This window comes from Oryza glaberrima, chromosome 12 (genome assembly GCF_000147395.1).
Source record: "Oryza glaberrima chromosome 12, OglaRS2, whole genome shotgun sequence".
Lineage (NCBI taxonomy): Eukaryota > Viridiplantae > Streptophyta > Magnoliopsida > Poales > Poaceae > Oryza > Oryza glaberrima.
In genome coordinates this window covers 12,119,892-12,191,980 of record NC_068337.1, presented here as the reverse complement: position 1 = coordinate 12,191,980, position 72,089 = coordinate 12,119,892, and the positions used below count along the sequence as shown (strand labels likewise).

General features: G+C 42.9%; 1 protein-coding gene and 1 long non-coding RNA gene across 3 annotated transcripts; one reads left to right on the top strand and one right to left on the bottom strand.

Moving 5' to 3' along the window:
- The first annotated feature begins 36,246 nt into the window (after positions 1 to 36,246).
- LOC127758216 (uncharacterized) lies at positions 36,247 to 37,418 on the top strand. Its single transcript, XR_008013667.1, has 2 exons — positions 36,247 to 36,703; positions 36,779 to 37,418. It is a non-coding gene; the product is annotated as an uncharacterized LOC127758216 (long non-coding RNA).
- A 12,155-nt stretch (positions 37,419 to 49,573) lies between these two features.
- LOC127757544 (O-fucosyltransferase 1-like) lies at positions 49,574 to 57,045 on the bottom strand. Of its 2 annotated transcripts, XM_052283079.1 has the most exons (9): positions 56,897 to 57,045; positions 56,606 to 56,759; positions 53,506 to 53,587; positions 53,339 to 53,409; positions 53,122 to 53,210; positions 52,369 to 52,492; positions 51,994 to 52,277; positions 51,428 to 51,557; positions 49,576 to 50,906 (listed from the first exon to the last, which is right to left on the bottom strand). In XM_052283079.1, the coding sequence occupies exons 1-9, from the start codon at positions 56,902 to 56,904 to the stop codon at positions 50,310 to 50,312; spliced, it is 1,539 nt and encodes a 512-aa protein (XP_052139039.1). In that variant the 5' UTR covers positions 56,905 to 57,045; the 3' UTR covers positions 49,576 to 50,309. The 2 variants fall into 2 exon arrangements, with proteins under 2 accessions (XP_052139038.1, XP_052139039.1); XM_052283078.1 differs by having other exon boundaries at positions 49,574 to 50,906; positions 53,339 to 53,587.
- Positions 57,046 to 72,089: the final 15,044 nt, after the last annotated feature.

The following is a 72,089-nucleotide window of genomic DNA, read 5'->3' as shown; positions in this document are numbered from 1 at the left end:
TGTAATGCAATTAAGATTATTACATTTGTAATTAGACTTAATTAGCATATAAGATTGTGTAGCGTTCTAATATACGACAGTTACACTTAGAATACATGACTATTTGAGTTTTAGTATAAGATTATTGGAGTTTTAATATAAGATTATTATATTTGTAATTAGACTTACTATATAATTATTGACTAGCTAGGGTCCAATAATATACGTCACCTAGACTTAGCATATATCACTATTTGAGTTTTAGTATAAGATTATTAGATTTGTAATTAGACTTAGCATGTAAGATTGTGTAGGGTTCTAATATACGACAGTTACACTTAACATACATGACTATTTTAGTCTTAGCATATAAGATTATTGGAGTTTTAATATAAGATTATTATATTTGTAATTAGACTTAGTATATAATTATTGACTAGCTAGGGTCCTATAATATACGTCACCTAGACTTAGCATATATCACTATTTGAGTTTTAGTATAAGATTATTAGATTTGTAATTAGACTTAGCATATATCATCACTATTTGAGTTTTAGTATAAGATTATTAGATTTGCAATTAGACTTAGCATGTAAGATTGTGTAGGGTTCTAATATACGACAGTTACACTTAGCATACATGACTATTTTAGTCTTAGCATATAAGATTATTTGAGTTTTAATATAAGATTATTATATTTGTAATTAGACTTAGTATATAATTATTGACTAGCTAGGGTCCTATAATATACGTCACCTAGACTTAGCATATATCATCACTATTTGAGTTTTAGTATAAGATTGTTAGATTTGTAATTAGACTTAGCTTCTAAGATTGTGTAGGGTTCTAATATTCGACAGTTACACTTAGCATACATGACTGTTCGTTTAGTCTTAGCATATAAGATTGTTTGAGTTTTAATATAAGATTGTTAAAACATAAATGTCTCATGACTTAGCAAATGTTTCCTATATGAACAGATGGCTGATCGCGATGAGGAACAGATATTGTACGATACAATCGCGGAGGGAAGCAGCCAGTACTGGAACGACGAAGAGGGGAACGAGGATCCAAACCAGTATTTGAACAAGGAAGGGAACGTGGAGAGGGATGCGGAGGGGAACCAGGAGGGGCACGTGGAAAGGGATGTAGAGGGGAACCAGGAGGAGGAGGCTAGTGGAAGTCAACCCTCCGTTGGACAGAAGAGGGCATGCGGCCAACGAGGTGCCGTGAAGAAGTTTGAGGTTCGACACATCATAACGGAAGTGGAAGAAGATGGACGACCTAGGGCCCCGGCAGAAGCTGCCAAGAACTATGTACGTCAAAGTGGTTGGGTTGTGCGGGATAACGTGCCTGTCAATACGGTGTATTGGCGAAGAACAAGGGCACGCGGAGATCATGAGAGCTTTCTCCCAGATTTGGAGAAAGAGATGCTGTGGACCACAATGCTCGAGACATTCACCCTTCCCGCGGGTACAGAGGACAAAGTAAAAAGGTGGACTCTGAAGAAAATGGCAGAACAGTTTTAGAGCTTCAAGGGAGATCTGTAACAGAAATATATCCTGAAGGGCCAGACACCGAACTTCGACACATTCCCAAAGCTAAGGGATCACTGGGATGAGTTCGTTGCATATAAGACAGGTGAACAAGGGCAGGCGATGATGGAAAGAAACAAAGAAAATGCCGCCAAGAAGAAGTACCATCACCACTTGGGGTCAGACGGTTATAGCGTCGCGATGCCGAAGTGGGAGGAGATGGAGGCTAGCTTGCTTGAGAGGGGTATCGAACCGGCCACCGCTAATTGGCCGGAACGATCGATGTTCTGGTACTATGCTCACAGTGGAACGCTCAACCCAGTTAATGGCTCACTGGTCTTCGGCGATCAGATACGAGAGGCTGCGCGTCGACTAACAAACGCAGTGGAAGCCTCTTCTCAGGGCACGTTCCGACCGGACAGAGAGTGGGACGAGCTGTCACTCGCCCTGCAGACTCCAGAGCATCTAGGACGAACACGAGGGAAAGGGGTGATTCCTTGGAAGATTGGGTTCAAGGAGGACATCCACACGTACAGGAGTCGGATGAGGCGCAAGAGAGATACCGAGGCGAAGATTGCAGATCTAGAGTTCAGGGTATCGAGCTACGAGCGCAGCATGCAAGAGGAGGTGGCAAGGAAGGTTGATGAACGCATAGCTGCACATCGGTCCCATGATCTCCAGCCAACCATTCCTCCTGCAATGGTGAGCCCGTCAAGAAACCGTAGCAGCTGCGCCTCAACGGGGCAGGGAGGATCACAGAGCATGGACACCATGCAAACCCAGGACGAATCCACCTGCCCCGTTGATGACATCACTCAGCGGACACCATGTGAGCTGCATATTCCTGAAGGTAAGCTCGTAGTTTATATATTTTAGATTTCGCCATTCCGCTAGTTGCTGCTTATATATGTTGATTACTAATAAATAACCTCTCACCACATGAAGGTGGCGTCGGGCATGGCCATCCCAACGGACCCTTCAGGTACTTACCACTGCAGGCCGATTCCAGCAGGATACTCCAAGGTCGAAGTTGAGTTGGTCGAAGGCGCGTATGAGGACCTCAAGCTGGATTACCCTGGAGGAGACGGTGAGACGCATCTACGAGACACAAGCCATGCCATTATTCTATGGCGCAGGCGGTACATCATCCTCCATGGGCGACAAGCGGCGTCTCGTGCACCATCTCCTCCGGCTCCGCCATCTCCTCCTCAGGATCCTACACCGTCTCCTCCTCATGCTCCAGCACCGTCTCCACCTCAGTCTCCTGCACCGACTCCTCCTCAGGCTCCTGCATCGACTCCTCCTCAGGCTCCTACACCGACTCCTCCGCAAGCTCCTCTTCCGGCACCTTCAAAGTCAAGAGCCCCCCAAGCTCCACCGCCTTCCCACACAAGGGCAACGAAGAAGGCGAAAGTTGACGCCGCCAAGAACAAGGACCCGAGGTACGATTGCACGCAAGAGGAGCTTGACGCTTACGTGGCATCAGAAGTCAAGAGACAATTCAAGCCTCGAAGTCCAAAAAAGAAGATTTCTATAGACCCGAGTGTCATGAACTTCTTCAGGGGTATGTCTGCACCTTCCAAGGAGGCCATTAAGCTATCGCACTATGAGCGAACGCTGAAGAAATTAGCATCTTCTGGAAAGTCCAAACCAGTCCCTCAGCTTGGAGAGCAACCAAACCAGGAGATCGAGCCGTTGGTGACCGGTAAAGAAATGACGATAGAAGAATTTATTACTGACACCGGTCTAACTACGGATCAATTGCTAGGAGTCGCACCAATTGAAAAGGCGGAAGTGAAATACATGTACGAACTCGGTAAACCGCTAGTCAAGCCTGAGCTGCTGCAGTCCCTACCCACACAAATGTACAAGTTCCATCAGCTGTACATGGAGATGAGCGCCACCGGTAGAGAGATGATCGGAGCGAGGATCAGGGACACGGATTTCTTGCAAGGAGATGACATTCTCTGGATCAATTTCAAGGGAATCTACGAAATATACCAGCTGGACGCCCTTGACGTCTCTATTATGAGTTGCTGGATTTTGTAAGTATATCGTTCAGTTAGATTTCTTACTACGTCTCCTTTAATTAATTAGGTCCTTGTATATAAGTAGACTATAGAAAATAATATACTCCCTTTTATCGTTGTAGAATGGAGATTCAAAGGGCCCGACGGCGGGGGGTTTTCGATACTGGATTCATCGACTCTCGGAAAGTAAACGTCGCAATGCTCGACCAATATCCGCAAACCACAGAGGACAATCTCGTCCATCTCCTGAAGGCGCAGCATTACAAGACGTTCATACTGTTGCCGTACAACACAGAGTTAGTTTAATTTTACTGTCTTCCTATACCAAATTTCATTCCCGTACGAACTTGCTAAGTGTTTCATATGTAATGCATCCCACGCACATTGCAGATTCCACTGGGTGCTTTTACTCTTCGACCTGTCGGCCTGCACCGTCAACGTATATGACTCAATGGATAAAAAGGAGTCTACGTTTGACAAGGTTTTCGAACTTATAGACAGGTACTGTCATAAGTTCCTCTGTTAATTAAGAAAATCTTGTTATGTTAATTGCTACTACGAATCATAGCTTTAAACTCCATATAGGGTTTGGTATCGGTTCCGTCATTTGGTCCGCGGCAAATTGTCACGCCCGGAATTTCTATCCAAAATTCCAAACGCTTACATGTGTGTGAACCCTCGTCCAGGAATCAGCCGAGGCACACAATAACAAATTGATAATAGAGTACAATTATTACTCTAATTAATAAGCGAATAAAATATCATTACAGAGGTAGATAGTTCCTCTCAATCAATAAAGATCTAAGTAGCGGAAAAATAAGAAACAGCGCAGGCGACTCCTCTCCACAGGCAGCTTGACCAGGGCTACGCCTAATCATCCACACCATCAGCATCACTGTAGAACTCCTCCTCTGATGAATGATTGCAAGGTGAGTATATGACATACTCAGCAAGCCACGCAGCAAATATGCAAGTGCACAGGATAACAAAGGACGGCATAGTAGGGTTTCATTTGCATAAACAGCATTTAATAAACATTTCAGAATTTAATAAAACAGTTAAGTAATAATTAAACAATATTAATCCAACGCTATACAACATACCCTGTTGCATAGGCCCAACCATTCTGAACAACCATCCCGGCTGCACAGTTCTATCTCCAAACCAGGAATTAACCATTCCAAACCAGGAGCTAATCAAATTATTACCAGTTATAGCATCTTTTATTATGATGAGAAGTGTGAGACTAATCACGAAAGACATTGTTAGACCCGCCCATAACCGCGGGCATGGCCAGAGGTGTACCACTGTACCCACAAGACACAACCCCACGACATGTCACCATGCGCCTCAATACCACCACGGTACCTCGGAAAGGAGCTGTGACAGTACCCCTCGCACAACACAATCCACCACAGCGCACCGTTCCTGGATCATAATCACCCCCTTATAAACAAGGCATGGACTCCCCAGCGACCCCCGTGGGCTTATCTCCGCCACTTCTCAGTCTGGTGCCCCGCAATGAACCATGTTATACAAAAGGTAAAGCCGTTGCCCACGCTGGCTTGTGGTTGGCACGGTTAATGTTTCACAACCGAAACTCGTGAACCGGTCCTTAATTGTCATGAGCACGACCATCAAAACCATGTGCTCACAACCCACCATTATCAGGTTTTAGTTGGCAAATTAATTAATTAACTAATCATGATTAACCATCATGAGTTATCTTTAAGCCATCATTAAATAATAGTGAGTCATAAGTTATCCCAATAGTGTGCTAATGTTTCTAAGCATGGCTAAGCAATCATATCTAATATCTAGTTAAACCAATATATAAAGCTCAACTAGTCAAGTTACAATAACCCAAGGTATCAAGGAATAAAGTAATCAAGAACAAAAGGGCCATAACAAATAATAGGTTAATTCCACCCAATGACATTCGAAAATAAATGCAATAGTTGAATAGAAACAATAGCTTTAAACGGGATCAACATGCTCAAAGGGTTGTTTGGGATCTGTGTGACTTGCCTTTTGGCCTTGGAATTCCTCAAAATCTTCTCCCGCAAAAACAGACTCTCCGGAAACGTCGGAATCTAAAGAGAAAAGAACAACATCACCAAAACAGCACATAAACAGGCATGAACAGTACATGTGGATATTTTTAACATGTAGATCTCAATTTTAGAAAAATTTAGAGACTTGAACCAACTAAATCCGAGCTAAGATGAATTAGTTATGAATTTTTAAAGATTAAATCGGATTAAAACACTTATATGGATTTTAATTGAATTATGACGCAATAATGAATTATTTTTGAAAAGGAAAAAGGGGTTTATTGCATCAGCGGGTCGGTTTACGGTGGACCGGGTGCACGGCGGCGGTTCAAGAGATTGGACGGCCGAGATCCATCCATCCAAAACAGACGGCCAAGATCCATCGGTCCACGACCGGGCCACGGGGCAACGACGATGACGTCAGCGGTGACGTCACCACCGGCGGCGGCTCGGGCGTGCAAGCTCGCCAGCGAACGACGGCGCGACGACGTGAACGGAAGGCACCTACGGGTAGCGGACGGCACGGCGAACTCACCGGTGACCAAAGCGGCGGTGGAAGATCAACGGACGGCGACGGCGACGAGGAAGAAGCGGCGGCGACCTTCGGCTTGACGACGACGGCGGTGCTCCGGTGGTCTACAGCAACGATGGAGGGGCGGACGAGGACAGCGATGAGACGGCGACCACGACGGTGACTTCCCCGAGTGACGGCGACGACTGGAGCGACGACGGCGCACGGTTGGAGCGGCGGCGACGACGACGGCGCGAGGACTCACGACGCTAGGGCTCTACGGGCGACGAGAGACGAACGCGAGGGTGGCGACGGGTAGCGGAGGACCTGGGGGTGCTTATAAAGGGGCTAGGGCATGGCGGCGAAGGCCCACGGCGACCGGTGACGCGAAGGAAAGTCTAGGGTTCGGGAGAGAGACGAATCCGATTCGAGATCGAATCCGCGAATTTCCAAAGCGATTTGGACGATGATTCCAAAAGGGAAACGGTAGAGTGGATCACGGGGATCCTTTCCCCTCAATCGATTTCACCGGAACGGAAAGGGACGGCCGGATTTGGAATGGCGGCGGCAGCGCGGCGCAGCTAGGGTTTCGTCGGGAGGAAGACGACGACCCTGACAGGCGGGCCCCACCTGTTAGCGGGCGGATGCGCGCGCGAGCGGCGGCTGCGGGCCGGCTTGGGCCGAGGGAGAGAGAGAGATGGATTGGGCCGACTTTCTCTTCTAGGCTTTTAAAATCATTTCTAATAATTCCAATTAAACAATAATTTATATATTTAGGATTTTTAGGGTGTGACACAAATAGAGAGAAAGACTTAGACGGAAGTTCAAATTTCCTGTGAGTACACATGCTCTACATTTATATTTCTCCGATTCAAATACATACAAGTGTATATTAATTAGATCTCTCGTCGTTTGTCATTTATTTGTAGTGCGCAAAGCAAAAGCAGGGAAATAACTTGTGCGGCTATTACGTGTGCGAGTATTGCCACTGCCTTGCAGACCAAATCATCACCACAAGAGAGCTCGATGTACGTATAAATAAATTCAAAATTTCATTACGTATCGATTTCTTGTTTAATTACTAATCAATTTCATACATTCATATAGTTTATTCGCATGAGGGATAACCTGACCACACACAAGGAATTTATCGCGGCGGTTCAAGAACAACTCATGGGATTCATCAACGAACAAATCCTTGATCCCAAGGGTGAATTCTACTACGATGGAAACACAATTCATAGGTCCTTAGCTTCTGAGCTAGTGACTACTACTACGTCGAAATCATAGCTAGCTAGGACATATAATGGATTGTAATTAATACATGACTACATATGTTTCTATATGCATGTGTACACATTTCCTATAATGTAAATATATTTTGGTCATATATATATATATACATATGCATTTGCATAACATATATATGTATAAATACATATATATTATGCATGTACACATATATAAATATAATATAATATATATATGCATATATATATATAAACCATGTAGCAACAGGGCCATGCAAAAAAGAAAAGGTCAGCTCGATCTTTAGTCCCGGTTGGTAACACCAACCGGGACTAAAGATGGCTTAGCCGGCCACGCGGCTAAGCCATCTTTAGTCCTGGTTAGTGTTACCAACCGGGACTAAAGATCGATCTTTAGTCCCGATTATTTCACCCGGGACTAAAGATAGCGATCTTTAGTCCCGGATTGGTAGTCCCGGTTTGGAAACCGGGACTAAAGGGGGGTTACGAACCGGGACTACAAAGGGTTTCTCCACCAGTGTGACCTGAAGTTCCATCGGCGGCGGCGCTCTAAGGGGCATAGCCGCTTAGGGTTTGGGGCGAAATGGGCCAGGGACGAGTTGGGAGGGAGGAGGGAAGAGGGATGAATTAAATCGAGAAGGCTGTGTTAAAAAACGGAAAGAAACAGGGAGCGGGGGGTTTAGGTCAGGCCGCCAGCGCTTGCGCGGGAGTTGATCCAGTTCACACTAAGTTTGGTGGCAGATTCAAATTTTCATGTCATTCTAGTTTGGGCCAAATTGGTGTTCTGTGTGAACGAATTTGCTTCCCAGTTAACCTGTCTCTCGACTCTTGTTCATGTTTGTTCGAGTCTGTTTTCAAATATGTAAAATCAAATTAAGTCGCATTCTTTTCGTCCTCCGTCTGTAAAACCATATATAAGAGGTGTTTGCTTCCCCTTGCTGAAACCTTCCACGAACGATGCTTAGGTAGATAGAAAATGTTGTACGCATGTCTTAATCTTACTTAGGTAGATAGAAAATGTTGTACACAACTAGAAAATCTTTTCTTTTCATGGCATCACCCTATCATTTTCGCTGTCGGCCATAGGTGAAAACCGCCATTAGAACTGTAACGAGGGGTGGGTGGCTACGGACCGAGCTGTTTTTGCTCTTCACTAGCGGCCGAGTAAAGCGAGCCTCCAGCCATCTTTGCTGGCGGTGCACTAATAAGCATCGCCATCAAAAATCGATTTTTGCAAAGGACCTTCTTAAGAGATGCGCAATTAAAAATAACACTATTTCTACAGGCGAAGCACTTAAGTGTTTCACTGGCGGCCACTAACAAGCAATGACATTGAAAATCTACCGCCATATTAAAAGTCCACGCCCTCACCCTCTCCTTCTCCCTCCTCCTCCTCCTCCTCCTCTTTCCTCCTTCCCCATCGGCGCCTCTCAGAGTGTGTGCACCTCTCCTCCTCCTTCCCCACTTGCAGCGTTGTCCATGGGTCGCAATGGGACTCCGGCGAGACGCGGGGGTGGCTAGATAACGAGTTTCGCGAGCAGTGGTTCTAGTGGCAGCGGCCCACAAGGGGGGAGGTCTGGTGGCGGCTACATGTGAGGGGGGGTGTGCGGCTGTGGCGAGGCGCGCGGAGGGCGGATCCGCCGGCAGCGACTCGCGAGGCGGTAGTTTTGGCGGCAACAAGGGAAGATAAGGCGGCGGTGACTCATGAGGCGGCGGATCTAACGGCAACGAGGCGTGCCGACGGTGGATCTGGCGGCGGCCAGGTGCACGGAGGGCGGATCCGATGGTAGCCACTCGCGAGGTGATGGTTACGACAGCAACAAGGGCGCCGAGGGCGGACCTGGCAGTGCCGACTCAGACGGCGGCAGTGGGGGCGGCGCTTCGACAATGAGGAGGACCAGTGGCGGTGGCTCAGCGACGAGGACTTGCAGTGGCCGGGCTCAACGGCGGCGACCCACGTCATCGTCGTCCTTCGCCAATCCTCCCACCGGCGATGGAGGATGGGCACGGCGATGGAGGTCAATTTTCAATTGTTTTTTTTTCCAAAATAGGGATCCCTATTTTCTGTTTTTTTCAATCCAAAAAATGTTTCCATTGGCGGTTGTCTTTATCCTCCGCCATCGAAAATGTTATTTGTGCTAGCGGTTGTGTTAGCATGGAGCCTGCGAAACTTGATTTTCGCTGGCAGCCGGCCGATCGCTAGTGAAAATGCATTATTTTCACTGGCCTTTAGTCACTGGCGATGCTGCCGGCCGCCAGCGAAAACGGTTTTTGTCGTAGGAACAACTGGTCACAAGCAAATTGTTGCTTCATAGAAAGCCCACACTATTAAAGAACCCGTAATAAGGAACACCCCTATATATGCCGGTTTGTTTAAAACCAACACATATAAGACATTTCCTGTCCATCTGACATCTCATGGAAGGCTTGAAAAAAAAAAACTTACACATATATATATCTATATGTGCCGACTCTTAACACAATTATCCGACACAGTGATTTATGATTTAGTTTTTGTGATGAATATTATTTATGTCGTTTCATGGGATGATTATGATTCATTGTCATTGGATTTGTGATGATTTTGTGATTAGTAAATATACATAATTATTGGCTCGAATCGTGCCAATGCATTGAACCGCCTTTTTTTAATTCCAGAAACATCAAATTAAGTTGTCGATTCCTAAACTGGCATATTTGGTTCTCTTCATAAGTGCACTAATAGGTGTCGGTTGGAAAATCCGGCAACTCTAACCGGCACCCATTTAGAATTTTGTACTAATGCCAAAGAAATTGCGTACATACATCAATGGTAGTCGGTCCAAGTTTTTAGCCTAAAGAATTTGAGGGCTAGGTTAAAATGGGGTGCGCTGAATTTTTATTTACTTTTATCTAATAACATATGAGAATGAGGGCAAGTTAATTACGGTTGTGAAATAAACCCATGAGCTTTGACCCATTACCACCCTTACTTACACTCTTGTTTGTGATATTTCATTGAAGGTCGCGAAAAATGATTAATGATGATGATCCTATATGTATGCAGTAATCCTTACAAGTGTATAGATAAAGCGCATATATATTGCATGCTTGTACTCTGTTGTGCATTACATGCATTACATTGGCTCTTAGCTGTATGATCTAAGGGTCTAATTAAGGGCAAGATATACGCTTTCTGACATGTTTTAGACCAAACTATGTCAAAGCAGAACCTACCATTTTCTCTTGCTCTCTCCTCATCACTTGTGTCTGGAGCATTTTATGCCAGTACCTATTGTTGCATATCAACAGACATGTGCATTAGCCAGAAACGTCCTACGGACATCGGTCTGTGGTACTGTTATATTGTACTATACTACTACAGATATCTTTGAAACAACATGCACATATATTAATGGCAAACAAGCACATTTTTGTCCCTGGAAAAGTAAAATCGTTTTGGTACAAAATGATCACATGGCCGACATGGGTCCGAAACTACGTTTAACATTCATATTATTATTATTTTTAAACATAAAAGAATATGAATGATGTCTTTAGTGAAATATCAATTCATAAAAAATAAAAGATAATCAAATATTTCTAAATAAGATAAATAATTAAACGTGTCTAAAAAGTCAACGGTATCATGTATTAAAAAACAAATGTACGTAGTTTTACAAGTAACTTAGATTATTATACATATGTTAACCCAAATGACCAAAGGTGACCTTGATGTATCTGCAGAACTTTTTTTCTCAAGATAGTTGAACATCAAATTTCAGACCACATCACAACTTTTAATGATTTTGAACTTACAAATATTTAAAACATGAATACATATGAATGGCAAACAAACACATTTTTTTGTTGCTCGGGAAAATGTAAAATCTTTCGGGGAGAAAACGATCACATCACACACATCGTCGGACCGAGTCCTGACTGCATCACAAGTTAACATTAGTATTGCATGTCCAAGAACTCGTCGAGCAGAACACTGTCCTCGTAGCGCTCCTCCGCATCTCCAACGAGGTGTTGATCTTCGGAGTGACCAGGCAGCTGTGGAATGGCCATGAGGGCCACCACCTCGTCTTCGAATCGGCTCTTGGCGACCCCACGGTGCTTGTGCACGGCGAGCACTGACTGCCACTGGTTCATAAACTCGGCCAACAGCGCGGCCTCACTCTCCTCCGCCTCGCTGAGCTCCAGCTCCAGGGATGCGACGTCGACGGTTTGTTCGCCGCCGTCCGCTGCCACTGCGGTGATCATTTCGACCAGCTGCTGCTTAGTGTCGCGGGCCGCGTGGAGGCGGACCCTGGTCCCTTCGACAGCATCCATGTGCTCATCGACGAGCCCGTCGATGTAACGCACCTCGGCCATGGTGGTCCGGACCTTCTCCTCCTGGAGCACCCTCGTCTCCCGGATGTCCTCTCGCTGGTACGCGTCCAGCGTCGGGCTCCCTCTGGAGAGGATCTCCTCCAGGGTGTTGAGCGCTGACGCCACGTCGTGGGGGACTCCGGTGATCACCGGGCGATGCAGGTTGAACAGGTCCGACGCGTTTTCGCCGCCGTCGAGCTGGAGCATGCAGGCGTCGTCGAAGGTCAGGTGCTCCAGGGACTCAACGAGGTGGCGGATGTACGCCATCGACGCCGGGTCGACGACTTGCCAGTCATGGAAAGGAAGCTCGTCCGCCCCAATGGCCATCGGGAAAACCTCGGACGCGAGGAGGCGTCAAGCTTTACCAACCTGTGATATATATAATCAGACACAACGAAATGAGTTCATCAGTAGGGTTTGGACCATCAGTTACCTTGCCGCGCCGGTGTCTGGCGGCCGTCAGACAGTGAGGTCGGCACGTTGATGCAGACCTGAGGGAGGCGGCCGGCTGCAGCGGCGGCTCTCCAGGTGCACCTTGCTGCCGCTAGGGTTTGTGGGAATGGGGGTGGGAACGAGTTGGGAGGGAGGAGGAAGACCGGAAGAGGGAGGATTTAAATTGAGAAGGCTGTGTACAAAAATGGAAGGAAACAGGGAGCGGTTTAGGTCAAGGTCACCAGCGCGGGCGCGGGATTCGATCCAGTTCACACTTATGTTTGGAGGCAGATTCAAAATTTCAAATCATTCTAGTTTGGGGGAAATGGGGATTTTCTGTTAACGAATTTGCATCCCAGTGACCCTTTCCCTGTGTCGCGTTCTTGTTTGTTCGGGACCGTTTTCAACTATGTAAAATCACTCTAATTCGAGTGCTTTTCGTCGTCCATCTATAGAACAAACAATTGGCTAAGAGGTGTTGCTTCCCCTTGATGAAATGGAACCCTCCTCCGATGTTGCTTAGAAGGATAGCAAATCAGATGATCTGTGCATGTCTTAATTTTAGTCGCAGATCGATCTGGAACTCTATTGGTCAGTTTTCAAAACAAAAAAAAAAACACTCTATTTATCAGAGGTAAATTGCTGCTTCAGCGAGAGCCCAAAGACACTACGTATTCGTGGTATTTCATATTGAAGGACACCAGATATATATGATCAATGATGATGGCTGTCTTATGCTAATGGGCCACCTGCAGAAAGACATTTTCACATGTTGTTCAGTTAATGCGGACGGTTCCTTAACATTTTCTCCAGTTTAAATAGCATTTGTGCAGGTGGTTTTATTAAGGAACCAAATGCTCTAACAGTTTTCATTAGTGAGCTGGTTTTCTTAAGTTATCCTCTGTTTTGCACGTCGTCTTCTTCCTCGCCTCCTCGGCCTTTAATTTGTCTCAGTTTTTCTCTAAACGAGTCACTATGTTGTCTAATTGTACTTACTCGTGCGACAGGCGCAATGATGATGAGTTGGGCAACACAAGGAACTACTCCTTCTTTACCTAAAAAAACTCAAATCCTAGCATCCAAAAAGATACTTCCTCCGTTTCACAATGTAAGACTTTCTAGCGTTGCCCACATACATATAAATGTTAATGAATCTAAACATATATATATATATATATATATATATATATATAGATTCATTAACATCTAAATAAATATGGACAATGCTAGAAAGTCTTATATTGTGAAACGGAGGAAGTATTAAGGAGGAACAAAATATCACAATGGCCCCAGTTAATGCGAAAGTAAGAAAGTTGTATTGATTGATTGATATGTAAGAGGTATTGAAGTAATGCAATTTCTCGTTTTGCGGATTGGTGCACTGATAGGTAAGAAGTTAGAAGTTGGTTTATTTTGGGATAAATTTTAGACTCTAAAAGTTAGTTTATTTTGGGACAAACAGAGTAGTGTAAAAGTAGATGAGATGCCAATCAACCCATTCACTACAGCCAGTCACCTTTCATCCTCCCCTTACCCCCTGTGAATTTCCATAAACATAGCGCAATTAATGTGCCTCCCTTCGCGCTACACTGTACTATTTTTTTTCTCCTATGCAGCGTGTCCTACCAGCCATACCCACAATAAATTACCACCAGCAAGGAAATCCAACAAACCAAACATGTTTATCTCGCACGTTATGCAATACTACAAATGATATTAGTGAGCAAGCATATTAAAGAAAAGGGGCAATGGCATATTTGACCCTATTTTGAAAGCTAACTACCAGTTTGACCCTATTTTTTTAACTTTGCTTTTTTGACCCTGTTTTTCAAATATGAACATCAGACATGGCCCTATTCCGTGAAATCAACTTGACGGTGTTAATTTGAGGTCGAAATACCGTTTATACCCTTACTCATTTGACTATATTATGTCTAAGAGTTTGTATATTTGACCTAGTTTTATGCACTTGTGAATATGATGCAACTTCTGATAAATTTGACTTGGAATTGATATGTTTTGTGCAAATTTGAATTAGATTTGAATTTTAGCAAAAAAAATACAAATGATAATGCAAATCAAATCACCACACAAATGGATCTGGAACAACATGCCAACATCGATTCAAATCCATATCAACATGCAAACAAATCCCTACTAAGAACATCATGCAGCATTCAAATGCATGGATCAAATCCCCAATGCAAACAAGCGCTGGAAAAACAGCCAGAAGCAGCGCACTACTTGTTGTCATTGCAGTGTCGTCGCTATCGGCCTACACGCTCTCCACTGCTGGCTCCCTCGGTGACGGTGGCATTTCTCCAGCCTTTGGCTCCCTCGATGACAGCCCTCCGCTCGCCGGCGCATCCGCGCCACTGCACCCTCCCCCGTGAGCCGGCACTGCCGCAGATCCCTTCCAGCCCCAGCGCAGGCACGGATCCCCTCCCTCCGCTGCCGCCGCCGCCGGTCCCTCCGCGTCCGGACACCGCCGACGCCGCTGCCGGTCCTTCCGCGAGCTGGCGCCAGCAAAGATCCCCTCCATCCGCGTTCCATCACCGCTGCTGCTTCCTCCGCGTCCCGCCGCCGCTACCCCTCCCTCCCTCGACGAGCCGTCGCTAGCGCGGATCCGAGCCCCTTCGCCGCCGCCGCTCTCTCCCTCCACGAACCGGCGCCGGCGGATCCGCTCCCTCCGTGCCCCTCCGTGCCGCCACCACTCCCTCCCTCGACGAGCTGGCGCGGGCGTGGATATGCTCCCCTCCCTGCTGCCGCCGCCGCAGCCGCCGCTCCATCCCTCGACGAGCCTGCGCCGCCGCTGCCGCGATATGGAGAGAGAGAGACAGGAGGATAAGGTTAGGTTTGGAAAGGTTTCTCGAGGGCAATTTGGTCATTATTAAATTTTCTTTTTAAAAAAAATAAAACTTTAACGGTGTAATGGAAGTAGGGTCAGACGGGGTGTTCGTTTTTGAAAAATAGGGTCAAATAAGCAAACTAAAAAAATAGGTTCAACTTAGTAGTTAGGCTTTCAAACGGGGTCAAATAAGCAATTGTCCCTAAAGAAAACTAGTAAGAGTATGCACATGCAAGGCACGTCGATATATATTGAAAGGAGCAAATTGAAAAAAAAAATGTATCCATGGTCCATCGCTTAAATCAATCTTGATCCAATATTTAGCAGTTCATTCTTTCATAGACAACTCGACGTGATTAATTACTGCATCAAATGCAAATTACGTGCAGAAGAAGAGTTCTTTTAACTACGCCAGATCCTCACACCTCTGACGGGATATGTGTGACGAGCAAACGATCTGGTTACTAGTGACCATTACCTTTGATGGGTTATACGGGATGCCGTCACCGGTGAGGCATCCAGCCACGGCCTGTCACAGGTATCCCCTCACCTGTGACGGGCCGAAAGGAAAACCCGTCATAGGTATACCAGTGACGAGTTTTGCTTCCAACCCGTCACTGGTATCCCCTCACCTGTGACGGGTCGAGACATTACAAGCCGTCACAGGTGATGGGCCGCCACCTGTGACGGCTTTCATTTCTGGCCTGTCACAGGTGAGGGGATACCAGTGACGGGCCACTGAATTGAAGCCCGTCAAAGGTATGACCAATACCTTTGACAGGCTTTTTTTATCTAACCCGTTTGACGTGTGTTGGGTCTATAAATACCCCCCAAACCGCCAACTGCTTTCCATCCCGACCATTTTACTGTTCAGAAATCGGTTGGGAGGGCAAGGGGGCGATTTTTTGCTAAAATTCAAGGTAAAAAACACATTATTCTCCATTCATTCTCAATATATCGATAATCATATATTTTTCTTCGTATGTTGTTAATTTCAGATGGATCGTAGATGGATGTACTATGCGCATCGTTCGTATACTGAGTATAGAGAGGGGGTCACTGAATTTGTCACATTTGCGGATAATGACAGAAAAAGTAGGATGAGCATGCACATGTTGTGCCCATGTAGGGACGGTAAGAATGAACATATGATCGAAGACAAGGATGAAGTGCATGCTCATTTGATAATGAATGGATTCATGAAGAAATATACCTGCTGGACCAAGCATGGAGAGCAAGAGGCGCCTGATGTCGCAGCTGAAGAAGTGTTGGATCAGGATGTAGAGAACACCGCCGCAGCTCGAGAAGGTATGTTCGTACCTTCTCCTTTAGGTGGAGAGACCATAGATTTGGACACTCAATGTCTATCTACAATATTGCATGACATTGAAGACGCAGAGGACAACGACAGAGATTTTGAGAAGTTTAGTTAGTTGGTGGAAGATTGTCAAATGCCGTTGTATGATGGATGCAAGTCGAAGCATAGCAAGTTGTCATGCGTGTTGGAACTCATAAAGCTTAAGGCTAGTAATGGCTGGTCGGACAAGAGTTTTACAGAACTTCTTGAGCTGTTAAAGGATCTGTTGCCAGAGGGGAACAATTTACCGCAGACGACATATGAAGCGAAGCAAGTATTATGTCCGTTGGGCCTGGAGGTCAGAAGAATTCATGCATGTCCGAACGACTGCATTTTGTATTACAAGGAATACGCTGACTTGGATGTCTGCCCTATCTATGGGGCATCAAGATACAAACGAGCAAAGAGTGAAGGTGAAGGAAGTAAGTCAAAGAGAGGAGGCCCAGCAAAGGTGGTGTGGTATCTCCCAATTGCGGAGCGCATGAAGAGAATGTTTGCGAATAAGGAACAAGCTAAGCTTGTGCGCTGGCATGCCGAAGAACGGAAAGTCGATAGTATGCTGAGGCACCCAGCAGATTCAGTACAGTGGAGGACAATCGATAGGATTTACCAGGAATTCTCAAATGACCCAAGAAACATGCGTTTCGCAATGTGTACGGACGGCATTAATCTTTTTGGTGATTTGAGCAGTTGTCACAGTACATGGCCAGTTCTGCTTGTTAACTATAACCTTCCTCCCTGGTTGCGTTTCAAAAGAAAGTATATTATGCTTGCCATGCTCATTCAAGGACCGAGACAACCTGGCAACGATATCGATGTGTTCCTTGAACCAATAATCGATGACTTCGAAAGGTTATGGAATGAGGGCACACGAACATGGGACGCATATGCACAAGAGTATTTCAACCTTCATGCGATGTTGTTTTGTACCATCAACGATTATCCGGCCCTTGGCAACCTTTCTGGCAAAACTGTGAAAGGGAAATGGGCATGTTCAGAGTGTATGGAGGAAACAAGAAGCAAATGGTTGAAGCATTCACACAAGACGGTCTACATGGGTCACAGGAGATTTCTCCCAAGGTATCACCCGTATAGGAATATAAGAAAAAATTTCAATGGACACAGAGATACAGCCGGACCGCCGGCAGAGCTAACAGGGACAGAGGTGCACAACTTAGTGATGGGAATAACCAACGAGTTTGGAAAAAAGAGGAAAGTTGGAAAGCGAAAAGAGAAGAGCACATCGAAGGAAAAAACAGAGGAGCATGTGGAAAAACAAAAGACAAAAGAGAGGAGCATGTGGAAAAAGAAGTCAATATTTTGGAGACTACCATACTGGAAGGATCTTGAAGTTTGCCACTGCATAGATTTGATGCATGTCGAGAAGAATGTATGCGAGAGTTTAATGGGATTACTGCTTAACCCAGGTACTACAAATGATGGTCTCAACGCCCGACGAGATCTGGAAGATATGGGTGTTCGCTCGGAGCTACATCCCATAACCACGGAATCCGGCAGGGTTTACCTTCCTCTAGCCTGCTACACTCTCTCGAAAAAAGAGAAGATTGATTTGCTAACATGTTTGAATGGTATAAAGGTTCCATCTGGTTACTCATCAAGAATCAGTAGGCTCGTTTCACTGCAAGATCTTAAGTTGGTAGGAATGAAGTCGCATGATTGCCACGTTCTTATCACACAGCTGTTGCCCGTTGCAATAAGGAATATTTTGCCTCCTAAGGTGCGACACACGATCCAGCGGTTGTGTTCCTTCTTCCATGCAATCGGCCAGAAGATCATTGATCCTGAGGGACTAGATGAACTACAGGCAGAACTTGTGAGAACCCTATGTCATCTTGAGATGTACTTTCCTCCAACTTTCTTTGACATAATGGAATATCTTCCAGTGCACCTTGTGAGGCAAACAAAGTGCGCTGGTCCAGCATTCATGATGCAGATGTATCCTTGCGAAAGGTATCTGGGGATCCTTAATGGTTATGTATGGAACCGTTCACACCCCGAGGGGAGTATCATCGAGAGTTACACCACCAAAGAGGTCATCGATTTTTGTGTGGACTACATGTCAGAAACATCTTCAATTGGATTACCACGATCTCATCACGAAGGGAGGCTTGATGGTGTTGGTACTGTTGGAAGAAAGACTATTAGGTTGGACCGGAAGGTGTACGATAAAGCTCATTTCACGGTACTACAGCATATGACTGAGGTGGTGCCGTACGTTGACGAACACCTTGCAGTTATCCGACAAGAGAACCCAGGCCGATCAGAGAGTTGGGTCAGGAATAAGCACATGTCTTCTTTCAACGAGTGGCTGAAGAACCGAATTGCCAGGTTGCAGAACTTGTCTAGTGAAACACTTCAGTGGTTGTCACAGGGTCCTGAATGGAGTGCCACCACCTGGCAAGGATATGACATAAATGGATACACCTTTCACACGGTAAAGCAAGACAGCAAATGCACAGTGCAGAATAGTGGGTTACACATCGAGGCTGCTAGTGACGGTGGTCGTCGTGATCAATACTACGGTAGAGTTGAGCAAATATTGGAGCTAGATTACTTGAAGTTCAAAGTCCCGTTGTTTCGTTGTCGATGGGTCGATCTTCGCAATGTAAAAGTTGACAATGAAGGTTTCACCACTGTCAACTTGGCTAACAACGCATACAAGGATGAACCGTCCGTTCTCGCCAAACAAGTTGTTCAAGTGTTCTACATAGTTGAGCCGTGTAACAAGAAACTACATGTTGTTCGTGAAGGGAAAAGGAGAATTGTTGGATTGGAAAATATTGCAGACGAGGATGATTACAACCAGCACGTCCACGGCATAGGTCAAGAAATACCTCTAGAAGAGGAGGAAGAAGAAGATGAAGTTCAATATGCACGTGTCGACCATGAGGAAGGATTATTTTTGTAATTTATGTACGTAGTTTATGTGTACATGTCTGTTATCTATGATGGAGTGTGTACTGCTATATATGTTGTTTTGTTCCCTTTTGCTAGACCTATTGAATTTTGTGGATCATGTTTACATTTCCTGAAAAAGAATGGATTGATAGATTGGCAATAGTGTTTCTAGCTAGGTAGGGTAGCTAACTAGAAATAGTTTATAAAGCTAGCTAGTTAGGGGTTATCAAACCATCACAACATACAAAATGCATGGGGAATTTTGGTGGTTTGGTCAGTGTAGTCCACGAACGGAACCGACCTACACACCAAAATTTTCAATGCATTTTGTTTTCTATAATTCTTTGATAATTAAGGACCTTTATTAGGTGTAGGGCTTGAAATCTAGTTACAAGGGAAGAAATGATAGATTGCTGCTAGATTTAATGTAGTTCTGAGGTTATCAAACCATCACAGAATACAAAATGCATGGGGAATTTTGGTGGATAGGCCAGTGTAGTCCATGGACGGAACCGACCTAGACACCAAACTTCTCCATGCATTTTGTTTTCTGTCATTATTTGATGATTAAGGAACTTTGCAGATTATCTAAACTTGTTGATTTATATACCCTTGCTTGAATTGAATGGATGAATTCAAGCAAGGGACTGAGGCAAAACTGAGGCCATATCTTTCATAGTATACCCCGTATTACATTGGATCTAATGCTATTTAGTATAATGGTAGGAAATTTATAAGCTTTTTCGCGAAAATTAGACCATGGCAACGCCCGGCGCAAACCCGCCCTCCCCAACACCTGCGAGGATCCAGGAAGAAGCAAACCCAGCCACGGAGACAGTTGCCGAAGGTCATCCTTCGACAACGGCGGTCGAACAACCCGAAATTCATGGTAATTTATAGGATAAATTTTCACCACATGACCACATAAATTTGAGCTAGCACCCCTTAGCAAATATTGCCTTCTGTTTGTGCTGCAGAATTGCCGCAGGAACAACATACGTCGATGTCGGGCGGGACAAGTGCAAGTAGGTCTAGTAGAAATCCCCGGTCACAAAATATATGGCCGACCACAGTGCAAGTTATAAGAGAGGTTGACGCTAGTGGTATGCCCACGGCGCCCAGGACTGTCATTGGAAAATGGTCTAACTGCTGCGGGCTAGCGGCACGTGAGAACTTCGGGATCCTCCATAAAGATATCGGGAAGGTCACAGAAGCCGAGAAAGAGCGAGCTTGGACGGCAATGGAGAAATGGTTCACATTTCCGGCTGAAGCAAAGGATAGGCTCAAGCGGAAGGCATTTCAAAAGATGGGCAAAGCTTGGAAGAATTGGAAGTCTAAGCTCTTCACCGAGTTTGTCAACCCGCCCGGCAATCATACGCCGTTCGATGAATACCCTCAAATAACCGAAGCGGTGTGGGAGGAATTCTGCTCTCTCAAGAATACCCAAGAATTTAGGGAATCAAGCGAGGCACATCGCCTACTGCAACAGCGGAATGAGCACCCGCATCGGCTGGGCACCGCAGGGTACATCGGCAAGGAGGCAATATGGGCCCATGAAGATGCAGCCGCTACAGCAGCGAATGTCCCTGCCCCGTTTTCAGACATCCCTGAACAAAGAGCTCGCAACTGAGCGCGGGCAAGGGGTAAGGTCAACCCGAACGGCTCTGTCACATTTGAGAACAAAAGTGATGCCGTCGTCTATCAGGAACTTGTCAGTTCACTACTTAACCTAACTAATTTCCGTTCGTATAAAGTACAAGTTCATATAAACGACTATTTTCTTTTCTAGTTGGGCTTGGTTGCTGAACAAGCTTCACAAAGCGAGGTTGAGTCCGCGCTGAAGAGGCGCGAAGATGACATCCTCACAAAGGCACTCGGAACCAAAGAACATCCTGGCCGGACTCGGGGAATTGGTAGCGATGTGCCCTGGAAGCATGGACTCCCTCAGTACAGCTCCCAATACAGGAAACAGAAAGTCTCCAAGGAAGAGAGGGACGCTCGTTTGAAGGCCGAACTTAAGGTTGAGGTCATTCAAGAACTAGAAGCTAGCATGAATGCAAGGATGGAAGAAAGGGTTAATAAGGTCCTCGCCGACATGAATATACCCCGAGTCACAACACCTGTTGTGCATCCAACTCCTCGTGCACAACACGACGCGAGTCCGTCACAGCATAGGAGTAGTTGTGCATCCACAGAGGTGCCAGCCCCTGGTCTCCCGATCGCACCACTAGCTACAGTGGACCACATCGAGGTAATTGTTGTTATCCGATCCATATCTAATAAAAAACCTTTACACGTTTCAATATTAAATTCAAACTTTCACCTTATGAAGGGCGCAGCACAGTGTGTCCTACTAGCGAGAGTCCACCCAACTTTCGCTCCTGAAGTCGCTGAGGGCATGGCTTTCAAGCCCTCAGTTACAGACAAGGTCCACGGCGCAGACCTGCTAGCTGGGTATGCCAAGGTGTCCATCGATACAGTAAAGAACACCTGGTTAGGCTATCCGCTGCCCGTGGCCCCCAATGATGAAATCATGACTTTGGGCGATGCGCGCAAGACATTCATACAATGGCCCAAAGAAGACATAGTTGTGAAGATGACTCCTCGTCCAAGTCGACCGACGGAGCTTACACCTCCCAAGTCTAAGCTATCAATTGAGGCTCCCTGTGGACCGGCATTGTCAGTACCTCATTCTCCTAGTGGAGCTGATATGGACTTGGCAGATATAGCTCAAAGCTTGGCTCCAATAAAGACCACAAGAAAGGCTAATAGCTCCCCACCACTTGTCAAAGGCAAGAAGCGTAAACGCGGCAAGGGGAAGGTCGGGGAGTTGGCGCGGGAGCCAAAAAGGGGCAAGGCTGCAACGTCGATGCCGTTGAGCAAAGCGGGGAAGGTCGTGAGGGCGCCAGCCCAATTTGAGCTAGGCATGCCATTGGTGAAGGACAATGTGTTAGCCGTGATGGGTATTGCTTGCCGAGAGCTACATAAGCAATACATGGAGCTAAGCAATGCCAAGCGGAAAATGAGGGAGTCATCCATAGTTGGACATCATGACCACCAGCCGTTCCTATCGTCGCCTGCCTATATAACTATAGGCTTTGATGACCTCTTCGACCTTTTCAGGATCCGGAAGTTGGACACTGGTCTTCTAAAATGCTACACCTTGTAAGTGCATACCTTCTATACTTGTGATATGATTGGACTATATCTTCTAATTAAATTAGTTCTAATACGTAAATGTTTTAAGGTTGTGTTGGATCGAGAGTCGTCGCCTTGGTAATCAGGTTGGGTTCCTTGATCCATCCATGGTGAACGAGGTTAATTTACAACAGAGCTTCACTGAGGTGATTGACTATGTCAACCGGTGTTTATGGGCCCATCAAGACAAGGAGTACATCATGTGCGCACACAACCAAGAGTAAGAGGCCAATACCCTTCGTGTATACTATTTTTGAAGTTAAGGTTCTTAGTACTAACGCTACATAACCACTGCGCAGGCGACATTGGATTCTCCTAATCATCGTACCTAAGTGGAGTTGGGTTACCTACCTTAACTCCAATAAGTCCAAAGATTATGATTTCGGTGAAATCACCAAGGCCTTAAATATGGCTTGGGGCCCATATGTGGAAAAGGGTGGTAGGCACAAGGAGGGCAAGGACGAACTTTATCATGACACCAAGTTTGCATGCGCACAACAGATCGGAGACCAATGTGGTTTCCACGTGTGCCACAACATGTCAACACTTCTAAGAGAGGTGAAAGATTTCGACCCTGAGGTTGTTGCTAATGGCGAAAAAGCTCATTTCAATACCTACATTGCTATTCAAAACGTGCTAATTAACCTCTTATTTATTAAACAGAAAGGTAGAGCTGGCTTCAAGATCTCACCCATCAACCCCCCGCTATCAGAGGCGAAGTGTGCGCCTTCAATCTTGCAGAAATAATGAACAAGAAAGGACGTTTTCATGTCAAATAGACTCATGAACTTGGCTAGATAATTTATTATGATGTAAAAAAGATGTTTTTATAATTTCTTGCGATGTAAAAAATTATGTTTTTATGGAGTGCAATGTAATTTACTTTCATATGTGCAATATTTATGGTAGTTTACTAAATTGTCATCACATTTGATCAACTACGATTTACGTTGTACTATTCATTTGTTTTCTCCTTTTTTTTCCTTCTTGACAGGTTGTGGAGGTCGATGACATTATGGCTTTAATCCATTTGGTAAGTATATATGCGGTTCTATGAGCAACGACCAAAATTGTGGCTTTCAAGGGGTGTGAATTTGCTATGCAAAATTGTGGCATTTGAACTACATATATGTGTTATTGGGGATCTGTGATGTTTGAGATGGATCTGTGATGTTATATTGGGGGTTGATGTATCTGTGATGGATCTGTGACTGGAATATATCTGTGATGTATCTGTGTTTCAGAGGGCATGGCTAGCAAATCCTGAGGCTAGCCAATATTTAGCATTTATTTTTTTTCTGGAATTAACTCATCAGTGACGGGTCGGAACAAAAATCCGTCAAAGGTAACCTAACCTGTGACGGACTAGCAAGTAAGGCCCGTCAGAGGTGACCTACCTGTGACGTGCCTTTACTTTTGGGGCCGTCACAGGTAGATCACCTGTGACAGCTTCTAACTACGGAGACCACAACCTCTGACGGCCTTTATTTAAAGGGCCGTCAGAGATGAGTCACCTGTGACGGGTCCTAACTCGGCCTAGGCTAGCGGAGACCAACACCTCTGACGGTCTTCTAGTAACTTGCCTGTCAGAGGTGGGTGTCACCTGTGACGGCCGGCCACCCGTTAAAGGTGACTGGACTCACCAGTGACCACTAATCATTGACCATGCGCGAAGCCGTCAAAGATAAGGGTTTGGGCCCGTCACAGGTGACCTTGGCCAGTGTAGTGTTTGTAGGTCATACTGAGTAAAAAAAAAAACACAATATGTTGTAATCAACATTATTTTTTCTTCAAATAAAAATATTGTCGGGTAAATAGAACTCATAGAATAACAATCGAGCAGTGTTTCCCTTAAACTCATTGAACCCATCAGATAAAGGAAATAAAATCACTGTTCACTGTTCACAATGCATAAGTTTTTTTTTTAATTGGCAAGCATCTCAGATAAACCTTTTTCCCATAAGTATCAGCTCATAGCTCCATAGATAACATGGCAGTCAGTGAAGTAAATATAAAGGGAAGATGGTCTTCAGGCAGGTCATGATGCATACACATCAAAAAAGAAGTCTATCTTTTGGACTGAATCAGCAAAGATACACAGCTTTTTTTAGATAATGATCTAGACTGATATATTTATGATATTATCCAGTGTTGTGTCCAAGTTTGTCATAATATGTCCATACACAATACCGCATCCCTCTGGAAATACATAATTGCACTCAAAATTACTACTGTATATACCATCGTTAGCTGGTGAGCAGGTTGGACAAAAGAACACTAGTGTTACTTTGCATTAAATCATGCAAACAATCTACGTTGTTCTAAGAAACAAGAACTGACCGAGTTCCTAGTGAGACAGAAACTGCAAGGATGGATGCCATCTCAGAGCCATCGAACTGCTCGCACATTTTATCAAATAAATATTGGGTTGTGCCGTTGTGGTAAAAAGTTCAAAGCTGAATTCAGCACTGGAAAAAATATAAAGATCCAAATGTTAGTTCTAGTTCAATTTTAGACATGATTAAACCAAGCCAGCAAGGATGACAGAATGCACATGATCAATCCAAACTTTCTTCTTGTATAAATATGTACAACCTCGATAGAGATGAAAGCACCTAATTAAATTGATCCTTCGGTGCTCGTGTAGTTGAAGGCCATGAAGCATCTATTGATCCAGAACTCCTCTAATCTGATATATGGTGTCCTTTTTTTAGCTCATGATTGAACTGAAAATAAAATATAATTCAACATGTTAATCATTTTATGAAGCAATCCATGAACATCAGAGAAAGGGATGTGCACATATATACATATATATATACACACACATATATATATATAGTAGCTCTATTATACACCCCTCCCTTAGAATAACTATTCTACACCCCCCCTACTCCCACCCTCCCCCATCTCTCGTCGCGAACCCGCCCTTCCCCCCACTCTCATCGCGCCCCTCCCTTTTCTCGATCTCTCTCCCCTCTCTCGGCGCCCTCTCCCTCTCTCTCTCTTTTCTCTCTCCCCTCTCCCGCGATCTCTCTCCCCTCTCTCGGCGCCCTCTCCCTCCTAGCACCCCCTTTTTTTTTCTCGATCTCTCTCCCCTCTCTCGGCGCCCTCTCCCTCCTGGCGCCCCCTTTTTTTCTCGATCTCTCTCCCCTCTCTCGGCGCCCTCTCCCTCTCTCTCTCTCTTTTCTCTCTCCCCTCTCCCGGCGCTTCTCTCGATCTCGCCCGTTGGCCTCTCCCCCTCTAATTTTTTTTTCATCTCACCTTGGAAAGAAAATTTAAAATTAAAATGACAAAACCAAGACTTGAACCTATGACCTTATGGTTCAAAGAAATTCTCTATTAACCAATTAACCATATGAGATCTTGTGATTAGAGTTTATTGCATCAATTTTATGTCTTTATTCAAGCTTTATGAGAGCAAATCACATATAGTGTTGTGACACTTATAATCTGTTATTATGTTCCAGTAATAATATTATTGTAAAAGTGCAATAACACGTCACGTTACTGCAAAAGTATATAGGCTGTTACTGCAAAAATATATAGGTTGTTACTGCAGTTCTGACAGTAACATCATGTGGATATTGTAGTAACACGGAAGTAGTAATGGTACTACTACGAGCAAGTAATCATGTTACTACAATATGTTTGTCTTGTTATTGCGCAATTCCTACGAGACGAGGACACGAAAGAGGTGGGCGTGGAGGTAAGTGAGCAACACAAAAGATACATAATAGCAAACTACACGCAAGTGGATTATTTGAAATTCTAATCTTTAGACAATCGTATCTCTCGCATCACATATTATATTTTTGAACCGTTTCCACCATAATGCTTTTAAAAAAGAGCTTTACAAAACTAAATCCGTCATCACTATATTTTGACAACGTTATAATATTGTTACTGCAAGAAAGTAACCCTGTTACTGCACGATGGTCGACTTGTTACTGCGTAATTCCTGCGATACGAGGACAACAAAGAGGTGGACGTGGGGGGAAGTGAGTGGGCGGGTTTGACCGAGGTCTGACCGGCGGGAGGATGCTTTGACCGACCTTTGACCGGGGTGGGAGGGGGGTTTTGGGCCCTAGGGAGGGTGGGGGAGGTGGGTTTGACCCATGGGAGGGGGGTGTAGAATAGTTATTCTAGGGGAGGAGTGTAGAATAGATTTTATATATATATATATATATATATATATATATATATATATATATATATATATATATATATATATATATATATATATACATATATACATATATACATACATATATATATCTATATATAGTGAATCTATTCTACACCCCCCTCCCATGGGTCAAACCCACCTCCCCCACCCACCCTAGGGCCCAAAACCATCCTCCCACCTCGGTCAAAGTGTCCTCTCGCCGGTCAAACCTGCCCACCACTCCCTTCCCCGCCCACCACTTTGCTGCTCTCGTCTTGCAGGAATCGTGCCGTAACAGGACGGTCATCGTGCAGTAACAAGACAACATTATTGCAGTAACAACGTCAAAAAGTAGCTATGATGGATCTTGTTTCGTTAAGCGTTTTTTTATGAACTTCATGGTGCAAACAGATTGGAAATACAAGATATGATGTGAGAGATATTGCTCTCTAAAGATTGAGATTTACCTCTTTTTTAGTCCTCGTCTCACTGGAACAGCTTAGTAACACGATAGCCAATATGCAGTAACACGTCTGCTTTTCGCAATAACAACGTTAAAAAATAGTTATGATGGCTCTAGTTTCGTTAATCACTTTTTTTTATGAACGCCATGATGCAAATAGGTTAGAAAAATAAGACATGACGTGTACGTTAGTACTCTCTAAAGATTGAGATTTAAAATACTCTAGATCTAAAAAAAACATTACTACTATAGGACCACTGTTACTATGCATGTTCTCTGTTACTGCAAATTTCGTCATATTGTTACTGCCAAAAGTGCAATAACAACCTATAAAGTTTACAGTAATAACCTATACATTTTTGCAGTAACATATGATGTTGCTACACTTCTAGGATAATGTTACTATCGAATCATAGTAACAGGGTATGATTGTTATAGGTACATAACTGATTTGTTCACAAATCATTATGTGGTGATTTGGTTAGAAGTGCTTGCTATGAATCATGAGATCATGTGTTCAAGTCTTGAATTCACTAATTTATTTTTAATTTTTCTAAAAAAAGAGAGAAGAAGGAGGGAGAGATTCTAAAAAAGAGAGAAGTCTTGAGAGAAAAAAAAAAGGAGGTGGAATCGGAGGGAGAGGGAGAGGGGCCCTGGGAGAGGGGGCGCGATGGGAGGGGAGGAGGTGGGGTTATTCTAAGGGAGGGGTCTATAATAGAGCTACTCTATATAGGAAAATGGTTCTATATACACCTAGGTGTATGTACACCTGCTCTCATCCACCGTCGATCAACAACCGGCCACGACATACTTTGTTACCGGATCCACTCAGCGGATCCATTTTGTTTGTTGTCGAGAATTTTTTTTTCTGTAATTCTTAATTAGCCCACGCTAATCGGAAAATTCAGTAATAAACTCCGGAAGATATCGCATAAATCCCTGATTCCTAGTGAGCGACGTCAACAGACCCCTTTCCCCATCCTATTCGGATCGAGCAGATATCAATCAGCGTCTCGGTGAGGGCAGCGCGATTCAGCGATGACGGGACGGCGGCGAGATTCATCCGCAGGGGCACCAAATCCACCTCGTCGTTCCCTAGTGCGGCCTTTCGTTCAACGCGATGGTGTCGGCGGGCGTGCAAAACGGCCACCGGCGGCGCCGGCAATCAGCACGCCAGGCCCGGAGATTGCAGTCCAAACATGAGCGGCGCTCCTCAGAATTGAGGTTCCGAGGCAGCGACGCCGTGCGCGGCTAGTGCCAGCCTCTAAAGCAGAAGCGGCGTAGCTGGATCCAAGCGGCAATGGCGTCCTTCCAGCTATGAACCGAAGGCCTGAATGGCTCATCCAGGCAGCGACATGATCGAGCGACGGCCACACGCGTCCAACGATGCTGCCATGCTGTGGCCTGTGGCTATTACGACCAGATGTCCACAATTGTGGTGTGTTCTGTTTGATCTTCAGTCTTGTTATCTCTTCCCTCTAACCTCTGTAACAATCTGGTGCTCTGTCCAAAAAATCGCCGGCGATCTGATGCATTTTTTACGGCCTTCCGGGAAAATAAAGAACTGATGCATGAGTTCGATCCTGACTGCTACGTAACAACAAGATTACGTACAGTATATATTATTTGATTAAAAATTAGGATACAATTGGTTGACTGATCTGCACTTGCTCTGTATGTATTTATTTCTGTCTCAGTTTTTCATGTCTAATATTCTTTTCTGGCATTATGGTCAGCACATAACCACATACTAACCGCATATATATCTGTATATACCACTTCCTGCATGTATATATATACTGCTTCTCTGTAAAATTTCTTCCGATATGTAGTAGTGTATAGTTTATATATACTGCCTCCTAAAACAAACAGTAAAAAACAGTATACTGCTATGCACAAAGTAGTACATACTGCTGCTTTCTTTGAAGGATACACTACCAGCTGATGAAAGAATCAGAGTACATAACTTGTAAAGTGGTATATATACTACTTACGTAGAGAAAGTGGTATATACTAGTAATACTTACGTAGAGAAAGTGGTATATACTAGTAATGCGGTGAATTTGGTATATACTACTAACTCGAATTAGTGGTATATATACTACCTTTGTCGAAAGAAAGTATGTATATTGTTTCAGTGTATACTACTTTAATTTAATTTCAAAGAAATCAGTATATACTCATTCCATGAACTTGTTTTGAGTTCTGAGAAAAAAAAATCAGTCTATATACTCATTCTAAGAAGAAATCAGTATATACTCACTCCGAGAAAAGTTATTATATACTCACTCCGAAAAATGTCATTATATATATACACTCATTTGGTCGTTCCAGTAGTATGTATTGCAAGTACCAATTAAGATAAGTAATCAGTATATACTTATTAATTCCGAATTCAGTATATATATACTTCTACAATGAAAAAAAAGTAGCATATACTTGTACATGAAAAAAAAATTATAGCACATACCATTCTCTAGGAAAAACAGTATATATATATATATATATATATATATATATATATATATATATATATATATATATATATATATACTCCAATCACTAGAACGGATACCCTCATCTCAATCGGGCACAGCGTCCGTCACAGGCTAGAAGTCACTGATGTGAAGAGTTATCTCAATCGGGCAAACGGCCGTCACGAATAAATATATCTCAATCAGGCCCTAAGTAAAACCCGTCACAGATAGCTTTGACCCAGACGACCAGTCAATCTATAGCCCGTCACAGATGACCTATCTCTATCGGGCCACAACTAGCGCCCGTCACAGATGACTACTAACCTTTATCGGGCCTAAACTAGAGCCCGTCACAGATGATACTCATCTCAATCGGGCCTAAACTATAGCCCGTCACAGATGACTACTGACCTCAATCGGGCCTAAACTAGAGCCCGTCACAGATGACTACTGACCTCAATCGGGCCTAAACTAGAGCCCGTCACAGATGACTACTGATCTCAATCGGGCCTAAGCTAGAGCCCGTCACAGATGATCTCATCTCAATCGGTCATTTAGTTATGGCCCGTCACAGATGACTATAATACACAAAAAAAATAAATTTTGTTTTTTGGCTAGCCTCAGGCCTTTGCTAGCCATGCCCGCTGCAAAAATGACAGAAACAAACACAAATATCCAATATCCCCGGCTCCCCAGCATCACCCATTCATATACATATGCATTCACATACACAGACATCAACATATTTTACACAACCACACATTCACAGCCATCTCATATTTCACATCCATTCACATATTTCACATCCATTCAAATATTTATCATGTTTCACCTGCAAAACCGAGTTAATTGGATCAAATATTTATTTAGCAAGTCTTAACATAAACATATGAAATATATACATAAATATAAACATCACAGTTACATCATCACAGTTGCATAATAAGTGTTCATCATTGCCTAAACATAAAAGTTCAACATTGTTCATCATTTAGTTTAAGCCTAAACATTCCTTTGGGGTTAATTATTTCGCGGAGAATGAAGCTGGCTATCTCCTCGCGAACCTCCTCAAAGCTGGTAGGCAGAGACTTGGTTATTGTGCCCTACATTGTCATAATTTCAAATTAGTTGATCGATCATATATAAGTACTAAAATGTAGTTAGTCTATCACAATTGAGACCACCGACCTCAAACTCAGCCAAAGTCTTCACCTTTTCTTTATACAGAAGGCGCATGTTGTGGCACACATGGAATCCGCACTGGTCACCTATTTGTTGATTCACCAGGAAGTCTTTTTTGTGGATGAGGGTGTCATGTCCTGTCTTCCTGAGACCTCCTCTTTGCACGTATTGGGCCCACGCTTCATCTATCGCTAGTTGAATTAGGTCCAATCATATGCGTTCTTATCAATTCTGGAGTTCAGGTAGTGACATGTACTTCACTTAGGTGTTATGACCAGAAGGATCCAATGAGCACTGCGGCATTAATATAGTGAAAGTTAGTTAATTAAGTACTCAAGGAATGTGTCATGTTGTTGTGTATATGTAGTTAACACACTTACTATTGATTATAGGTGCACATAATGTACTCCTTGTCTCGGCGGGACCACAAGGTGTCATAGATATAGTTGATCATTCCTTGACGGTCATTCTGGAGATTTGTGACAGTGAACACTTGTGGATCAAGGAAGGCAACTTCCGGTGCATGCTTCTGACACCATTGCCAACTTAACCTGCACACAGGATAAACGATCTTGTAAGCAAGTTAAACCGATTGTTATTATCAGATTGAGTTGGGCGACAATACTTACAAGGAGTAGCACTTAAGGAGGCTTGTGTCCACCGCTCGGAGCCTGTAGAGGTCGAAAAGATCCTTGAAGTCGACCACGACATAATTTGTTGGACCAAGGAATGGCTTTCCATCGTGTTCTCCAAGGATATCGGTAGCTTTACTTGGCTTCCTGACGTTAGATTTTTCCATGTAAGGAAGGTCCTTACAAGCGGTGCCCATTGCGGCAAGCACGTCATCTCCAACCAATGGCATGCCTAGTTAGAACTCCTGTGGAGCGACGTATTTCTTCTTGACCTCTTTGCCCTTAGTCTTTTCCTGGCCCTTGCCCAGATCTAGCTTCCTTGGAGCTAGAAGCGAGGCCTACACCTTTCCTCTCCTTCCTCTCCCCTTTGCTTCGGGTTTATCGAGAGTAATTCTCTGAGGGGAAGAGTGTGCCTTCCTGCTCTTCTTCATCGGTGGGGGTTCATGAATCGCCTTGCTGTCAGCCTCTATTCGGTCCTTCCCAAAATCAGTGTCGTACTGCAACTGCACATCGTAAGATTGTGCATGACGATCTTGAGCAGGAGGGGCTGAAGGAGCAGAGGCGGGTCTCTTTGGTGGACGACCGCCTGGTGCAGTGGTTGGCCTCGCTGTAACCCTTATCTCAATGAGGTCCTTGGGCCATTGGATGAAGGTACCACGGGCATTTCCCAGTGAGAGGACCTCGTCGTTCGGGGGATACTTTAGAGGGAACAGCTCGTATTCGGGCTTCACCGAATCGACTTGAACTTTTGCACAGTCGGCCCTGAGTTGCGCTCCATGCACTCTTGTCTCTGGGGTCGGCTTGTACGCAAGTCCCTTGGCTGCTGGAACCGTGAAGGTCGGCATCACCCTAACTGTGAGGGTGCAGCTTGTTGGTTCCTGTGATAGATTAATCAATTTTTTTAGAATATTATATATCATATGGATTCGTTAAGTCTTTCATGTATTGAGTAAGTTCACGGTTACCGTTATGTGGTCAACGGCGCTATCGACCGATGTTGGATTTTCCGCCAACTCAGTTGATGCGCAACTGCTGCGTTTTTAGGTTGGACTTCCTAACTCTTCGTGCGCAGCAGCAGCGGCGGCCTGGGGGTTCTGTTGCTCTTCTAGGATCTCTTGCCTAATCTTGGCCCTCATCGACTCGAGCTTTTCATCGAATTCAGATGTCAGCTCAGCTCTTATCGACGCCCGGATCTTGGCTTCAAGGCGTGCATCTTTCTCCGCCTTGTTGGAAGTCCGGTTCTTGTACTGCCACGCGTAGTCTGGAAATCCATACTTGCAGGGAACAGAAGACCCAACGCCCCGTGTCCGTCTACGGTGTTCCTTGTTGCCCAACGCTTTCGTGAGGAGGTCGTCCTCGCGTCTTTGAGAGCAGGCCTCTTGCGAGGCTTGTTGCTCGGCAACCAACTCCTTCTGCATTACAATTTAGTGGGGTTAAATAAATGCACGATGGGAAACAATGCGAACATCTAGTTTGACTAGACACTTACTATAGCTTCGTATACTCGTTGATCTTCTGCATTTGGCATGAAGATTGTGCCATCATCATTCTTCTGGTACCTGGCCCTGGCCCAGTTCCTAGCCCGAGGGTGTGGGATATCGCCAAACACGAGCGGTGTGCACGATTCCTCCGCTTCTTCATCCTCACGCTACCATTCCTCTTCCTTACCGGCATATCCGGCGGTGCCAAGCCGGTGCGGATGCTGGTTCCTGGTCTGGAGCAAGCGATATGCCTCGCTTCTAGCTCTGGACTCGGGAGTCGACTTCTTCGCATGGAATTCCTCCCAGACCTGTTCCGTGATCCAAGTAAATTTCTCTCTTCGATCTGGATTCGCCGGGTTGTAGACGAACTCGCCGACTAGCTTAGTCTTGAAGTTCTTCCAAGCATTGCCCATAACCTTGAAAGCAGCCCGCCTGAGACGGTCCTCATGCTCCGCAGGATAATCAAAGCTCTCCTTGAACGTTAGCCAAGCAATGTCCTTCTCTGCGGCCGGCACGAGCTTGATGTCATCTTGCAGAATACTAAATTTCTGCCTCCCTATGACCCCGCAAATATACCTAAATCGGCTCAATATTTTCCTTGGAGATGTCGGCAACCCTACGGCGTCCACCGTTGTTATGCGGAACCGTTCCTTAGGGATTTTGTTCCCTGTCCTAGGAGTACGTGCCCTTGAGGACCCACTAGTTGTCGTCAACATTGGTTCGCCTTGCTGAGACATCATCTACTTTTTTTCTAAATAACAAAAATACACAATTGAGTGCTACAATCTATTACAATGAATTTAATGTCACTTAGAAAAATAAATGAAACATATAAATAAACTAAATTGCGCATCTCACAGTAATAAAACGAACCACATTTCATCTATTTACTAAATTCATTAATGCACCATGTATAAATAGACGAAAGTGCACATCTCACAGTAATAAAATTAACCACATTTCACAATAGTTTCATTAATGCACCACATTTCATCCCAACATAAATAAACCACATTTCATCCCAACATAAATAAACCACATTTCATCCCAATATGAACCGCATTGCGTATAAATAAAGTTAAATGAACCACATTTCATCAATCACTACAATCATCTATCACAAAATTCAAAAATGCACCACATTTCATCCCAACATCGACATGTCTCACTCACAGTTCAATCACATATCATCCACATCCACATTTCAAGGACATGTCATTCACAGTTAGCATAGGGCGGCGCGATGGAGGACTCACCTGAGGACGGTCGGTGGGGCTCGGTGGCGGCAGCGCCGGGCTCGGTGGAGGGCGTCGCCGGTCGGTGGAGGCGGCGTTGGGCTCGGTGGAGGCAGCGGGCTCGGTGGCGGCGGCGGCGGGCTCGGCAAAGGAGGAGTTTGCGGCGGCGGCGCCGGGCTCGGTGGAGGGCGGCGCCGGTCGATGGAGATGCCGGTCGGGTAGGTCGGCGCCGGGCGGGCGGCTTCGGGCTCGGTGGGGGTCGGCGACGTGCGTCGGTGAGGATGCGGGCGGCGACGACGAGGAAGGCCGACACCGGTCCGGTCAGTGTAGAGGCTCGAGGGAGGACGACGGCGGTGGCGACGGGCTCGGTGGCAGCGGCGCCTGGCTCGGTGGAGGGCGTCGCCTGTTGATAGAGGCGGCGCCGGGCTCGGTGGAGGCGGCGGGCTCGGTGGCGGCGGCGGCGGGCTCGGTGGCGACAGTGGCGGTCTCGGTGGCGGTGGCGACGATGGAGGACGACGGCGGCGAAGTAGGAGTTGGTGGCGGCGCTAGGGTTCTAAGGAGGCGGGAAACTATAGCGGGACTTAGAAAAATTTTCGATCCGATCTGAGAAACCCTAGATATAGTAGAGTGATGAGTCATCTCAATCGGGCTTTACCATAGGGCCCGTCACAAACGACTCATCGGTGACGGGCGCCCTACTAATGCCCGATAGAGATAGATTAATCTTTATCGGGCTTGAACTAAGGCCCGTTACCGATGACTATTTTTCCATTTTTCCAGATAAGTCTTTATATTTGTGAGTACAAAATATATAGCTGCTGTATAATAATTTATTTTATTAGTCATAATACATTTTGGATAGTAAATGATTTCAAATGGAAATATGGTCAACAACAAAATTGTATAGGTTATCAAGATCTACAACTTTTATTTTGGTCATTTGTCTATATAACTTTGTTTCCAACAGCTTGAAATTGATTTTGACAATATGACAAATCTAAACAGCATTTGTAAATACTAAATGATTTCAAATGGAAATATGGTCAAAAACAAAGTTGATCCTCTCATCAGGATCTACAACTTTTATTTTAGTCATTTGTCTATATAACTTTGTTTCCAACAGCTTGAAATTGATTTTGACAATATGACAAATCTAAACAGCATTTGTAGATACTAAATGATTTCAAATGGAAATATGGTCAGAAACAAAGTTGATCCTCTCATCAGGATCTACAACTTTTATTTTGGTCACTTCTTCATCCGACAAAGTATATCGGCATGGTATATCGGCATAAAACTAAAGCCCGTCACAGATGACCCTCATCTGTGACGGGCTTCTTTTAGGGCCCGATTGAGATATGCAACCCTCATCTCAATCGGGCCCCAACTATAGCCCGTCACAAATAAGTGTTATCCGTGACGGGCTTTAGTTTTATGCTGATATACCATGGTTGTGTGACCATATCTTAATTGGGCGAAACTTCGGCCCGATTGAGATTACTTCCCTGTGACGGCCCGCAAATTTCAGTCTTGTTATGGACCGTCACATATAGAAGGATCTGTACTAGTGAATGGGACATATACTGCACGTTAACAAAAACAGTATATACTGCCTGTTATCCTAAACAGTATGTACTACTTTTTTAATAGCCGGTATATACTGCTTTTTATCATAGGCATAAACTGCCTTTTATCGTATATACTGGTTTTTCAATAGAGTACATATATATGTTGCAAGTTGAAAGTAACTGCTGTACGTACGTACTTATGAAATTTGAATCTAACTGCATGCATGCACTCGCAGTTCAAATGTTTACCAAAATCAAGTGTGTCACGTGCCGTGCATGCAAGCAACATATGAAGTAATTTAAAAAAAAAATTTCAACCCGTTGAATTTGATGCTAATGGATTATCCACTAGAAAGAGGAAGTACATATACATCTGGATGTAAAAAAAGTAATCCTTATATATAACCATTTTCCTATATATGTATATGTATGTGTATATATATATATATATTTTAGTTATATATACATACATACATACTATAGTAGACCTAAAGTGCATAATAACTAAAATGCTCTCCCTCCCAACCCCAACCCCTACCCCCTCCCACCCAACCCGCCCCATCCCCCTCTCGTATCTACGGAGTAAATTGTTTACTATGGAATCTATCTGCTGCCTATATTACCTCTCCATATAAACCGTCCACCCACTCACCCTCTTTCCCCTTTCTCTCCACTTTTTACGGATCTGCCGTTCCCCTCCCCCCGCGCCGCCGCCGCCGCCGTCGAGTCGTGCCCGTCTCGGCGTGCGGCTTCGGCAGCGGCAGCGGCAGTTCAGGGATGAGGAGGAGTGGCGGCAAGGCGGATCCAGCGACGGCTCGGAGACGAGGAGGTTCGGGCGGTGGATCCGGTGATGCCGAGGCGCGTGGGTGCCGGATCTAGCAGCGTCGGCGTCGTCCTTCGCTCTGCCTCTGCTTCGTCAACTACTCAGCCGGCAGTGGCGATGTCACAGAGGATCCCCTCTCCAGCTAGAGGGAGGATGGGCGTCCACCCATGAACCGGCGACGGGATGGGTGGGGATGCATCCAGCGCCCCGACTGCTCCTTGCCGACGACAGCCGCTGCCCTGACCGCTTCCTCGCCGTGCAGGTCATGCTGGCGGCCGCCCCCACTGTTCCCTCGCTTTGAAGAGTTGGACCAAATTTCCGGAAGCTGCCGTTGATGGAGGTCAACGCCCTGCCCTGAAGCGGTTGGTGGATGAAGTAGAGAAGGTGCTTGATTTTTTTCTTCTCAATTTGATCTGGTTGCTTGCCGGCTGTATAGTGGTTGTGATGCAGTCTCAGGTGGAGCACGTTTGCTGGGGCGATTTGAGTTAGGTGAACTTTTTCTTCCTGGGATTTAGATCTGTTCTGAGATTTCTCTTGTTAGGCATGTGTGTTTGGGCGATTTGATTTGTGTTCCGTTGCTCATCTGCTGAGCGTTGGGCGAGCTGGTGCAGATGCACTCCCCGTCGGCTTCTCGTTGTCTGAAAAAATGTTGGTGCATTTTTAGTTGACGGAGTTCTGAATTTTCTCAAATCTCTAACCAGGACTGCATGAAAGTTGTAAGGTTTTGTGGATCATACTGTGACCATGGCCCGGCGGCTGATATTAAGAAATTGTTCCGAATATCAACTGATCGTCATCCTCGACACGGCCATCGTCAACGCTCGTCGCCGGCGGCCAACATGAAGGGCAGGGGTGATGCAGAGATGTCGACTTGGGATGAGCGCGCCGCAACTAACGACTGGCTCCGGTGGCAGGAGATTTGAAGAATCTTGGCGGCTGATGTCCTCTGCACTATAATTTTTTTGGAAAGAACCCATTTCTACTTCGTTGATGCCACCGTCTGGCATTCACAGTCATGTAATACTAGTGTTCAAGATGAATGTCTATATATTGTCTCCCGTGTGTAATTTTCTTTACTGGTCATGTAATAGAACCAAAATACAATTGTCCTGATATCACCATGTTTTTGGTGATCTTAATACTATTCGTAAAGATATTACTGAAGAGATTAAAATTATAAATGTACCTGGAGTAAAAATATTACTACCGTTGACCAACTTCTGATACACCGGCAAGTAAAAAAATTGTCACTAATAGATACTACCATATATCGAAATGTAGATTTCCAGTCTCCTTGTCAGTAATTATTTTACCCGTGGGTTAACAACCTCAGTAATTTTTTTACCATTGGGCTAATAAGAAATCCGGCTACCAAAGCTAAGTCCTTTTTATTAGCAACTCATTTACTCAGTAAGAGTAATTTATTTACCAGGAGAAGTTACCAAGAGAAGTTGCACAGGAAAGATGTGGGTTGGTGGAAACCAGAAAAAAAGTACGGGAATAGAAGGTGGGGGTAGGAGAGAGAAAGGCGTGGGGGTGGGGGTTAGGTTGTGAGGTGAGCGTTTTTAGTTATTATGTATCCTGGGTGTGGTTTAGCGCTACCCTATATATATATATACCTGATTGTGATACATCAGAATATTAGAACAATCTCTTCACTTTTATATGTCTTCTCACCTGCAAACAACGGTCAACAATATAATCACTTATAACCAAGGTAATAAATTGGGTGTGGTTTAGCGCTACCCTATATATATATATACCTGATTGTGATACATCAGAATATTAGAACAATCTCTTCACTTTTATATGTCTTCTCACCTGCAAACAACGGTCAACAATATAATCACTTATAACCAAGGTAATAAATAGCGTATAACAGGTTTGTAGCGGATTAGTGTCTGGGTAGCAGATTGTGGATAGCGGGCACTGTTGCGAACGCTAAGTTCCAATAGCAGAATTAGAAAAAATAACCATAAATTTGAATTGTATATCAATATTAACAAGTTTCATTTAAAATTTATAATTAGACGGCATGTTTAATTACTTCTACATTTCATAACATAAAAATTATGAAATAGCATATATATATATATATATATATATATATATATATATATATATATATATATATATAAAGAAGACAAATAATGCTAAATTATTCTATCCATACGTGAAGCGCATTGTTTAAGCATTATAGCGATCTAACAAAGCCAATAGCGGCCTATTATAGCGGTCGCGAAGCGCTATTGCAGGCTGCTAGTGGTCGTAGAGCGCTATAGCGGCCACTAAGTTCCAATACGAGATATGCAGTCCGCTACCTTGTAGCAGTAGCGGTAGAGGTCCGTTACCGCTATAGCGGCCACTATTGCGGGCGTTACGAACACTATTCATTACCTTGCTTATAACTGAAGCAGTACACGTTGAGAAACAATATTTGGTGCATGAAATTTTGAGAGGAAATAAGCACAAGGTTGTGCGCGCGCTCACACACATATCTATTATATACTAAAAGTCCATTAAACTTCCTACAAACGCTACTAAGCCGCCACGTGTTCTCCTACAAACGCTCCTAAGATGCCAAGTGGCAGTCTAAAAATCTAACCATTGATTTTCCTTTAAATTGATGGGTCCAACATTTTTAACCATTAGATCAAATAAAATAAATAAAATCCTCCTCTCTCCACCGGTCCCCACCACCTGTACGTTCCCCTCCTGGCCTTCTGTACGTACGTACTCCCTCTCTCCCCTCATCTCCAGTTGGCATATTATATGTCACCTTAAATAATTCTGCCTACAAACGCTACTAAGCCGCCACGTGTTCTCCTACAAACGCTCCTAAGACGCCAAGTGGCAATCTAAAAATCTAACCGTTGATTTTCCTTTAAATTGGTGGGTCCAACATTTTTAACCATTAGATTAAATAAAATAAATAAAATCCTCCTCTCCACACCGGTCCCCACCACCTGTACGTTCCCCTCCTGGCCTTCTGTACGTACGTACTCCCTCTCTCCCCTCATCTCCAGTTGGCATATTATATGTCACCTTAAATAATTCTACAAATATGTTTCGCTAAATTATATCGATGATATCCAATCTATCTATTATATAGTAAAAGTCCGTGAAAAATTTTATAAATGCTTCTAAGCTGTCACATGATGCTTATATAAATGCTCCTATAATGCCACGTGGCGCTCCAATAAATTAGAAAAAATCTGAGAAAAAAAACCTAGCCTTTGATTTCACTAAAATTAATATTAATAGGCCCATCAATCCAAGCCGTTGGATACTTGGATTAGATTGATTTTTCTATTTCTTACAAAGAGGCATCCCTTCTTCCCCTGCATACGCATGTATATAACTCCTCTCTGTTTCTCTTTTAAGGAAGTTTTTTTTTTTTGCTATGGGATGAAATTACATGTTCTATTGTGTCATTATTATGACTAAAATGACAAATTAGAATTTAATACACCTCTTAACTATAATTTAGCTTGTAAAAATTATGAAAAGAAAGTGACCATTATTATATTGCTTCATGCTATATTATAACTTCACTGGCATGTAACTAAAATAGTTCTACAATATCAGAAAAATGTAGTTTACACCAGTATAATTTTACTTGTAGAAATATATTCCCTAAAGAAACATATAGATATATATTAGGCACATTTCGACAACTTGCATGCCATATCTATCTATTATATGCTAAAAGTCAACTAAAATTCCCACAAAATACTCTCAAACCACCACGCGGGACTCCTACGAACACACCTAAGCCACCATGTGACACTACCACTGGTGGAGAAATGGTCTTTCCTCTCGGTTTGTAACCCCCTATACTCCCAGTTTTGCAACCGGGAGTATGAATCTTTAGTCCCTGGTGAAATAACCGGGACAAAAAAAATCAATTTTTAGTCCCGGTTGGTGTTACTAACCGAGACTAAAAATGCTAGAGCCAGAACCGGCGGTTGGCAGTTTTTTTAATTGTTTTTTTTTCATATGGATTTCACTAATCATTACATCCCCTGACAGAGAAATCCCCAAATCATCTCCAAATCACAGATCAAATTCATCATAAATTCCAAAAAAAAATTACATCACAAATTTTGAAAAACCATCACAAATAAATTAGAACGATAGTATTAAGTAAATTAAAACAATATGAATTCATCCGATTATAAATTAATAAAGATAAAAGAATACTGAACCTCCACAAAGAAATCTAGTAAGGCCTGGTTTAGTTCCCAAAAAATTTTGTTTTGGAGTGTCACATCGGATATACGGACAGACATTTGAAGTACTAAGCGTTGTCTAATAAAAAAACAAATTATAGATTCCGCCAGAAAACTGCGAGACAAATTTATTAATCCTAATTAATCCATCATTAGCAAATGTTTACTATAGTACCACATTGTCAAAAAAATGGCACAATTAGGCTTAAAAGATTTATCTCGCAATTTAAACGCAAACTGTGTAATTGGTTTTTTTTTCCCACATTTAATCACATAACAAATTCTCAAAAACAATCATCACAAATCCTCAAAAAAAGAAAATCAATTCCGAAGGCCGCCGTGCGCGCCTCCCCAGCCCGGCCAGCCGGCCGCCACCGCCGCCGACCTCGATCGGCCGCTGCTGACCCAGAGAGGCCGTGGTAGGAGGAGGAGGCAGGGAGGGGGAGGAGAAGGGAAGTGGGAGGAAGGGGAGAGGAGAGGGGGATCAGATAGAGGAGGCCGATCGAGAAGGAGAACGCCTGAGATTGAGATGGGATCGAGGAGGCCGGAGAGTGGAGATGGTTTTTAATGAGAGAGGAAGTGTAGATGGTTTTTATCGGTCTTATCGATAAGAGAGGACTCGACGTGCGCTCGGGAGGATTTTTGGTCCCGGTTGGTATAAAGAACCGAACTAAAGATCTAAGATAATTGGGGCCTAACTCGACCCAATAACTTCTTCGAACTGGGATTAGAAATGATCTTTAGTCCCGATTGGTAACATCAACTGGGACTAAAGATCAAAGAGTTTTTAACCGGGACTAAAAATAATCTTTAGTCCCGGTTTCTATTCGAACTAGGACTATTATGGTTTTTGGGCGACCGACCAAAGATGGTTTCTCCAGTAGTGTACAATAAATCCTAGAAATTCTAAAGAAATTACATAATACACCTAACCATCGATTATTTTAACTTAAACATGGTGTACCTATTATTTTCTACTGCTATCTTAACAATATAAAAATGGAAAAGACCCACTTCCCACCCCTTCACACGTCATGTATGTGTTCAGGTGACGTCTCCATACGTACATTATCTCTGCTTCTCTCCCTTCACATCCTCTCTTTTTTTTCATTGGACAACATTATGTGAAAAAAAATAATCAGAAAGATTAATGATTATAATTTTAAAAGTTGTATCTTATTTTTAGTTAGTTTCAATTGTTGTTTTATTTATAACTAAATAAATAATTCAAGTTCCATGTTATCCATATTTTTATTATAAACTTAAATACATCATTTGAACATTGGCACCTATGTTTTGCATGGAAACCAAATAGAAATGAGACATTTCGAAAAGGTTGACTATATGCATTATGTTATATTAAATCAGTCTACTTGATAAAATTTGATTAAACGTCCCATATTGCACTTGCAAGGAACCATGTATCATGTCTCAAAAAATAGAAAACGATCCAACTTAACTCGATGGATTTCATTATTTTCATCAATTAGATCTATTTTTGAAAGAACCATAAGTTCACATGTCATCTATTTTTAGGAAAAAAAAAACATAAGACAACACGTGTCATGTCTTACCAGTTATAAAAACAATAAAAGAAATGCTGAGAAAAAAGAGACATCTCTCATCGTTTTTCACTAAAATCCTTCCACCTCCTCCTCCATCTCACATGCAGAGAACACTGCCCTCCCATTTCTTATTTTTGTAGCTACTGACCTAGACAAGAAACAATCAATGTTGAAACAACTACAATTTTTTTATAAGCTATACATGTCTGATTTCTATCTAATTATTCTCTATTTATAATTAAACTAACAATGTAATATTTATATATGCATATATTTTGCTGTATAAAAATTATAGCATTTGGGCACAGTCCACCCATGCACTTTGCACCACATCTAAATACCTTAAAATTTTGACAATAAATATTATGTCATTATGAAAAATTCTACAAACATGCATAGCTAAATTAAATATATAGTACCAGAATAAAATTTTCATATTTAATTTGCCAAAAGAAAAAGAAATAACTCAACAACATAGAGTCGCACCATGCTATGTTTTGAAACATGTATAGCTAAATTAAACGTACACTTCGTAAAAAAATAACTAACTGAAATATAAATATGAATAGTCTGAGCCACTGCATAAAACATCGAGTTCCTTTAATTAGAGAAAATAGTCCAATTACTTAATGTTTTTTTTCTAAATATGCTCAAATAATCCAAATAAATAAAATGATCTTTTATAAGTTCAGATTAATATTTCATCATTATAAGTTCTCAAACATAGTCTACGATACATGCCCGTGCGAATGCACGGGCTACGTTCCTAGTTTTGTTAAAGCTCACAGCATGCAGCATCCAGAATCTGTTAAAATTGAGTGAAGTGTACTGGTTCACCTTCTATCTATTGATTGATATGTCAGCAATTCAGCAAACTGGAAGTCGGACAATATGATTTTAAATTGTAAGATCCAAATTAGTTGGCTGCATTTGAACTAATCATGAGAATGGTGCCAAAATTGTACATTTTCATAAAAATATTCTATTTTTTTGCGGGGAATAAAAATATTCTAATTACACCAAACTACAACAAAAAAGAGAGTAAACCACCTGCAATATAATGGAAGTTGGACCGAGGAAATACAATCAAACATCTCCTAGACAAAAAAAAGTCTATCAAAAAAGGGGAGGCTGCAATCAAGTAAAAAGTTGTCGCTGCTCTTTCAAGACAAGATCAAAGAGTGAAGGGAATGCTGGGCCGTCTCCAGAAATTTGGTGCCGCGGGACAAAATGCAAATTAGGGCCCTAAATTTACCTTTGATTCAAATTGGCCATTTAAATTAATTATGGTCATGGTAATTTGATTCAAAAGAAAGTAATTGGATAGAAACATTTAGTGGATCATGCATGCAATTCACTAATCAAGTATCACTAATACTAGTCGTCCAGTCCAATGAGGTCGACAAGGCAGACGGCCAGCTGCTTAGAGACGTTGTCCTTGAGGTCTGCACATCGCACTGACGGCAGTCAAACACCCAAACAACGTGGCATGCGCAGGAAGATGAAAACCTTTTTTTCTCTTTTGACACGCAGAAGATGAAATGTTGATGGACTTTTTTTTTTTTAATACGCAAGGAGCGCATCATTTATTAAGAAGAAATAAAGTTTTATGTACAAGGCGGGCGCAACAAAAAGGAAAATGAGATGGGGACGGGATACAGGAGAGAAACAATACTATGAAGGCCTAATCTCCCAAACCGTTTGGCGACCCCTCCCTATCCAAATGGATCACTACACTAGGAATGGCTGCCCTAGCCAATCTCCAAAGATCAGCCTCTCCTGCCATAGCCCGAGCAATGTCCACCCAAGATCTGTTGATTTGATTGAAAACTCTAATGTTTCTCTCTTTCCAAATTGTCCATGCTACCAAGGTTGCAATGGTGTCAAACCCTCGACGATGTGCCTTGATCACCTTCTTTCTGCTGTCACAGAGCCAAATGTGAAAGGAGGGTTCATTGATCGGGAGGCATTCCGAATGCCCAATTGCTCTGAGAGCGATCCACCACAGCTGCCGAGATTCCGGACATGCAACCAAAAGGTGATCAATAGTCTCATCGCTTTGATCACAAAGAACACAACGTGCAGGGTGAGAAAGACCACGGCTCCGGAGACGGTCTGCCGTCCAGCACCTGTTCAGGACGACCAACCAAAGGAAGTAGCGACAACAAGGAGGTGCCCAAGATTTCCAAATCGGCTTGTACTCGAAATGGATTCTTCCCGAGAGCAGGGCACGATAAGATGACCGAGAAGAATACTCCCCTGAGGATTCCCATCTCCAAATCAGAGAGTCAGGCACGGCTGTCAGTTGGATTGCCCTAAGAATCTCCCAGAGTTTGAGATACTCCAGGATTGCTTGGATGCCTAGAGCGGCGGCAATGTCCCGAACCCACCTCCTGTCGTGAAGCGCCTCGGCTACGGTACGGCGATTTCTAAGCCGAGACGGGACAGCCGCATAAACGGCCGGTGCCAGAGAGCGGATTGAAGAACCTTCAAGCCAGTTATCCTCCCAAAATAAAATCGAAGTCCCATCACCCACCAAACAAATCATGGAGATCGTGACCAGATTGCGCTCCTTCTGCGAGACCGGGATATTGAGCCCATGCCAAGGCTTGTCCGGCGAATTTCTTTGCTGCCAAAGCCAGCGCGACCGCAGAGCAATACCCATCCTTTCCAAATCAGGAATTCCTAGTCCACCAAATTCCTTAGGGGCACAAACTCGAGGCCAAGCGACCCGACAAACACCACCATTTGTGACTGCCTTGCCAGCCCAGAGGAACCCACGGCGGATTTTGTCGATCCCCTTGATCACCCACTTCGGCACGTTGATGGCCATGAGAAGATAAATTGGGATTGAACTTAGCACTGCATTAACCATGGTTGCCCTCCCGATGGGAGCCATTAAGTCGGCAATCCATGAAGGCAGCCAACGAGCTATCCTATCAACCAACGGCTGCAGGTCTTCCTTCTTCAACCGAAAGATTGACAGTGGCAGGCCAAGGTAAGTGCATGGGAAAGAAGCGACCTGACACGGCAGCTCATCCCGAAGCAAAGTGTGATCAGCTTCATTGCATTGGATGGGCAACGCCGAGCACTTTGCGAAGTTGGTTCGAAGGCCCGAAGCTTCACCAAAGATGGCTAAAATTTCTGTTGCCGCCCGAATCTCCCATAAAGCCGGCCGAATGAAGGCGACCACGTCGTCAGCATATAGGGAAATCTGAAATGGAATCCCTAACGGTCTCAACAATTCTTCACTGGGGCTCAGCATATCCATCGCGGTGATGAAGATCATTGGGGAAATAGGGTCACCTTGGCAAACACCTCTCCTGTGCACAATTGGGCCACCGGGCTCCCCATTGATTAGCACACGCGAGGAAGCAGTATGGAAAAGCATTGCAATCCAAGAACGCCATCGATGTCCGAAGCCTTTGTGCTCTAGCACCTCCAAGATAAACGGCCAAGAGATGGTGTCGAATGCTTTGGCTATATCAAGTTTGAGCAGGACCGAAGGAACCTTGCGATCGTGGAGGCGTTTAGCCGATTGCCTGACAAGCATGAAGTTGTCATGAATGCAACGCTTCTTCACAAAAGCGCTCTGATTCTTGGCGACCAACGAATCCAGCTTTGGCGCAAGGCGGCGGGAGAGAATTTTGGTGAAGAGGTTCACAAAACTGTGCACCAAACTGATAGGCCAGAAGTCTTTAAGATTCTTGGCATCCGGACGCTTGGGCAGGAGAGAGATGAATGCCTTGTTCACCTTATGGAGGCCGGATCCATCCATGCGATGCAACTGGTTTAGTGCTGCTAGCACATCCTCCTGGATGATACCCCAAAAGCAGTGATAGAATTGCCCCGAGAAACCGTCCGGCCCCAGAGCCTTGTCCCGAGGGCTGTCAACTATTGCTCTCCACACTTCATCCACGGTGAACGGCTCCTCCAACTCAGATAAGAGCTGTCCCCTTGGCTCTAAAAAGTCCAGTTCCAAAGTGAATGAACGTTGACCGACTGAGCCAAGAACATCAGTAAAATAGGATTGAGCAAGGACTGCCTTCACATCTGGCGTCGTGGCGACCTGCGAGTTATGCTCAATCTGTTGCACAAAATTCCTCCTACGACGGTAGGCTGCATGCTGATGGAAAAATCTTGTATTGGCATCTCCTTCCTGCAGCCACAAGATACGCGACCGCTGCCTTGCCATGGTTCGCTCCAAAGAAGCGAGTGCAAGATATTTCTTTTTGAGTGCGCGATGAAGGAAGCGCTCCTGCGCTGAGAGACGGCGAGATTCCTCCATGCGGTCAAATTTACCAATGAGCTCCCGAGCCATTTCTAACTGAAGTTTAACATTCCCGACCTTCTTGTCGCTCCAACTTTGGAGAGCCCGACCGGTTGCTCTCAACTTGAAATCCAGCCTAGAGATTGGGTCCTGGATGGTACAAGGTGCCGACCAAGCATTCTGAACGACCTCGGTGAACCCATCCAATTTGCACCAAAAACTCTCAAACTGAAACCGACCTTTGAATGGATGAGAGGGTAGAGTTGATAAAAGGAGGGGACAGTGATCTGAAATTACAGAGGGGAGGGCTTTGAGGAAGCATTGCGGGAAGAGAGGGTGTTAGCCTCTTGCTAGCCAAGTCCATCAACGTTTCATATGATTTCAGCGCCACTGTAAAAGGTGTTGTGATGTCTCTCCAGCGCCGCTTTTGGCCGTTGCCATATGATTTCAGCGAGCCAATGGATTGGTCGCGTAGTCCCCTCTGGCTTTGCGGATGGGCCGCGTGCCCGCACCATGGACAGTGGACACCGATCTAATCGCTGCCGTCGATGTCGATGGATCATGACGTCTCTGGCAATCGACCTGCATGATGGCTTATACCTCGATCGATCTGCAAGAAAGGGAAAGAGATAATCCTTGATCAATCTAGAAGAAATAGAAAACAAGAGAGGGATGAAGTGATGGACATACCTGCTAGAATCAATCACCTGGGAATATCAAATGGTGCAAAAGCCGCTCATGTCAATGGAATCATGCGTCCGGCAGATGGACGAGGGCTTGAGATGGATTTGATGCCACCACTACCACAGAAAAGATCATCAGTGCCAGTTGGGGACCCTCTTAGGATGCCGGTTTTCTCAACCAGCACCATGGAGGTACGCCGGCACCAATGTGGAATCGACGAGCCAAAAAAAAAAAGGAAGCCGACTCGAGCCGATACTTGGGCCGATGAACTCCCACATAAACCCACACGAACAAGAACAACAAATGATGAACAAATCCCACATCAACGCACATGAACAGATGAACAAGAACAACACATGATGAATAAATCTCACATCAACTCACATCGACTCAACAGATCTCACACCAATTCTCATAGCAACAAATGAACTTCCACATGAACAAGAACGCATCTCACATGAATAAGAACAAATCACAAAGAGGGGGGGAGAGGGGAAGAGATGGATCCGCCGGCCGTGGACGCCGTCGCACCTACAGCCGGCAGCCCCACCTCCACGCCGACTGTCTTCGCCGCGCCGCACCTCCAACCGCGCGGCCCCACCTCCGGATATCCGGAGCCGAGGGGCAAGTGCCGCCACGCTGCAAGATCCAGTGCGGGCCGCCTCCATCCCATCGCCGCATGCCGTCTCCCGCCACGGGCCACCGCCGGGTCGTCGTCTCCCCTCCCGCCAAATCTGGCAGAGGGGAGGATGCCGTCGTGCCGCCGCCGGACCACCACCTCCCCTCTCATTGGATCTGGCGAAGGGGAGGGCCCCGCCATGCTGTCGCCGTGGTGGATGTTGGAGGAGAAGAGAAGGAAGAAGTGGAGAGGAAGAGAGAAGGAAGGAGAGAAGAAAGAAGAAGAGAGAGGAAAACGAGAAGGTGCGGTGGGTGGTGAGGAAAACGAGAAGGAAGAGGGAAGGAAAATGCTAGGTGGTGCAGTGGGCTGAGCCCACCGGTTCGACTTGGCTCGCCAGATTAAAGGCGTAGTTTTTGACTGTGAATCGGCATCTATTTCTTTTGCCCACAAAGATGCAGATTCTAGGATAGACCCCGCGCCAAATACTCCGATGGGATGGGTACTAAAAGATGTCAGATTTAAATTAAAACCGGCATCTATCTCTAACAATGGTAAAAGGTTCAAAAACCGGCACCTATTAGGAGATAAAGACACAGATTCTTGGCATTTTGGCAGGCTAACGAGGGCGTGGGCTAACGCATGGGTGGGAAATACACTATAGGTGTAGGTTTTACCACTTTCGGTATTTTGTAGTAGTGGATTCAATGCCAATGGTGCAAAAGCTGCTGGTGTCAATGGAATCACACCTCCGGTTGGTGGACGAACTGTATGGGCTTGACGATGGATTCGATGCCACCAGATTCAGGGGCTATTCAGATTGGAGCCAAAATAAACCTTACCAAAATTTTGGCAATTTGACAATATCACGAAAATTTTGGTAATATTTTAATAAGTTATCAATATTACTAAAATTTTGGCAAGAATTTTTATATATTTACCAAAGTTTGGTAACAAACTAAATGTAGACATTTTTTGGTAACTTTGCTTAAAAAATAGTATGGTTGAAAATAACATCAATCTGAACAGCACCTCAATGCCACCGCTGCACAGACTTGCCGATGGATTTCCGTTGTCTTGGTCCGCTACTCACCACCGTGGCCCGAGCCGCCGTCGCCTCCAAATTGCCCGTATATCGCGCTCACCTGACAACCGATCTGTTGATTTGCATTTCGGTTTAGCACTACGTCAGAACAAGATATTTATGCGAGCATTCAAATGAAGGGTTCCGATCTGTGCGGGATACAGATATTACGAGGAATTTTTTTGGAACAAAAATCAAAACAGGTTGGTATATGGATCCGCTAGCAGACTCAATCTCGACTAGCTGCGATAGGATGGTGGAGGCGTAAGCAGGAGTACATCCTCCCAGGAATATAGAACCATTTTCCTAGTTTAGAACCATTTTCCTAGTAACGCCATACAGTCAATAACTTTAAAACTGCTCTTTTAAGCTACACAAAACCACCTAAGAAGGTAATATAAATGGTATTGTAAAGTTTAGAGGTTGAATATCCGGTTTTAAAGTTCATGATGCTAGACTAGCTTCTATCCAATATCTTTTGGGGAAGGGGTTCGTGGACTTTTTCCATAATTAAAATGCCAAACAAATCGAGTACGGTTTTTCACCAAAATCTTGTTCACCCTCTTCCATATAAGTAGGGGTGGCAATTGGGGCGAGGACCACACAGGTAACCCACCCCTACGGGGCTGATGGTGGGGCTAATTCCTCACCCGCTAGGCGGACGGGTCGGGGCCCTGGCAATTGCCGGGGGTAGAGGGCAAGGATAGAAAGTGACCGGCAGGTTAACTTCACCTCAATGGCTAAGGTCCAATAAGTCCATGTACCAGCCATCTAGCCCATCCGTTTCCCCTAAACCCTAGTTACACCACACGGTCAATATGCATATGGTATTCATACATAAGTAGGTTAACTATATAATATAGTAGTTTCGGTATTTACAAAATAATGTATATTTTATCGCATATCGTTTAAACTCTGGTTGACATTACGACAACCTTGAAGTACCCATATACAATAAAAAAAACCATCATGAAAAACTGATCGTTCAGAGGTCTGGCGGCGTTCTCGCGCGGTTGGCGATCGTCTATCGCCCTCTTTAGCTGCGTCCTACATCAATAGACGCCCACAATGACGAATACCAGCTGACAACATCTTGCTTATACGTACTAACGTAGTACTTGCAGCCAATCAATCATCAGTATGCCATCACCGATTCACCGGAATAACCTGCCTAAAGCCACCATGCCGTCTTCCCTGATCAACAGTTCCCCCTTGATAGTCATATTTCAGTTTACCCCTTGACCCAACAATGGCAACAGCCCAACAATGCCACGTTTCAGTCATGAAGTTATAATGGCTGGGTCTCACTTAAATCATAGTCTCTTCAATTTGGGTAATAGACTCAAATCTTGTCAGTGGTCTTCAAATCTACATCTTCAATTTCTTCATTCTGCAACTGACCACCTAGAACGTCATGTGGATCATCCGAGGGGCACTGGTCAGATGGATTCATTGGGTTCATATGGCAGAAGCACTCAGGCCATGAGTTTGTATAGAAAGACTCTGGATGAATGCGCTTGTGTGGACCGCCAAAGTGTGTGTTGAACATTACTTTCCTGACTCGATCCTCAAAACCGGTTACATGGCCTTCCTCCCTGTCCATGAATATTGGAGCAAGGGCCTTCCTGTTTGGTGTAATTGTTGTCTGGAAGCCATAGTAGAGGCGGTGGCCCATGATGTTGTTTGCAAAGTTGCTTGGACCATCGTACGTGGGCATGAAGATATCCGACAGGAGACAGACCATATAATCTACTGCTGATCCAGCCAAGCCTCGAGTATTTTCTTCCAGCTTTTCAGGTCCAACTGAACTGTGGTTATCTAGGCGAGGAAACATTGCTCTAAATGGACTCATGAATCGATCACCACCAAATATCTCACCAGATGCAAGATAAATACGGGTTGAATTGTCAAAACCAATGGCACGAAGTATAAGGCCCACCTGCATAACAACAATAAATAGATCAAATTGTATCCATCATCTAATTGCAACACTCCATGTATTCATCAGCGACTACCAAATAGTACATGTTAACGGTCTGTTAAAATGTTTGGAGCATTTTATATCCTGCTAGTATTTTCTTGCCAGTTCACACAATGTACGCATAAAACAGAATTGTCAGGCAAAAAGCATTTTATGTCCTGCTAGTATTTCCTTTCATTGTATTTTTTTTCTCACGAAAGAAAGAAAATGAAAGAAGCATCAACTGTTTATCTAAATATCCCTCTCAGTTCACTGCCAAAGAACCAATACAAACTTCCAACTTCAGGCCCACAGGTTTGCAGTTAGGAACCATCTAGACCTTCACATCAACCGAATTTAGTTCCAATGATCCATTTACAGGAGAATTGACTTGCAAATCCAAAATCCTAACTCTACTGAATGCCATGGTGTCCTATCATTGAATTAAGTTCAATAGATCATTCAATATAATAAAACTAGGAGCAAAATTAATTTCTCACCTCTTCTGGAGTCAAGGGGCACTTCCCTATGATTCTTCTATCCTTGTAAACAAGGATTTTCTTTGCAAAATTTTTTTCACGGTATTCGATCAGAATTTTCTGTTCTTCTGGGGTAAATATATCAATGCATCTGCAATTCCATTTAGAGATTAATACACGTATCATATGTACATTACCAAATAGAAAGGACAATTGATCAACTATAACATATTAAACTGGCTGCACAGGTTATCAGCAATAGAGGAGAAAAGGATAGGTCACTGGGTACCAGGTTCATTTAAAAATTAACTATAGTACTTTTTATTAAAATAATGAACAAAATATTCCAAAAATTATAAGTAAGGCTTGACATAGAAAACATAATATTTTTTCTGATCCTAAAATGAGATATCAGCACAGGAATATTTGCGAATGTGTTGCAATCATTTTATACATTCAACAAATTAAACAGTCCTAAACTCAAGATTGAAAAGGTAAGTTACTGTGTTAAGTCATAAGAACCGAGCAAGTAATGAAAATTAAATCAATGATGTGATGTACAAAAAGTTCATGCAAATATTCCATACCCAGCAAAAGCAAGCATGTCCATCTCAAATCGAAGATGAATTGACATGAAGTGGCCTTCAGACCGTAGCTTGTTCACTATCTCATTGCTAATTTTCATGATATGTGGCTTAAATCGTAGTGCGTGGTAATTCACTCGGCATCTCAACCTCTGGAGCTCTGGATCATCAATATCTTCTGCTAAGCGGTGTGAGAAAGGAGTTAAATATATAGCCCCATACTTCTTCATTTCTTCCAAAGCCAATGTTGTATACCAACTTAGCGGAGCATCTCTAGGTGGCACAATCTGAAAAGAAAATTGAAAAAGTTGTGACACCATAAGTTAATGAGGAAAAATGATCTAAAATATAATTAAATACAATAGAATTGCATCAAACCTTATGAGCTTTGAGCTTCTTAGTCTTCCCTTTTGACATAATCCCGGGCAGGCTTGTAACAATATGAACATCATGTTTTAAAGTCTTCAGAAAATGGGGAACATCATAGATACCTGGAAAACCACTGGACATATATATAAGTGCCAAAAGTAAAATAAATACTACAAACATGCTTAATTATTAACACAAACAGCATAACAAAAAAAAATTATTGCCTTTTACTACCTCTGTCCTAGGATATAGCAACCTAGGATGGGATGAGACCCATCCTAGGCATGTCCAGATATAGTCCTAGGATGGGTCTCATCCCATCCTAGGTTGCTATATTCTAGGACGGAGGGAGTAGAAGATAACTGTAATATTTTATTCTGAATTAATAAATAGTCCCCATGATGATCCACATGAAATATTTCACTGAATCTGAGCATTTAACACATATAAGCACATGAAAAAGATGTGGGCTAGAAGACCGAGATACGCCTAGAAAATGCGATGCAACAGGGAATACTTGCTCATTACTGTAGGGTAATGTTCATCGTGTAACAGGCACAGTTATAAACTACGATCAAATCTAAAGAACTTTGGAATCATATTTGAATAGATTAAAGATCTCATCAGCCAAGGAAAGGAGACATAGTCCAGAATAATGAAGTGATAGAGTGAAATGCAATATGCACTCAACAAAAGGAAACCATAAATCAAGTATAAACCACATGTATAATGAGTTAATAACCATTTCAGACAACAAGATACCTTTTATCCCGCCAGAAAGAATTTGTATCAAGCTCTGGTAGAACTAATGTAGCATTCATTATACGAGCTGCAACAACAGCATTACATATCTACAAGAAAAATAAAATACATTTATCAGTCCTGCAAGAGAACATTGCTGCCTACAAATAACATAGAACTTCGATGACATTGCGTGCCACCAATTACATAGAACTGAAAAGAGTCATCTCAAACATACAGCACTTCTTTGTTGATTCAATCCGCCATTGCACCGAACACGCAAGTATCCATTAGTCTCAGCTGGAGGGGCTATAAATTGAGACATTACACAGCAGATCATCCACTTTGACATTATTCGATTAGTGTGCACAATAATATATACAAATATTGCATGAACAAACATACGAGGCCAATATGACCGTGGTGCAGAAGATGCTCTCCAACCATTTGAACCAGCAGTCGTCCACAACTTATTCACATCAACATCCTTGAATTATATGAAAAGGTTAGTTTGATCAATCTGTCAACAAACACATGTGCACATCTACTTATGATTAGAGACATAAGTTTGTAAGAAGATCTGATAGTAAATCTTCATTGAGAACAACCAAAATTAAAACTAAAAAATAGTAGGAAAAAGAAGGAATTTCAAACATTTTAAAAGAAAGAATAGTAACCATCCCTCATATAATAGTTAATAGTCAATTCAACTTACTGCATGTTAGGACATAGAATTTGATCTGTTTAACTCTCAATGTATTTCTCGTGTACTTTCCATTGCATTGATGCAATTTTAAAGGAAGCATACTGCACCCCACAGCATGCAAAAGGTAACTTAGTTTAGCACTGAGGTAGATAAGGGCATCATTCTTGGGTCAATTTACTTTCAAATTGTACTGGTCCATCCAGATCTCCTTCCTTTGAAACAACCAATTAAATTTAAACCAAGTTAGTCTGATTTTTCTTAACTGACGGAGTAAGCATGGAGGCTGATCCTAAGGACAGGTTAAAAAAATAGAGGGCAATAATAGTTCACTACTACTTAAGTACTGATCAAACAGTGCCTTGATATGAAATAGTAAATTACGCTTGTGGTGCACGACCTTGCAAAGGTGGATGCAATTCAATGCAACTTATCAAAAGCTAGCACCAGTACAACCTGCGCAGTGTGTGAAAACCAAGGCCAAATAAATCCATGTGAGCTAATTAGAGCACTGCAGTGCTTGCTAGGATACCAAGTTACCAACAATGCAAGGGTACATCCATACCAGTCCACATTGGTTAATCATAGCTCTTCGGCTCTGACTGGGATGCCAGCTGAGCGAGACTTGCGATGTGATCCACCGTGGAAAGGATGGACTGGGTTACTATATCTGCTTTCAGTAGAAATAAAATTCTATTATGTTTTCTTTGTGTTGTTCGATATGTCCCATGATACATTTCAATGGTGAGTTTGGCATCATAAGTGTTCTAAATATGGCATAATGCACCAAGTACCTGCCGTCATTTGGCATTTGATGGTTCATTAGGTGGTTGCGCTGCCTTGATGGCTCTAGTGTTTTTATATCAATGCTGTGATGTCTTTCTTTTATGTCATAGGTTAATTGGTTGAAGGGCACTAGTCAACTTGGTCCTAGGAACTGTCTAGGTGCCCCAAGCCACTAGGCTCAAGCCTTTCTACTCATCTAACATATAGTGCTTTCTGTAACCATGCTCATCGTGAGAACTTACAAATGTAAATAAAGTACTAATAAACAATACAAAAAATTCCAATAAGAAGTCAGTATCACAAAAACAGAATAGATCAATGATACCACATCTACCTCTTTGTTGCACCAGTTCAGGCATTTTGTAAAATGCTACACCAAATTGCATCTACCTAACATGTTCGTGTACTATTTTGTGCAACTTAATCTTTTGAAAAATTCAAAAAAATTTCAAAAACATAAAAACAATGATATGGCAATAACTCTGAGTGCATGAACCAAGAATGGTCTCAATGATTTATAAGATAGCTTGGTCTAAAAATTATTTCCAACCAAACCAAACTAATAAATGTTTTATCATCCACAGCAGCATCGAATCCATAATTCTACTCCCATCATCTTCTCTAAAACTAGTAGCAAATTTTACTCACAGTTAGCCAAGTATTTTAGTTAGAATGCAGTCGGTGTCCCCAATAAGATTGATCATGCTTCAATGATTCAAACATTCGAAGAGAATTCATGAGTGCAGTAGAGTTACACAAACCTGAAAACATTCAACGTAAATTCATCCAGATATCGAGAAACCAAAAAGACAACCAATCAATTGGGATTGTTCGTCATCTCATCATCTGCTAGCAGTACAGCTTCTTTGTTCGATCTCAACATATAGGATGAATCTAACATTGAATTTTTGCATATTTATATAAATTTATCTATACTGAACTCATGATTTATTTTGGAATTTCGGAAGGATTGAAACATGTTGAATTTGACTTGAATGGACACCCCTTCCCCAGTACACTAAATGTCTTTACACGAGTTTCAGCAACATTGGAAATTCTGCTATGATATATCGCACAGACCTTTCCTCCTGGTTGTTGTCTCATATACAAATATTATATTGTCGACTTCATCCACCATTATTACCTGAACCTTTCCACTCTATAGACCAGATGCTGACAGCCAAACAAGAAGTTTCAAGCTTACAGCTACTTGTCATTTTCACATAAACAATGAAGCCTTCAGTATATGTTTTTCGGTTAGCACCAGATCATCTTAGTAAACAAGCATGCCATTTGCCATTGTTAGATGCCCATTCTTTCACAATTATGACTTATTCTTATTTGTCCAAGTCCAAGATGATGAATGGTGTTGCACTGCATGTTAGTGCACTGTGCATTATCATAGTTGCAAAATTACAATTCATGCATTTCTAGCAAACAACTAACAGTAATAGGAGATATGACTAGATAAGCTTTCACTCAGGGAATAATGACGAGTGAATGGTGCATGAATGGCATTTTGGAGTTTAATGAGTTAACAGACATAGGCAGAGAGCATCTACTGATAAGAATCAATGAGTGTTATGAATAATAATAGAGAATAAGTTATGTAACTCATCTCATTGTAAAGAACTAAGATGTGTTATCATCTGAAAGGCTATCAACCAATATAATAATTAGCATGCCCGAAAGTTCCGAATATAAAGAAGTGATCAAAACCTAATATAGGAATAGATCTTACCACCTGCAAGCAATTCAAGCATATGTTGTTACCAAATTGTGGTATGCGACTATTCCTGAACAACTAAATCTAAGCCATTCGATCCAATTTCAATTGGCAACACCAACATCGCAGTTCCCCATATATAGGTTTATAAACAGTAACCGTTCGTCCCGTCAAATTTGTCACAATTAACAGTTTAACACCAACCAATCACCACAGCATCAGCATTGCCACAACGGAGCACACAACACAACCCCAAAATGAGTACCGAAGAAGATCTCCCACCTACGCACCTGAACCCTGTAGCCGCCGTAGGGGCCTCCCATGAAGCCCGCCGATGACGCGCAGAGCCAGACGGTTCCGGCGACGAGCACCGCCACCGCGACGCACATCCGCGGCGGCGACTTCCCCGCGCCTCCGCCGCGCCGGAGCCAGGCCTCCCCTCCCCTGCGCTACACCACAGGCCACGAATCGACCCCCACCCATCAGACACAGCTTTTCAAACCAACTCCCCGGAGGAAATGGTGGGAAAGAGGGGCGATAGGGCGGGCCGCGGGCCAGTGTGTGCGAGAGGTTCCTCGTACCTGCGCATTGGAGGCTGGCGGTGACGACGCACGACGGCGGCGGCGGCGGCGGCGGCGACGGCGATCGGGTGGGATTCGCGAGGCAGGATGAGGGGTTTGTCGGCGGGGAGCAGGGATTTTATGGGGGTTTAGATCTGACTCTGACAGCGATGCTGCTAGGCCGTGTATCTACAGTGCAGGAAAAGCCTTGCAACGAATTTGGTGGTTTAGTTTTTTCTCGTGATTTTCTCGTAAATCAATTGAGGATAGATTGGGTTTTGGGGCTTTGTTTAAAGGGATTTGCTATTCGCTAGTAATCGTCCACGTGCAATGATGCATGTGCAATGGACGTTTTGAATACTATATCGTGCTTACTATCATTTTGCTGGTTCTAATGGCAAAGCAGTCATAAAGTAATATCGTGCTTAATGCTATGTTGTAGTATCAAACTATAACGTACTAAAATCAATGGTGCAAATTATTAGCGGTCGAAAAAATTAGCAGAACAGGCAATTAAAAGTGCATAGAAGAAAAAAAAATGTCAATCCATATTTTAATGGTAAATGGAAGAGAAAAAAAACATACCAGTGGGCAAAATAAATGTTATATAGATTACTAACTACATGTATCAGAATATAATGATACATACTCGTACAAATTCATGACTATACAGAGCATGTGCTTGTCGCGCGCCGACTCGCCGTTTCCGACATAGATGCAGGTTAAAATTGATGATAGAGTAAAATCCATCACCGATCCCTAAACTTGTACCATTGTGTTATCCTGGTCCCTAAACTCGCAAATCGGCCGTTCAGGTCCTCAAACTTGTTCAACCGTATCATCCTGGTCCCTAAACTTGCAGATCACTCGTTTAGGTCCTCCAACTTGTTCAGTTGTGTCACCACGGTCCCTAAACAGGACGGTCTAAAAACTTTATATCAAAAAATAATTCATAACTTTTTCATGTAAACCCTAATGAAGACAAACTTTATATCAAAATTGTAGCCCTCGACGCGACCTACAACTTTGTAGTTGAAAAGTTTTTGAATTAAAACTGTTTAGGGTCCCAAAATATTGTTGCATGTTTATAGATTTTGAAATTTTAATTTTAAAATTACATTTTGGGACAAAAAAATGACTTAGAATAAAAAAAATTCAACTACAAAGTTGTAGATCGTGTCGAGGACTACAAGTTTGATATAAAGTTTGTCTTCATTAGAGTTCACATGAAAAAGTTATGAATTATTTTTAAATATAAAGTCTTCAGACCGTCCTATTTGACCTAGATGATATTCAAATCCAAGTTTAGGGACCAGGGTGACACAACTGAACAAGTTGGAGGATGGATGACACGGTCGAACAAGTTTGAGGACCTGAACGGTCGATTTGCAAGTTTAGGGACCGGGATGACACAGCGGTACAAGTTTAGGGACAGGTGATGGACTTTATTCTTGATGATACTTTATATAACTTTAGAAGTCACACACCTAATTCCATGTTAACAAAGTACTATAAGTTTACTAAATGATGATTTTGAAGTTGATAAATCGATTAGCTAGGAACATGTCGATCTCAGAGACTCCCAAAAGCCAGAAGTTGTGCTTGAAGACGCTTTACTTCTGAGAAAGGTCTAACTGCTCATCTACCTTCTTGCACTTCAAGCTCACATTCACCACACAAAGTATATATTCTTCTCAATTTCTGATGTTTTCTAGGCACTGCAACTGTGCCAAAATGGCTTTTGTTGCATTAGCCTCTGCAGCGGTTTGTGCTAATTGAAAGTTGAGACAAACTGAAATATTGCAGAAAGGTTAACTTTCCATTGTATGAGTATGGGTGTTATCAACTTCCTTGGATTTGCAACTCATGGGAATGCCTGGACAAGAAACATCAAGATCTCAAAGAAAATAATTCTTTCAAAAAAAAAAGCACATTAGTTCTTGTAAGCATAATAGAGTGAATCTATTGAATTGCGAAGGGATAAATTTCTGACCACACTTACACAAACCTTCCTAATCAACATTGGTCTGATAAAATCCTTTCCAATCAGTATTGATCCGATACAAATATAATTCCAACCAGAATTGCTCCAATAAAACCCTTGCCAAACTGCTCCCACAAAATACACTTTCCCAATAATATTGCTCCAATAACATTCTCTTTCCAATCAACACTGCTCCAATTAATCAAAACTTAGTTTAGGTACCTGTAATCAAATCCAAAGTTAGTGATAACAATGATAATGTAGCTGTAGAAGAATGCATTGGATAAAATGTAGAATCACATCCAAAGTTTAGCTATACTAATAACATGAATGTTGCACATCACAATTATTGGAAAACATCCTTGCCTAACAAACAGAGATCTGATTTTGAATTCAGATTTGAATAAATTCAAATTTTCAAATTGAATGAACCATGTGTCTTCATCTAAGGTAATTTCTAGGTCATTTTAACTGAAAGCTAATTTGAATATCAGAAAAATAGACTTTTACACATCTTCTCGCCTGCAAATTGTAGAAAGATCCATACGATTGTAGAAAAATGAATACATGAACATTGTTAATGGACCTCGCTCCCAACTATTACTTGCAGTAGTGAAAAAGCATACACACATGGTTGCTCAATATAAGTATATTCTTGCACATATCATTTTAGCTATCAATATAGCCTAAATTCCATAATCTGAATATACACTAATTAACTTGAGGTATTTATTTATTCGAACATCCAGCTATTCAAGGTAGCTTATTTTACTTAGCATTCTATGGATAAAGAAAAGTATCACGGATCTTAGTGAAAGAAATTAGAGCAAACATGATTAAAAAACAATATGTTTTCATATCTTCAAAATTAACTATTGGCATGTAATACTCAATTGTAGCAGAAAATAGCAGCAACAGATACTGATCATTCACGCAAAAACAATTACAAGTAGTCATTAGAGTTGTATGCATACATATGCGGACATGCCAAAGGATAATACCAACCTTTTCAAATGCAAATCCTATAAACCAAATATTCAGAGTTGTCTATCTATCAAGTATTTGTTCTTCTGATTACCTAAAAAAAGCTATGACGAAATAGCAGCAAACCACCGGCTTATAATCACTACTCCAGCTTTGTAAAATTAGAATATACTTGCATCATTTTCAGAAGCTTCAATTAGCTCATGATTTTTTCAAGCAAAAATCTACTGAATTTTGGTTATGAAGTGTGAAGAATATACATAGCACTCACCATCACCAACTGGCTTGCCATCCCATTCGACAATGAGCAGCAATGGGATCCCACTATTGAAGAACATCACCTCAGCAACCACCTAGCATCGGTGGCAGAGATGCTCACCGCGCTGGTGATCTTGAGCATGCCAGGTCTACCAACCTAGGCACCAGCGTAAGCAGCCGCTTGACCATTCAACTAGTCACCCGTTGTGTTGAACGCCGGCACCATCAGGTCAATGTTACTCGTGACAAACACCATAATCATCATCGGCCCCTTAATCACATTCCCAGCTTCGACGATGCATTCAGCATCTACAACGACCAGTGTATGCAACAGACCATGCCTACAAAGCGCCACAAAAGTACAATGTTATCTACCTAGAATAATCTAAATCAACATGGGCATGGACATGTGGGTGGGGTCATACACATTCGTTCGTTCAATTGCCAATCTTTAATGGCAGAAATATCATGTCCAAAAAAATCTTTTATGGCAGAAATAGACTGTTTCTTTGTTTATTCACTGCATATCTGAATCCACATGTGTGCTTGCCGACTTCCATTGTGCTTGAATTTTGAACCTGAAAGTTTAAAGTCAAGATTCCACAACATAAATTGTTAGGACTGTAGATTTACATATTAGATGAGGATTATATAGCATTTAACAGCAAAAAAAAATGCACAACGACCTTCTTCCTCCTCCTATGCTGCATCATTGGAACCATTCTAGTCATCTGATAACGAATTAGTGAAGAAGTACCACATCGATTGGAATATTTCAAATCCTTTTGTCAGTCTCCTTGACATGTCAGGGAGTCAGGGATACATTAACGCAACAAGTGAATAGTTTTTACTCCTTCTACAATAAAACAGATTTTACTCATGGCACAGTGATTCATTATGCATTATCAGTATAAGAGCACCGTCACTAGCAAAAAAACAACGATAACAACTATAATGATAAAAACTACTGAATCACCGTTATGTCGTTTATGTAGTTTATTCAACAGAGAAGTATTTAAATTACTTGATTTCCTGGGGATGTGGCAACTATTCCATTACAGGCCTACAGGGCACCTGAACCGGCTCCATCACCAAAGAGGAGAACTCAGGTAATAAGTTAGATCCACGAAAATATGTTTGATTAGTGATTAGCCCCCACGCCTCCACCAGCATCCTCTGTACATGGTTCACCTACAAGGCTACAAAGAACAGGAAGGAGATGAGGGGGAAGAAAATAATGTTTCATTGTATTTGGACATGGCGGCTGCGGTGGCTGTAGCGCAAGTGTGGGAACTCACCTTGCAGGCGTTGGAGATGGGGTGTTGGCCTGCTTGATTGGGCGGCGGGCGGCCGTGGCAGTGGATGACGCCCGACGGTGGTTGACGGCCTTGATCCAATAGTGAGAGTAGTCGACGCCGAGGCAGTGGCCTGCATCCAATACTGACGGCGATAGACGCCAGACGGCAGCGGATGGCTAGAGGGCGGTGGGCGTAGGGCGTCGGATCCATCGACGCGATGGTGAGCAGCGCCGGTGAGGGCAGGCCGCGGTGGAGTGTGGTGGCGGTGGGGAACTACCTCATCTCCGTCGGGGAAAGAGGGAGGAGGCACGGAGAAAGTAGCGTGGCGGCGGAGTCATCACGCGGTAGCGAGGAGCGCGGTGGAGTCATCACGCCGAGGTGGGGCGGGTGCGGAGTCATCGTGCGAGGTGGGACCGTGGGAGTCAGTGCGTTGGGATGGACGGATGAGATTAGATAAGATGGCGGATGAACGGATGAGATGAGATGGGATGATTTCACCTGTAGGATTACTAGGGGTGAACTCCTCCTTTTGATATTACAACGTTGAACCATCCTTTCAAAAGAAAAGGAAAACTAACCCCGCAAATGAAACCATAGAGCATTAAAGATGAGATCGATACGAGTTGTAGTATTGCTCCACATACCTCTACTATAAACATGCACACCAATTGAGCCATAGATTTTGTGTGAGTTTCAACGAACTTGGTGAAGATTTTTATGGAGCTCTCTGTTAAATCTGATAATCACAAACTACAATCCAGTCGATCGAACAAATGGTTCACGCTCGATCGGAACATGGTCGCTATATGGTTGCTGTTGTAGAATCAGAAGCAAAGATAGACTTCAAAACCCAGCCATCCTTAACCAAGAGAGGAATAGGATGACGGCGGTTGAACTCTAGCCTGTCTAGATCAACCCTAGGCATTATGAGGAAGTTGAGGAGTGGATGAACCCTAGCATTGTTGGAGCTGCGCTTGAGACGAGCAGGCACCATCTAAGCCCTGAGCCAACTATATGGAATAACACTACCGCAGAGACCAACTATTGGGCACACATACCTTACGCTGATGTTGACGAAATCGGCAAAAAGTGATCAAAGTAAGAAACGATGAACCCGATCTGTCACAGTAGCATGGGTTAGCAAGTCCACTAGCTTCACCAGCAACCTCCATCTAAATCTTTCTTTTTGACAGTTTTTTTAGCATCACTTAAAATGAATGTCAATATAATGTTAATATGACATCACGTGAAAATTAACGACATATGATTGATGATATATACATATGTGATACTAGCTATTTAAAACCACACTCTTTTAAAATGCATAAAACCACCACCATTAGATAATGGGGTAATATAAATGGTACTATAAAGTTTGGGGGTTGAATGTCTGCTTTAAAGTTCATGATGTTAGGGATATATGGACTTCTTTTCATATTTGAAATGCCAGACGAGGTGAGTACGGTTTTCACCAAAATCTCGTTCACCCTCTCCCAGATGACTAAACATTGCTGGACGAAAATTCCTTAGCTACGTGCCTACATCAATGACTGAGAAATACGGCAAGATTCATTTGCACTTGCTAAATTTTGGCACTAAATTTGATAGCCTATCTTAGGCAACCTTATAATATGAATCAGAATAACAAATTTGCACTATATTGGGCTACCCTATACAAATTTGCAGAATTTACAGTACCAACAGTTACTCGTCAGAAACTAAATTGACCCCCCGAGTCAAGCTTTATTTGTCAGAGACTAAATTGACCCCGAGTGAAGCTTTATGGACCATATTGGCCAATCAAACTAGTCACAAATTGAAATATAGTTCTCTCACAAAAGAATTGTTTTATTTATTTGAGCAAATTGCATCTTACACCAAATAAAATATATCTTGTTTCGTTTTACATTCCAATTTACATTATGTGTATTGAAATAGATTCACCCAACCTATATAAATTTTGCAAAATTTCAAAAATATGAGAGAACCATGATGGAAAATCAAGAAGCCTCATAATTTTTATTCATATTTTATTTATTTGAAGACATCATGTTGTAGAGTGAAATTATATAAATTCAATGCGAAATAAAACACTTTACATTCTACTTGGTTCTAATGTTTGCTTTTGTAAAAGGCTACTTTTTTTTGACACACGAGTGTTTTTTTCACCAATGAGCCCATTTTAATTGTTTTTACACAGAATTGAAGCACTTAGAGTATCACATACTCCATCCGTCAAAAAAACTCAACCTGACCCCTCATAGGACAATGAATATAAGAGGTCGTATCCCCTTCTAGGTTGAGTTTTTTTTGGACGGGTGGAGTAGAGGTGTAAAGCAGTAAAGCACACTAGATTTGGTTTTCCCGTAAAAAATGTATTTATATGAAATGAAAACATTTTGTGCTACTAGTATGCATCAAACACTTCATGCAGTCCATTGTTGGGTGATTAAGAATTTATGGGAACTTGCTGAGTACTATATTATAAGACTTTCTAACATTGTTCATATTCATCTATATGAATATGGGCAATGCTATGAAACGTAGGAAGTATTATAAACAAGCTATTGCCAATATCACATTACAACAGCTGCCTTTTCTCATAATAACAGGTAAAATGCCGTGCACTGCTACGAAACCACAAAGTAGATCATGGCAATTGCTTCACATGCACTTGTACTCATGCAAGAGGATTAAACGGTCAGAATGGCTGCAGAAAAAAAATATTAAGCAAAAAAGATGTATCTCACACACAGAAAGAAAAAGAAATTGTAAGAGGATTAAACTGTGTGCATGGCTGCAGAAAAAAATGGATTAAGCAAAAAAAAATGAACCTCACACACAAAAGGAAAAAATAAATTAAGCAAAAAAATGCATCTCACACAGAGAGAAAAAATGGATCACACACACAGAGATAAAAAATGGATCAAGCAAAACAAAAGTGCATCTCACAAAAACAAAAATCTTGGAGGGTATCGATCCCCGTACCTCTCGCATGCTAAGCGAGCGCTCTACCATCTGAGCTACATCCCGTTTGATCAATTTCAATTCTCTTTCCTTTGAAGTCGTGTAAATGTTAAAAATGCCGTAATTTCACAACATCAACCGCTGCCTGACATTTCCTGTGTACAAAAGCCAACCAACCTTATCGATCCCGGTGCCAATTGGTCAATGACGACTTAATCAAACGGTAAACAAGTGGTAGTAAAACAAACGGGTACATATATCTGTGATTTCTCATGTGCCTACAAACTTTTGTTCAGCATTCTGATCTACACTTCGGTTCCAGGACAGCCAATTCGTAGTTGCCGGCCTGTCACTCGCTATGATCAGATTTTATAGGATTCAGTCCCTATTACATCTTGTTTACAGATCGCAGGCAATGTCTCTACAGTACATTCAGTTCAGAGATCTTTGCCTCAACTAACAGTTGGTTTTTCCCCCCTTTTTCTCCATAAGTCATGATTTTTGTGTAATTCCATCACCTCATCCAACTGAACAGTAGGAGTAGGTGTGCAACGTTTATCTTGTACAAGGTACTCAATACCGTTTCCAAAGACAATGTTGGTTCCTTAAAAAACCGAGACAAGTCATCGGTAACCAGTTTTTAAATTTTAATTTTTAAAGAAGTTGTTTAAACTTGTGGCACAACTTATGCCTATTTTCTCATAAGTCCGGTATATAAAATGCAAATATATACATTGTAAATTATTGGAAACATTGAATTTATTTTTGTCTTTAACAAAATAACTGTGGACCCCTTTTTATAACAGGAATCGATCGTGTAAATAGTACCATTTCCCTAGATCAAGTAGTCTGGTACACACGAGTTCATAGCTGAAATACCAAGTGCACATACACGAGAGTCTAGTGCGCATTATTACATCATAGGCCCGCAGGCATAGTCTTAGAACATAGGACCGAATGGTCCGGAATACATTCCAAAAGTAGAAGTAGATAAGGCAGCGGAGTTAAGCCAGCGGCACGCTATTGCCACAGGCAACCCCCGTAACTAAGACCTACTGAGTGCCATCGTCTTCATCACCCTATTGGTAGTAAGCGTAGGGATCCTCCGAAGCTTCATCTCCGACCTCTGATTAAGTTTGTATATTGCAAGAGTGAGTATCAACCGTACTCAGCAAGCCACCACAGCAACAATGCACATGATAGGGGGTATTCAAGGAATGGCTATAGTTCTTTTGTGCAAAGTAAGTTTTGTAATTATTTTCACAAGCCTAAGACCTAGCATAGACTGATCAAATTTTAGTACCAGTGTTCACATTAAACAACGACGGTTCTGTCCACCATCCATTGTGATCCTAAGGATAGCTTCCCTCCATTGAGTCATCATGGTTTTCTGAGGACGTCCACCTTCCCTCCTCTCGAGAGGAAGTGGCTCCATCAGCATAAAAATCATTATGCAATATCCCATCCCACACAAGTTAAGAATTTAGAGTCTAGCCAAGTGTAATACATGTCCCGGTGCTCAATAACCGTGAGCATGGCTATTCGAATAGATTTGGTTTACTCACACTGCAGTGGATGTACACTTTACCCGCACTCCGCGACTGCCCAACACATGAGCCTCATTCCAACACATGAGACGCGTCACGGCAAAGCTTTTCGATAACCTCGCATTGGTAGTACCCGCTCCATGGACTTAAATCCTCATGCACTCTAGGCGTCCATGTTTCTAGCAGTGAGAGGAGTTCTGGCGCTCCCAGGAAAGGAAAGTCTCACACACATATTAAATTATGGTTCAAGTTAAGTTCTCTCTCTCACACACTCATGGCAGTCCTACCAATGGCGACACTGATGTAGGGCACGCCCCTCGGCCCTACCTCAACGGCTGTCCCACCATAGCGCACCTGCCACACTCAGGGGTGAACCATCTACGCAGGGATACTGCCTCCGCTCGGCTATCTAATCCGCTAGGTCTATACCCATTCGAGAAGTACGGTCCTACGGGAGTCGTTTCATGCTTAACTTCATGGCTCGGTCCTTAATTGACCGGGGACGGTACTAGCCTTTTCCAGATACCACCCAAATCCTCCGTCTGCCCCAGTTGAAAACAGTTGTTTAGTTTTATTTCTCCTTTCACAAATCATGTCATCAATATCATGGCAATGTGGCGCTCATGTCTCCATATGCCGCATCTCAATTACCTTCCCAAAGGTAATTGCCCAAGCATAAAGCATTTGATAAATATGAGTATGCATGATTCTATAATAGCATTTCTAAGCATTTGTCATAATTTATGCATGATTCTATAATAGCATTTCTAAGCATTTGTAATAATTGACTAGGGACTTCATACGTAAACATGGTTACGAAGGAATAAGGGGTAAACAATAATCAAGGCATGGCATAATCACAAGTAGGATGTTCATCATTGCATGCAATTTTATTTGTAAACAAAATAATTTCGCAATTGGGATCAATATGTTCAAGGAATAGTGATGACTTGCCTTGCTCGTAGTCCTGCGGGTCTTGATCCTTGCTCGGATCCGCAACTCCCTCGAGCTCTAAAATTACGTGCGAAGAAATGATTTGAATTCAATTAGAATTCAAATAAAATCCAAATAAACTCAAATAAAAGTCGAACGCGAATCGATCTTTCTATATCGACTACAAAGTTTGCAAAACCACTTTATTCCAATTTTAAGCTCATTCACCCTAAGTCATTTTGTGATTCAAAAGTACCTCCTTTAAAATTCAACGCAAAATACAATTCTTAGTAATTAAATCCGAATATCTACCGCGAACCGATTACTCCTAAGAATCTCCAAAATAATCTACGATTATATAAAACTTTGCAATTCTATGACTACAAATAATCTACAATTAAATTCTAATTATTTTAAATTTCTAAACCTCCTTAATTTTTCCCTAATTTCTATTTACTTTTACTTTTCCTTTTTCTCTCTTTCCTTTTCTTTCCTTTTTTCTTTCTCCCTTTTCGCTCCTCTCTTCTTCTTTGTTTTTGTCTCTCTCTTTCTCTCTCAGCTCTCTTCCTTCCCAGGCGGCGATGGTGACCGAAACGAGGGGAGGGGTGGCGGCTTACCGACGGCGACGCGGCAACGGCGCGAGGCGGCGGCACGGTGGAGAGGAAGAGGGGAGGAAGAGGGGAATGGGGTGGGATGGTGTGGGGCGGAAAGGCGACCGGGGGGATTTATAGGGCGCGGGGAGGGGTGGCCGGCCCTAATGGCGATGTGACGGCACGGCGCGTGGGGCTCGAGGCGACGGCGACGGGCGAGCGGCGAGCAGCGTGACAGGCGGGGCAACGCGACGCGTGCGGCGGCACAGGGCTCGGCGCGATGGGACGGGCGGCGTGGCAACGGCGCAGGGCGACGGCGACGGGACGGCCGCGCGGCGGGGCGCAGGCGCGAGGGCGACGGGCGGTGACGGGACGGTGCACGGCGCGCGGGGCTCGGAGCGGCGATCGCGCGGTAGGAGCGCGGGGCACGAGGCGGCGGGCGCGCGGCGCAAGGCGTGACGGAACGCGACGGCAACGGCGTGCGGCGCGGCAGCGACGACGGTGGCGCGGAGCTCGGGGCGGCTAGGCACGCACGGCAAAGGAGGGGGCAGGGCTAGGGAACCTCGTCGAGCACCTACTACGCAATGAACAGTGCTAGCTCCTATTAACCCTAATTTAGCCTATTCCCTATATAAATTCTATTCTATAAATCCTAATTTTTGCACAAATGAAGTTTACTCAATATTTATGTTATTTCAACCAATGGATTCACCCTAGATTAATATTACCCATATTTTATTTTTATATAATTTATTTGAATTTTAATTAGGGCTAATTCTTATTCCATCGCACTTAAATTTAATTATTACCAATATGATCGCGATAGTATTTTATTTATTTCTATCCTCGCCTAATCTTTATTTTAAATTATATTTCAATTATTTATTTTGCCAATTTATTTTTAGGGTTTATTCCTAATTGATTATTCTTTACTCACGATTAATGAACTCCGAAATCAAATCCAAATAAAATAGGTGAATAAAACCGGCATGATGCAATTTATTTAAAAAGTTTTTGAAGGTCCGTATTTTTAGGGTCTCGATTTTGTCAGTCGAATTTTCAGGGTGTTACAATAACCCCCCCTCCATTTGTTTCCTTTCAACGAAACCCTTACACAACTTCTTCATCAGTATTGGCAAATCACAAGTAGCATCCAAACCTCTGGGTTCTTAAACCATAACAGTGACCCAATGTAATCCCATAACCCCTCCATAGAATAAATGACAACATACAGAGGATTAGTCCTCCATCTTAAATGAACAACTTATGAATGATACCTTCAAATATTTCAATATAGATTTTGACAAAAAAATAGTCAAAACTGCAAATACATCCAATACATAAAAAACCATGGCAATCCATTCATATCTCAAAGTGCTTTCACACAATATTTGTTCCAACCATTAAAAAAATCCATGAGAACCCAACAATTAAAGTACAATCTTAAAGATTTCTAAAAATAAAATATACCCTAGTGAAACTCAAAATTATGATATTTTATTCCATCCAATCTATCCCAAGGTACCTAAGGTTAGCTCGAGATTTAAGTTTTCTGTGCTCTTTGATACCTTGTTTCTCTGAGCAGTGGACCCATTAGTAGTTTTGGGCTGGTCCGTGGCAGCCAATGTGAGCACAAGATAAAACTTGGTGTGTTTGGTGGACTCATTTCATCGACCCGACTGAAAGCAACGGGCATGCTGGGTGCAACGACCGGGTTCCTTTTGCTTGTGGTGGCCGGGATAACCTTAGCAGTAGGGCCTGGTGCAACAGCTTGAATAGATACCACAGATGTTTGCAACATGGCTTTTTTCTTCTTGCACTCTGCGGCGCCAGTGGCAGCGCCTGCCCTAGATCTATCCTTCTTGAACATCGTAGCGCGGACTACAATGGCCCTGCCACCAGAGCTGAGTGTGCTTCTAGTGGCCAACGCTGCAGCTGAGCTTGGTCCGGTAGCCAGGCTTGATGTGGTGTTTGGACTAGGTGTGTCCATGATGGTCAGAATGGGTACAACAGGTAAGATCGGTACCTTTGTAGGGCTTGATGCAGTGGCTTTCCTGGGTGCACTTGTGGTAGCCGGAACGAGTATAATGGCCAAGTTTGGTGCAGCGGTTCGGCTGGGAGCAACGTGCGTGCTGGTTTCTACCAGAAGGCTTGGTGGACTTGTCACTGCCGGAATAGGCATGAGAACCTGATTTGGTGTTGGACCAACCGCCGTAGCCATATGATGTAAGGCTCTCCTCTTCTTGCGCTCTGCAGCTCGGGTGGCACCACTAGCCATGGCTCTTTCTTTCCTGAACCTTGCTGCATGCACTACAGCGTTGGCATCCGTATCATCGCCTGGTGCAGCAGAGGTAGCCGCACCGAGCGATGGCCCTCCGATGATCGCCATTGCGATAAGCTAAAAAATGCAGTCGAAGCAATTACTAATCGCCAACAATGATGAAGGTAGTAATGAATTCTAGCTATAAATCATTAATGGCTAGGAGCGAGTACATCAAACTTGCCATTATGATTTTTTTAATGTGCTACCATTTGTAGTGAGCAGCAGGTTTTGGAATTTTGTAAAAAAAAAGGAATCTTGCGCATGATGGTGCATATATATTATACTTGCAAAAAAAATGTAAACTAATGAATTTTTGTTTTTGAGATATGAAGATGAACAATAACAACTTCCTTTATTTTAAGACTTAGATGTTTTAATGCTGATTTTAATCATTTGTTTTGACCAGTGTCTATGTTGAAACTTGCCTTTTGTTTTTCTGGGGATGCACTTATAATGCTGTCATCTTTTAAAAGGACAAAATAATTACTGCTAGCTGGCAACTGAACACTGAAAAAATATGTTGGGTTCATATGCTAAATGAGCATACTTAATCAAAATATATGTGAAAAATAATGAAATGTAATGTATTGTTGTATTTTGCAAGAAAATAAATTCTCAAACAACAGAAAGAACAAGCTAGCTAGTTAAAACATGCACTTGGACTTGCATTGTTTCCTACAGCTTCCACACACTACCTTTGCCAATTGTTTATTGTCAGTTTGACACTTTTGGGGTTACTCATAGATATGGTGGGTTAGGTAGCACTCCTAAAAAAATCTAATATTTATGCTTATGTTTCTGTATAAATGGAACAAATTCAATTCATGTATTAACAATCTTGATGGGTAAACTGAAACCATAAATATTTCAATAAAACATGCAATACAAAGTAGCGTGTTATCAACATGGAAGTAGGGATGTAATTCTGATAGAACCCTGATTCAAACAAAGAAAAAGAATACATACAGATACAGGTTCGGAGGTAGACATAGGCCGTGGGCAACCTGGCCATGGCCGAGGGCCTTGGATGAATGGCTCAAGGAACATTTTATGTTTTAACTATATTAGTTTCTATTGGGATAAAACTACAATGGGGTTGTCTAGGCTTGTTTCTGGGTCCGCCCCTGTACCAGTTCATTTTTCATCTACTAGATGCATCAATATAACTAAAATTAGGATGAATCTACTTACCCGCCCTTAGTACTCCTTAATGAAACAAGTGATATTGATAGCAATAGAAACATAATAAGGCAAAGTTGTGATAATGGCAAAAGGAATAGGGCATTAAAAGAAGACTATGATAGCTCCACATTATAATGGTTGAGAACCACTTACCTTTATCTTAGACAATATAGTTGTGCGGCCCTTGATATCTCTGAGTGGGACGAGGAGAAGGTGGATAGATAGGAGTATGCCTTTCGTGATACTAAGGGTGTCAAAGATATAGTCGTGCAAGGAAAAGCGGGAGGATGGGGATACTCTTAAAGATCTTAGATGTATTTGACTTTAATTTCCGTTGCCGTTGGAATAAATGTTGGCATACAAGGACAACGGGACGTATACAACACACTAATACCATATCACATTAATATGTTAATCTAATAAATGAATTTTCAGCTATACATTAATTGAAGGAATACAAAACAAAAGTAATCCAACAATTGAGTTTCCTTACCTATGTTGAGGGGTGGGGCAATTGTGTTTTGCCCATATTTTTAGATCCATTTTTTTAAAAGGACATTTTTTTACTCAAATCTTGGTATTAATCACAAATTTCAACTTACTACCATTTGGCCTTTAGAAAAAGAGGCAAAAGAGTCATTTTTAATGTTTGGATTAATTTTGTAAAGATTAATATATGTTTTAATATTTCATAGAATAAATGACAGGATACATAGGTTAGTCCTCTATCTTAAACAAACAACTTATAAAAGATACCTTCAAATATTTCAATATAGATTATGACCAAAAAATAGTCAAAAATACAAATACATCCAACACATAAAAAACTATGTCAATACATTCATATCTCAAAGTGCTTTCACAAAATATTTGTTCCAACCATTAAAAAAAGTCCATGAGAACCCTACAATTAAAGTATAATCCTGAAGATTTAAATAAAACATAACCTAGTGAGCTTGTGGTTGGCAGGATGGCCTTGGGCATAAGGCCTGGTTCAACAGCTTGAATAGGCAGCATAGATTTCTGCAACAGGGCTCTTTTCTTCCTGCACTATGTGGTGCGAGTGGCGCCTGTCCTTTATATGTTCTTCATGAACGCCATAGCGCAAGCTATATTGGGCCTGTACCAAAGCATGGTGAAGTCGCTTG

Bases quoted from the DNA above. Each gene is read 5' to 3' on its own strand.
- LOC127757544 (XM_052283078.1), bottom strand. The intron at 53,588-56,605 runs GTGCGTAGGTGG...ATATAATTCAAG, and splicing joins ACGGCGGCTACAGGGTTCAG to GATGTTGATGTGAATAAGTT. The intron at 51,558-51,993 runs GTATGGAATATT...ATGGAATTGCAG, and splicing joins GACATGCTTGCTTTTGCTGG to ATGCATTGATATATTTACCC.